Below are 72089 nucleotides of genomic sequence, written 5' to 3'. Positions count from 1 at the left end.
GCCTCCTGCATGGAGCCTGCTTCTCCCTCTGCCTGTGTCTCTGCTTCTCTCTCTCTCTCTCTCTCTCTCTCTCTCTCTCTCTGTGTGTGTGTGTGTGTGTGTGTCTATGAATAGACAAATAAAAAATCTTTTAATAAATAAATAAAATCTTTAATCAAGAAAGAAAGATGGGCCCGCGCGTGCTGCAACCTGGTCTGTTTCTGGTTTAACCCCTGGTCATTACATTCCAGCCTGACCTGAACTGCCCTGGACTGGTTTCATCCATGCTGAGCCATCTGCTGCCCGAACCCCTGCCTCTGCTGGGATGCTCCCACACCCCGTCTGCCTGGCTGCCTCCTTCATCTTCGCTCACATCTCTCTTTCTCAGGAACCCTGACCTCCAACTGAAAATTACAGATTTCTGCTCCCTCCATCTCTATCATGCTCATCATCTTAGACTCTCAGTTTTCCTTTCTTTGCTTGTGGTCTGTCCTCCCTCTCTAGAATGTAAACTCCCTGAGGGCACAGACTTCTTTCTGGACACTGCTGTATCCCTAGCACCTAAATCCTGGCTCTGAAAATATTTCCTAAATGGATGAAGATTATGGATCGGATTTGAGTCACTTTGCCATTTTGACAGATCACAAGGGAACAAAGCTGAATAGTTTTAAAATGTTATTCATGGGATGCCTGGGTGGCTCAGTTGGTTGAGCGTCTGCCTTCAGCTCAGGTCATGATCCTGGGGTCCTGGGATCGAGTCCTAACATTAGGCTCCTGCTCAGAGGGAGGTCTGTGGCTCCCTCTCCTCCCTGCTTGTGCTCTCTCTCACTATCTCTGTCTCCTCTCAAATAAATAAAATATTTTAAAAAATAAAATATTAGTGATTTTTACCCCTGTCCTCCTTGAAACATTATAAATAATATGAATGTTTATCACAAGCATCTCTAAAAAGGCTAGAATTTTAAAAATAGATGCAAGGCTTAAAATACTGATACTGTTTTCTGTTTTTTTTTCCCCTTCTATCTGCCTTATTGCCTTATTCTCTCCACCATCCCCACCATCTTCCTCCACCTCCCCTCTGCCCTCCACTACAACACATACATATCCTACTGGTGTTTTCCCCATTTAAGCATCTAGACTATTCTGTAAATTGAAAAATGCTACAGTGGAAGGAGAATAAAGGAATATTTTTAGCTTCAAAAGCCTAGGCCCTGAGAAAATTCAGAGCACAGAAAAATCAGGATGAACATGGGCCAGATTATACACTCAGATTAGAAAAAGATTTCCCAGACTGTTGGGGACAAAGACTAGAAAGGAACAGGAATAAGAGGAAGAACCCAAGACATGGGGCCCCTATACCTGACAGGGCCTTTGGTTGAGGAGCTAAGTCATTATCCTCAGCCTCTACCCCAGTGGACACCAAACACCACCAGGGCTGAGTTGCTCACTGGATGTCCCTCTCATTGACTTCTTGTTACAACACTTTTGGCTGTAACACATGTGTCTAAAGATAATGTAACAACAGAAACACGTAATCACCTTATCTGAAGTTCTAAGAAAGAAATCTTAAAGTTGGTTTGGCAACTTAATGTCATTTAAAACCCAGGCTCTCTCTTCTATCTCAGAGGACCGGGTTTTGTTTTTTTGTTTTTTTGTTTGTTTGTTTGTTTGTTTGTTTTTGTTTTGTTTTTGTTTTAGGCTTGTCACCTCATGGATGGAAGATGGCTGCCACCGCTCCAAGCATCACACCCTCATACAACTGCATCCAAAGACATATTTCTTTTTAGCCGGGAGGAAAATCCTAGATGCTCGTCAGCAGACTTTCCTTTACATCTCATTGGTTAGGACTGAGTCACATGCTCTGTCCTAGCTGCAGTGGGGCCAGAATAGCTGACGTATGCAGTCTCTTGTGGGTAGTGAGCTCCTCTAACAGGGTATATAAAGATAAAGGAACTGGACTACTCTAAAGAAAGAAAACCAATGGTGTATGCCATACTCTCTGATACCAGGTTGTTTGTCATCCATTAACCATCTCCACCCACCATTAGACAGGGGGAAGCTGTCTGTGCCCAAAAGTCCATCTCTTTCTTATATACGTTTTAATGTCCTGAATGCACATAAAGCCTCTTCAAGGAGAGGAGGTCCCTACACACCTGTCGAGGTGATGATCTCGGGGAAGGGAAACATTTGATATTGTATATGGGGCAGGGTTCACTGGAGGGTTTGTTTGGGATTCAACTCCTTGCTACTCCTCCAGCCAAGACACAGGGGCACTTCCTAGCCCCCCCATCATCCTAGAACACGAAGGCCCTTAGCCACTTGAATGGTCACGAGCAAAATACGATGAAAAGTGTGGATTCAAAACCACAGTTTTCCAATGACCAGTCTAAGTGGAATAATCCAAGGAATAATATGGATTGGAAATAGAATGTGGAAAAAAAAAAAAGGAAATAGAATGTGGTTCTGAGAAGGCTGGTAGGGGAATTTGTCAGTAGTAAATAAGGCAAGGCTGGCTGCTGCTTTATTTAGGATTTACTGTTTCTTAGAGCCAAACAGCAGAAGCACCATTTCACTGAGTAAAAATGGGCTCAAATAACATGATTGTCTCTCTCTAGTTGTATTTCCTTGTTCACTAAAAGGGAATAGTGCAAACACTTGCAGCAAAATCAATGGTGGATAATTAGACACACTAAGGAAGAATATATTTTTATTTTTATTTTAATTTATGATAGTCACAGAGACAGAGAGGCAGAGATACAGGCAGAGGGAGAAGCAGGCTCCATGCATCGGGAGCCCGAGGACGTGGGATTCGATCCCGGGTCTCCAGGATCGTGCCCTGGGCCAAAGGCAGGCGCCAAACCGCTGCGCCACCCAGGGATCCTAAGGAAGAATATAATAGGTGAGAAAAGAATACCAAATAGGACATTAAAATAATTGTACTGTACTACACACACACACACACACACACACTATAATGTATTATAAAAATAACAATTATGGGTTGGTATTATGGATCAGTTAAGCTGTTCTCTTTTGTCAAAAACAGATATGAAAGATAACTGAATTAGTTTGGCTTTAGACATATTGGAGCGAGATTTTGCTGGAGCTGCCTTCCCTCCCTCACACTGAGGCTCTTCCATACCCACTTAGAAGTCCCACACTGCAGAGAGCTAACTCAGCTCCAAAAGAGGATGAGGAAGATGAGCTGGTTGGGATCCGGGAAAGCAGCGAGAGGGGACAGTTCAGTCTCCATGTGTAAATGTAGGTCATGTGTGCTGAGATCAGAAATTTCTCTTATTAAACACGCTCTATGCGATTAATACAATGTATTAGGCTTATGAGACTCAATATAATTATATTTTTGCACAATGAAAACAAACCGTATGCCTATCCTAGACGGGACTTCAGAAAATCACCTTCCAAATTCTTCCTTGCATGTGATATGACTTCTCGATCCTTTATTGACACATCTGAAATACTCATGATTCCAAATGTCTCTTTTTGATATTTTGTAATCAGGAATCTAGGCTGAAAGAAATGCTGGACAGGTTATTTAGTTGCTGAAGGAATGATGGTGCACTGTAGAACCCAGAAGCAGCTTCTCGAACCCCACTTGGAGAGACTCTTTGATGGTGCTAATGAGCACTTAGAAGGAGCAGAGGAAGTTCCTACTTCATTTACAACTTCTGGTTCTGCTTTTCTTTTCTTTTTTTTTTTTTTAATATTTTTTATTATTTATTCATGATAGTCAGAGAGAGAGGAGAGAGAGGCAGAGACACAGGCAGAGGGAGAAGCGGGCTCCATGCCGGGAGCCCGACGCGGGACTCGATCCTGGGACTCCGGGATCGTGCCCTGGGCCAAAGGCAGGTGCTAAACCGCTGAGCCACCCAAGGATCCCCTGGTTCTGCTTTTCAAAGTTGAACTTATTGAAGAAGTGGCAAGAGTAAATCTGCAATGTGTGTTTCTTTTTTGCTTTAGTGTTTTGTAATTACTCAAGATGATGTATTCTGCAAATACACAAAAGGAAAAAAATTCAGTTTTGTTTAGCAGCCTCACAGGAAGAAAGTGATTTAGTGTTTTATCAAAATTTTAGGGCCAGAAGCCGCAGCAAGAAATACATTACACTGACAAAGTTTCACTAAATAGCATTTACCCTTACAACTTGTGAAGCACTCTAACACTTTATTTTATCTGTCCTGCTTTGTTTTTTCTTTCTTTCCTTTTCTTCTTTCTTTCCTTCCTTTTTTCTTTCTTTTCTTTCTTTCTTTCTTTCTTTCTTTCTTTCTTTCTTTCTTTCTTTCTTTCTTTTTCTTTTTTTCTCTCTCTCAGTGCTGACTGAACCCCTCCATACTCCATTCCCTACCCTCTGATGGATCTTGGTCTGCATCTCAAAAACACTGGATCAAATGGTGGTTATACATTAACAAGGATTAATACAAAAGATATTTTAAAAGTCATTTATACTACCGGGGCTAGGGAAATAAAGCAAATCCCCATGTTACAGACAAGATTATAAAAGCAGGCTTCATGGGTTTTTATTACTTCTTCCTTTACTTTAACCACCACCCCCCAAATCTGTGTTAATTAAAGTAATGCTATACTTGAATATGGTCTCAGTGTAAAAAATGCACACCATCCAGCTAGAGTAAAAATCTTCGTGGCCACCTCTCTCTCTCCATCCCGGGCTCCCCAGCAGTGGCTCTAGGCCTTTCCTAGGCACTTACAGACACATAGGTCTATATAGAAAGATGGAGTCCTGCTCTCTGTTTTAATAATATAGTCATGTGTCATGTACTATATTGTTCTTCAACTTGCTTTTTCATTTATTAACTTGAATAATAGCTAACGTCTATCGAGAGTGTGTGCAAACCCGCCCCCCCCCCAACGCTATGCATATTACATTAACCGGCTTTTGGAGGATTTGTTAAAATGTTGCAATTGGATTGAGAGTAAATCATTTCTTAGAAAGCAATAAGCATCCTTTAATGTTTAAAGATTCTCAGGATGACTAGCTTTTTGTCTATGAACATGAAATCTTTGGGATGCCTGGGTGGCTCAGTGGTTGAGCATCTGCCTTTGGCTCAGGGTGTGATCTCTGAGTCCCAGGGTCGAGTCCCACTTTGGGCTCCCTGTGGGGAACCTGCTTCTGTCTCTGCCTCTCTCTCTCTCTCTTTGTGTCTCTCATGAATAAATAAAATCTTAAAAAAAAAAACCAAAACCCACGGATCTTCACCTATTTGTTCAAAAAGTCTTACTCTACTCATCTGATTCACATTTCCTTCCTTGTCATTTTCTCCTTTGTTGAGTTTAGAGCCTCCCATTCAGCATGTGGGTCTTCCTCAAACATCGAGGGATTCCTGGATGGATGTGTCTGTGCTTGGGGTCCTTCTTGGGCTGCCTGGGAGCACCGGGTCTGGTGAGCAGGCTGCCCCAGGAGCAGGCAGGAGGGGGAGCGGCCGGGCTCCCTCCTCTCGCAGGGCATTGCAGCCCTTACTCAAACCGGCCCTGTCCCAGGGGTACAAGAATTCACTATCCTGCCAACATCTCCCTAGAAGCAGACACACCTTCTTACTGCAGCTTGGCACAGAACTAACTATTCATTTAAAATTTAAAAACTGGGGATGCCCGGGTGGCTCAGTGGTTGAGCGTCTGCCTTTGGCTCAGGTCGTGATCCCGGGGTCCTGGGATTGAGTCCCACATCAGGCTCCCTGCATGGAGCCTGCTTCTCCCTCTGCCTGTGTCTCTGCCTCTCTGTGTGTCTCTCATGAATAAATAAATCTTTAAAAAGATAAAATAAAATTTAAAGACTGAATAAACAACCACTGAAACTAGATCTATCACTGGAAAGAGATTCTTTCACTAAGTTGTAGGAGCCGATGAGCCTCAGATAAACTCCAGAATAACAAGCACCAGCAGTATGACGAGGTCCTTCAACAAAATCTCAGTGAAGACCTGGAAGAGAGACCACATTATCTGAAGGCACGAACTGTCATTCCACCTTCGCTCACTGTTTTCATCAGGACACATCATCATCACAAACCCAACTCAACCCTGCTGAGGCAAAAAAAGGAATTTATTGGTATGTTATAACTTGGAAATCCAGGTACACATCAGGCTTCAGAAAATTCTAAATCCAGGCTCAAACTAGGTCAGCAGAAATCTATGGACGTCCAGTTTTCTAGGTCTGCTTTGATTTTCCAGATCGGCCTTTTTCCTATCCTGGTGATGTCAAGGCAACCACCTCCGTCTCTGCACTGCCATTCTCTCCAGTTGTCTGTCTCATGGGAAAGAGAAAGGCCTCTTGCCCAACAGTCCCAGCAAAGTCCCAAGTCAATGTCTCAGGGGCCGGGAGTGGGTCGGGTCCCCACCCCTGATGCAATCACTCTCAAGCTGTGTGGTCAGGGCCCACCTGGAGTGGCCAGCCAACCCAGCACCACCTGACATACACTGAGAACACAGGCACCGTCATCCAAAGGAGGAGGACCCAATCTGGGCTACCAGAAACAACCAATAACTGCCTGGCTCACCATGACAAGAGGAGCTGTCTGGTATCACAGAAACAAAGGATTCTTTGGAAGAAAAGGACCACAGGGCCATCAAGAAAGGGAATAACATTCACAGGGATATTTCAGAGGGTTTAGAGGGATGCTAGCAAGCAGAATAAGGGCCCCTCAAAATATCTACACTGTAGTCCCTGGAACCTGTGAATACATCATCTTCCATGGCAAAAGGGACTTGATGGTGAATGGAGAAGATTGGGCGCCCTGTGGCTGGTTTTAGGCTCTAGGGAGCCCCACGCCAGGGACAGAGGCAGACTGCTGTTTGCTCAGGGCGGCCCCCAGCCAACAGCTGGCAAGGAAACAGGAACCTTGGTCTTACAACCCTCATGGAAGTAAAATCTGCCAACGACCCCAACAGAGCAGGGAAAGCAGGGAAACAGATTATCTCCCAGAACCTCTAGGAAGGAACACGGCCCCGCCAACATTCTGCTGTCACTGGGTGAGACTGTCCGACTTTTGACCTGATGAGCTGTAAGCTGCTGAGCTTGTGTTGTCAAAACTACTGAGTCCACAATGACTGGTTATGGCAGCAACAGAAAACGAATACAGTTGGCATGTCCCTGGCAGGTGACTCTCAGGCGGGAAAGGTCTAAGGGCAGTGGAGAGCCCCCAGCAGCGTTTTGCCAAACTATTCCCCCCTGAGAACTGAGTCAGGTGCCTTACTGATGTGATCTCATCTGACCCAGCGAGGCCGACAGGAGAACCCAAGTACTATCACGAACACAGGGGCTGCGTGCCAGGGTCACACGCCTCCGCAGCGGAGGATGAGTCAGGATGCAGCCCAAGGTGTGGGTCATGGGAAAGAGCTCGTGCTCCTTCCACCACATGGCACTCGGGGAGTGAACAACTGGGAGTCAGCTAAAGACAACAAACGCCAAACAAGAGGCACACACATCCCACAGTGGGAGCCGAGGGCAAAAGGAGCCGCGGGGGAAAGTCTTCACAGAGAAAGAGGCAGGGGCACCGGAGCTGGCCTAGGAGGAGTGTGCGCTTCCCAGGCAAAGCAGAAACGCAGAGATGTGAAGGGGGGGGGGGGAGTCCTTCGGGGGCAGAGAGAGAACACAGCTGGTGGGGTGGGGGGCTGGGGAGGAGCTGGTTGACAGACAAGTCAGGCTGGAAAACTGGGTTGGAATCATATTTCCAAAGAGCTTTGCAGGCCACGCTAAGGAGTTTAATGTATGTGCAGTGGGAACCCATGAAGATTCCTAAGCACAGAGTGGCCTGGCCAGGCTACATTTTTAAAATTTCCTTGGGCAGTAGGACCCAGCAAGGGTCCGGGACCTGCACTGGTCTAAGGCAGACATGATCAGGCCTGTAGAGAGCCATTGTTTGCCGACGGCCCCGTCTGCGTCAGGGAACAGTGCTTAGTACTCACTGCTAATCCTCACAACAACCCTATGAAGGAGCTCTTAGCTTCTTTTTATGGATTGGAGAGACAGACTCAGAGAAGTTGGTTAGCTCGCCTGAGGTCACACAGCAACTGAATGGCCAAATTAGGATTTTAATTTGAACTCCTGTCAGGGAGCCAGATGTTAAAACCTGTGCTTTTAATTACAGAAGGGGAAACAGAATTAAGAGCTATTTTAGAAATAAATGTATGGAATTTGGTGACCAATTAAAAGGGAGGCAGGTTGAGTAGAAGGGGGAGGTCTCTGCTGTACTGACAGGAAGCGCAGGATGGAAGAACCTACTGCTTCTCAACTGGGGACAACACCACACCCCTGGGGGCATTTGGAACTTGGCGGGGGGGGGTGCATAGTGGTGGGGGGGCTGTCTTGGTTGTTCCAGTGACTGGGTGGGACCAAACATCCTTCAGGGCACAGAACTGTCCCACTCGGCAGAGAATTGTCACGTCCCAAATGCTAAAGGGCCCCTTCCTAAAAGTACTGAAGACAATCTCAAAGGATATCTACCTGCCAGATTACAGAGATGTGGAAATGAGAGACTGAATTTCAGAAAATATATTACGGCAGAATCCATGGGACAGACAGGACGACACTAAGGGAAGTCACAATGAGAGAACGTTCTGGAAAACATGCAATGTCAGTGTCAAAGCGTGGTCTATGAAGCAGCAGCAGCAGCATCATCTGCAATCCGGTTAGATGCAGACCCCTGGGGCCACCTAGACCTGCTGAATTGGCAGTCCTGGCGTGGGGCCCACAGCCTGAGTGCATCAAGCGCTCGGGGTGATGCTCACGCACAGTCAGGTGTGAGAACCATGGTTGGAAGGGCTGGACAGAAGTTGGGGGAAAGCCGCGCAAGAACAGAGAAGGAAAAAAAAAAAAAGAAGAGAGAAGGAACGAGAGTTCCGGGGTGGCGGTCAGCAGCGACAGATGCTCTGGAGTCAGGCAGAGCAGCCACTACACGATATTGAACAAGATGCTTTCCACAGCTTTGCCAGGAACAATTTCAGTGGATGGGCAGAATGGCAACAGTTTGGGCCTCAGCAGGCTGAGGACTTTTTGGAGTTAAAAATAAAGAATGGGGAGTAAAAGGAAGAGAAGGAAGGGATCAGTTGAAGCTCAAGAGGGACACAGGGTCAAGGGAGAGTTTTTAGAACGAAAGAGCAGAATTATGTTTATATACCACAAATATAAAGGGGAAAAATAAACAGGAAAGGAAATTATAGAAACAAAGTGCCAGAGGCCATTGGACACCGGACAGGTAAGATCTGAGCAGTGCTGCACGTGGAGGGGCAGAGAAATACTGCTTGGAATGGGGCACATCCTTCCAGAAATAGAAAGGACAGAGCAGCATCAAGGTGAAGACGTTGGGGAAAGAAGGGCATTTAGCGCTGGGCAAGGTGCCTGGCACCCAAGGGGCTCCCAGGACTGATGAGACCCATCACTTCAAATGCCATCCCAGTTTGCCTATTCAATAGCTGTGTGACCTTGGGCAAAGTAACAGACCTGTCCGCGTCTCAGTTTCTCCCGTGCGTGAAAGTAGATGCCAGATCTCACATGGACAGCAAAGGGGCAGGAGTTAGGAAGAGGTCTTCAAAGATGAGGAAATTTGGGGTTCCCATGGTGCACAAGAGGCTGCGGACCAGCAACCAGTGAAAAGCACATCCAGAACATGGTAAGAGGGTGTGTGACCAGAACTTAAGGGCAGAGTGGTGTAAAACTACAAAATGATGTCCCAGCTGAACTGAGGTCAGCTTCTATACATATCAAATAGCATACAATTCCCAGCCCAGGACTGTGTGGTTCTTGCAAAGAAATAGCTGCCCTGATGGTTAACTTTAGTGTCAATCTAACAGGGCCACAGGGTGCTCAGGTAGTTGGTCAAACATTATTCTGGGTGCTTATGCATGAGATTAGCAAATTCAATCAGTGGGCTTGAGTAAAGCAGATTGCTCTCCCTAATGTGGGTGGGTCTCACCCAGTCAGTTGAAGGCCTGAATGGAACAAAAGGCCAACCTGCCCCAAGTAAGAGAGAATCCTCCTGCCTGATGGCCTTTGAACGAGGACATCCATGCTGCCTGGGTCTACAGCAGTTTTGCCCTTCAGACTCAAATCGGGACATTGATTCTGGAGATTCTATGCTTTCCAGTCTCCATAATCCCGTGAGCCAATTCATTATAATACATCCCTTTTATACACACACACATACAGTTGACCCTTGAACCACACAGATTTGAACTGCTTAGGTATACTTACACGGACTTTTTTTTCATAGTACAGTATTATATAGGTATTTTCCTTATAATTTTCTTAATACTTTCTCTAGCTTACTTTATTGTAAAGAATACAGTATATTATACATTTAACACAAAAAATATGTGTTAATCAACTGTTCATGTTATCGGCAAGGCTTCTGGTCAACAGTAGACTGCAAGTTAAGTTTTTGGAGAGTCAAAAGTTATACATGGGTTGGGGGGTGGGGCACCCAAGTGGCCCTAACTCTTGGTTTTGACCAGGTCATGATCTCAGAGTTGTGGGATCCAGCCCTGCCTGAACTCAATGCAGAGTCTGCTTATCCCCCTCCCTCTGCTCCTCCCCACCTCCTTGCTTACTCTCTCTCTCAAATAAATAAACTTTAAAAGTTATACACAGATTTCTGACTGTGTGGGGTGCAGAGTCAGCACCTCTCTGCCCCACATTGTTCAAGGATCACACATATATCACATTGGTGCTGTTTCTCTCCAGGCCCTGATGAATACACTGCCTAACTGCGTGATCTTATCATTCATTCCCTTGACTGAACAAAGGATGTGAAATGGCTGCTCAGTGACATGAAGTTCTAGGCAACTCAACTTTCTTTTCAACTGCAATCCTTGCAGGAGAAAGAGCAGGTTCGTGGGAAAGGGGTGTTCTGAAATGAAGAGAGAGAGAAAAAGAAAGAAAGAATAAGCAATTACTAAGGTAGAACAGTCCAAAGGGATCACACATTTTAAAAAGAAAGATTTTGACCAAACAAAATTAAGAAAAAAGAATAGGGGCTAAAACCAGGAAACAAAGGCAAGGAAAAAGCCCAATGGCATCAAAGTTGGGGGGCCGGGGGTAATGGGGAGTCTAATTAACATTGCTGTTTCACAATTTTGATGTAGAATTTAGTGAGTTTTTGGAAGGACAATGCTGTGTACTGTATTACAGCTGGAGAGTTAACTTTCCCAGGCAGGAGGAACTGTAGCTGTGTGTCTGGGTGGCAAGATAAGAGTGTTCCAAATCATTTATTTTAGAAAAGAAATTCTGACTCAGGAGCAAGCAGCCAACTAAGTTCTGGAAAGCTCGGACTATGGAAAATTTGACACTTCCTCTCAGCAGAATTACGTATAGCACAGGCCCCCTTCCAGAACCAACACGAACACTTCTCAAGCAGCCTACTCATTTACCCCAGCATTCATGTCTCTCCAAAGCTGCATTAGTTCCCCTGGAAGAACGTGAGGGATCCATCATAGCCGAGCCAAACGAGTGCCTTAAATGACTGAAGAGCGTCAATTTACGTGATAGATTTTCATTTCCTGTATTGTTAGTGAGTGGAGATCATAGCCTCTTGTCTCCCAGTAAAAGGCTGGAGCACTTTGAAGCAAAAAGACAACTTTCCGGGGGCACCTGGCTCAGTCGGTTAAATGTCTGACTCATAGTTTCCACTTGGGGTCATGATCTCAGGAGCCTGAGATTAGAGCCCTGCATTGGGCTCCGTGCTCAGTATGGAATCTGCTTGTGATTCTCTCCCTTTCCCTCGGCCCCTCTCCCTGCTCATGTTCTTTAAAATAAATGAAAAAAAAAAAAAAAAAAAGGACAACTTTCCTTCCTAAAGAGTGTGGAAGCAAGAAATTCAGGCACAATGGAAAAATGTGCCCCTTCCATCCCCCAAAAATGCTGCTGTCATGTTGGCTCTTATCAAAGGACTATTGTGTTCCTAGTACAGGTGCAGAATTAGCTAGTGATGTAGCAAATATGACTTAAAATGCTAACTCATTTTATAAACATGCGATGACCATTATTTTTGAAGAAATTAGGGCAATTGCAAAAAAAATCAGTACTAAGTTTATAAATTGTTAAATTCTGCCTGGATCTTCATGGACATTTGCAGGAGAGCATTAAGTATGTTTTGCAAAACACTCTTAAAAGAGTGACACAAGGTGAAGAGCTTTTGGGTGCAGTCAGGCACACTTCTGGGCACAGTGTGCACTCCATGGGCCCATCCACTGGACGAACCAGTGCCCACTATGAACGTGCCAAACGCGATGTGAGAAACTGTGAACACATGAGTAAGACTGCTGCTGTCACGATCCTTGAAAAACGTAAATTAGACCATACAGTGGGTTCCCTTTGTATCCAAACACAATCACAGTTCCCCATCACGCTCTGTAAGCCCTGCCCCACTTGCCTGTGTCAACCTTTCTAAACCCCCTTGCTCACGAAGCTGTCACCACGCTGACCTGCCACTCGAACTCTCTGAGCCAGTTCCCTCCTGGGCTCTTTGCAAGTGCAGTTTCTTCAGCCAGGGATATTCTCCCCCTGGTTCTGGCTGGCATCTTCCAGGGTACAGCTCACCACCTTATCTACACTAGCCCTCCTTACCCCTTCCCAGGCCAGGTCACTATCACCTCACATTCAGAAGTGAAGGGTCTTATCTCATTGTGTCCACTGCCATCAACCACTAGTAGGTGAGCTCTACGTGGCCAGAGGCCCTCTCCTCACTGATATGCTCCTGCCAGCACTGGGTATTGAGCAACAAATTAGTTATTTGCTGAGTGAAGGACTCTGCCCTCACAGAACTCATAACATATGTCCTCAGTCAGTGACTGGTTGTTGAAGGAAAGGATGAACTAAGGATTCTTTTGCCTAGACACGTCATCAGGGACATGTATGCTAAACCATCAGGCCAGTAAAGTCTCAGAGAATGGATCTTGTCCTCAGAGACTGCAGGGAATGGGGCTGAGTGCTGACCTGGAGACCAGTGACATCAGAGTTCTCTGAAACAGATGTGCACCCATCCTGGAAAGAGGAGGGGTTTGGCAGCTACTGTTGCCAAGTCTCACCAGGATGATGCGTGGGACAAAGGAAAACACAAAAGATAAATAGAGACTGACAGAAAAGAAGTCCATAAAACTAGAATGAAAGCAAGACCACAGAAAGGAGTAAAACCCTAACATGTGAAACTCTTTCACCCAGGGAATTCAAATTGATTTTTAAAACTATGTAGATATAAACGTATGAGCCAAGAATTGAGAGAGTTTGTAGAAAATTTGAGATCATTCTTGGTAGGTTTTTAAATTGAGAAATAACACATGGATCATAATTTATCCTCAATCATACAAGTCACTGGTTTCTGGTATATTCACAGGGTTGTCCAGTTGTCATCACTATCTAATCCCAGAACCTGTTTATCAACCCCAAAAGAAACCCTGTTTCCATTAGCAGCCACTTCCAATCCCTTCCCTCTCCCTGGGTCTCCTCACCAACCACTCATCTCTTTTCTGTGTCTTTGGATTTGTCTACTCCTAACATCTCATATAATGGGAATCAGACAATATGTGACCTTCTGTGCCTGGCTTCTTTCACTCAGCACAACATCCTCAAGGTTCAGCCATGTTGTGCCAAGGAACAGGACTTAGTTCCATTTTATGGCTGAGTAATATTCCCTGGTGTGGACATACCACAATTTGTTTATTCATTTATCATAAGTTGATGGCCACTTGGGTTTCCACTTTTTAGTTATGATAATCCTGCTATAAACTTTTACATACAACTTTTTATGTCAATCTATGTTTTCAAATCTTTTGGGGAGACATACACACATGTTGGAATTGTTCATCATATGATCCTGGTGGGTTTTTAATGAGTAATTTGTCTTCTAAGGGAAACTAATTTCAATTCACATAAGCTAGAGAAGCCAAGAAGCAAAAAAAAAAAAAAAAAAAAATCAAGTAGTAAAAAATACTAACAGAAATGGCCTTTAGCATGTTGAGTCCCCTCTTCTATGTATGTACCTTGTCAAAAAGATCTGAACATCCCATGAGGTTTAGTCCTCACAATAATCCTACAGTGTTCTTATCTCTTCTACAAATGAAGAAATGGAGTCTGATCCAAAGGGGCAAGCCACCCAAGATCACACTAGAATTCAGACCTAGTAGACATGGCCAGCTCCGAGAGGCCAGAAGAGAAAAGCAGACCAATAGAGCATTCATGACAAAGACCCATGGTCTAAATTCCCCCATCAAGGAACTGCAGACAAAATTAAAAACAAACATTAAGCAATATCCTGCTTTCAGAAAACACATACAGAAGCCAAATTAAAAAGGAAACAATCCAATTTTGAAGCAAGGGACTTTTATTCTATGGGTAGATGAGCTCTTCAGGATTTGTGAGCAGTGACCTGACAGTCCCCTGGCAGCAGTGCTAGGGTGATAGGAAGGTGAGCAGAGAGGGGACAAGAAGGCCAGTTAGGAGGCTCTTAAGACAAACTGGGGAGAGGAAGAGCTTGGAAGGAGAGAGTGGAAAGAACCTCCAGGATACTTGAGTGCCTGGCCACAAAGTGGGGGAGAGACAATGAGCAAACAGTAGAGGTGGGAGCACGAGGCTCAAGGGAGGAGTTTTCTTTTTTTTTTTTAATTTTTTAAAAAATGTTTTCTTTTTAAGATTTTATTTTATTTATTCATGAGAGACACAGAGAAAGAGAGAGAGGCAGAGACAGAGGCAGAGGGAGAAGCAGGCTCCATGCAGGGAGCCCGACGTGGGATTCGATCCCGGGTCTCCAGGATCACCCCTGGGCTGAAGGCGGTGCTAAACCGCTGAGCCACCCGGGCTGCCCCAGGAGCTTGCTTTCTGAGTGCACTCCTTCCTCCCGTGGCCAGTTGTCCTGCAAGGTAGTGCCACTGGGCTCAAGAATGAGGCAAAATCCATGCCCACATACCACTGATGAAAACAACCCATAGACAGGTACCACCCTTTCATATACAGTTCTCCTCTTTCCAAGGGTTCCCTGTAAATTGTCACTCTTCTTGCTAGAGACTTGGACTGCTTCACTATATTATGAACTTCTCGAATTCCTAAGAGTCAATGGAGACCAAAAAATGTCAAGAACATGTGCTGAACATCTCCTTGATGCCTTCCTGCAAAGCCTGGCATAGCAAATGCCCTGCACACAATGAGTGCTAAGTGAGCACTGACTGGCAGAAGAAATTATATCCCCATCAGAACCACACAGCTGTGTTTCCAATTCTGCTGATTCAATATTTCCCATCAGAAGCAGCTTTTGATCTTTCAATATTGCAAGTTTACCCTCATGCACATATACTACAAAGTACATGTAGTCTTGTGATTGAAGTGAAAGCTGTCTGTAGCAACCTGAGGCACAACAATGACTCAGAAAGCAATCTTTTCCTTGTTTCTCAGGCTGGTAGGGAAACTAAACCTGGCAATCACGTGAACAAAAGCTAGGCTGGCTCTTCCAGTTATAGGAACAAAAAAAGCCAAAGGATGTGGGGCATTTTGGAAATTCAAAGGCAAAACAGCTCCCAACTCAAGCATGACCAACTAGGCCTGTGCTGTCCAATGCAGTAACCACTGGCCACAGTTAGGTATTTACATTAATTAAAGTTAAATAAGATTAAATGTGTACTTCCTCAATCATACCAGCCACATTTCAAGTGGACTATGGCCCCATATGGCATAGGCTACCATAGTGCGTAGCACAGATACAGAATGTCCATCATCATGGAAAGTTGTTTAGGACAGTGCTAAACCAGGCCAACTGTATGCTTGTGGTCATATGGCAGGGGTGGGGGAGTGTTCCATTCTTCACTGACTGACATTCAAGTTTGACTTTCCTGGACAGACATCCTCAAGGATGATTCCAGGCCAATGATTCCACAGATCAGTAATTATAGTACTTTTTCTCATTTTGGGGTGCTAGGCACTGGGTTTTTTCACTGCTCAGCATCACACCCCCAGGACCTAAAACAATGCCCGATTGACAGTATGAGCTCAAAAACTGTTTGCTGAATAAGTAAACAGATATACACACAGACAGACATATCAATACATCCTTACTTTTTTTCATTTTGTTTTTTGGGGAAAACTGGCTGGCCACCAGTGTTTGGGTTCTAAACACTGTCTATACACAAAGACACGCACAGGCTGGTTTAAGTCACAAAATTAACAGAAGTTGTCTAAAGTTTTCTGAGAACTTTGTATTAACAACATTAATGTTATTATGTAACAAAATATCCCAAATCAGAACACTACCCAGTGTTTTATAACCAACCATGAGGGAGACTGGAGGTTAACCGACAGGTTTGCTTCTAAACGGCACCAGAGCGCCCTCTTGTGGTGAAGTGTAGTACCTGTATAGTCATTAATTCTTTTTTAAAGAAACCAGTGACTTAATGCTTCTAACAAACCTGTACTGACCTGTAACTACTCTGAGAATCAGCCCAGGAAAGTACCTCGACAGTAAAATATAAAATATGGCAAGTTGTGTTATTGAAAAAAGTAATTACGAATAATTTGTCACAGAACTATTCAAAGAAGTCATCCACATACCTAGGAAACCACAAAATACATCAAAATTGCTCTTTGGATTGGATATTCTGGATAGTTTCTATTCATCCTCTGGTTAAAAGAAAATTTTCAAGTTCAAATATATACGGTTTTTCCTTGTTTGGTCTAACATCAACAATATTCTTTGTTGCATCCAACTTTTTTTCACTTTTATCTTAATATCCTTTGGCTTTGTTTCTTCGTGCAAACCATTCTTTGAAAGGCTGTTCTGGTTGTTCTTTTAAACTTTTATAAGCCGGATAAATCACACCCAAATTGGGTTTTCAAAATAAAAGATACATGTGACTTTGGTCACTTTAGACAGTTCCTGCAAATTCCAATTTGATATTCTATGGCCTTTCGAGGGTAGAGGATACCTACAATGATCAGTTTCTGCAAAAGCAGAACTTTCCAGTTCTGTTAATTAATAATGTTGGAATCCTACCTTAGGTGGCAGAGTAGGAAAAGCTGATTTATTCCTAATGATCCTACTGAATGTAGTCTGTGTGAAAGATAGAAAAATCACTATTTGCACTAGACCCCAAGATGCTTCCAAACCTAAGTCAATGACTCTATCTGGGGATTCAGAGGAAGACTCTTTCAAGGGTAGTCTCATTTAACTGGCTGATCACCAGCATCTGAGTCTCCTGGGTGTTTGTTAAAAATGTAGACTATTTCTTGGACCTACACAAGACTTACAAACATCTCCGTGGAGTTTGGCAATGAATCTGCATTCTTATTAAATTCCCCAAGAAAGAACTGCTCTGGATCTAATCAATTCCAATATTAAGCAACTGTCAGAAAATATCATTTGTGTTTGCTCATAAACTTCTACTTCGTTTTAAACTTTTTTCTTCTTGCATTATCTTGACCATTCTTGGTGTGAAAGATGTTGACCTGTTTCACCTTCTTCTCCAGCTAAACCATCCCAGGAGCTATTCCCTACTGATGATCACTTCCATGGTTTAACCTCATTCCCTTTTTCTCCCACAAGTGATGGGGTTCAGATAAAAAACTATTCTAAAAGTGAATCTGCTGATAAATAAAATAGTTCTGGTGGGTAATATTTCTTAAAAAAAAAAAAAGCCAGAATTACATTCATATATTAATCTAAATTTAGGCTAGAAAAATAAAGACCCTAAATAAGTTTACATTACCGAAATGGGTAAACTTCAATTTACAGACAACTGAATTAGGAAAGTTTTCAATCCACTTCCTTTAGAACATAATACTATTACAGACCTTCTAGGATAAACCATCTTTTGCTGATGTCACCAGAAGGAAAAAAAATCCCACCTTTTTCCCCTATAGAATAGCAAGGTTTTAGGGGTGCCTGGCTGTTCAGTTGCTTAAATATCTGCCTTCAGCTCAGGTCATGATCCTGGGGTCCTGGGATCAAGCCCCATGTTGGGCTCCCTGCACAGTGGGGAGTCTGCTTCTCCCTCTGCCTCTGCCCCTCCTCCCCAGAGCTCATTCTCAGGTATGTGCCCTCTTTCTCAAATAAATAAAAATCTTAAAAAAAAAAAAGTAGCAAGGTTTTCATTATAAGCTATTCTATAATACTTGTACATATGATTCTTAGTGTATTTGTTACTTTAAAAAGATTATTTCAGAGAGAGAGAAAGGGAGGAGGTGGGGGTGAGGGGAAGGGGCAGAGGGAAAGGAAGAGAAATGTCTTAAGCTGACTATGCACTGAGCATGGAGCCTGACACGGGGCTCGATCTCACGACCCTAAGATCATGACCCTGAGCTAAACCAAGAGTCGGAGACTCAACTGACCACACCACCCAGGCACCCTGTTATTCTGATTTAAGGAAAAAAAAAAAAGGCAGCTGAGAATAAAGGAGAGTAACTTCATATCTAGATCAATTTCTTGTATTTCCAACTAATTAAATTTGAAGTGACAGCAAAGAAAAATTAATGTTTGTTTTGTATTTGTGATGCACAAAGTACTAGTTGAAAGGTATTACTTGGTATGTGCTCATTCAAAATGCTATGTGGGAATCTGCTCCACTCAGACCACATAGTGTCTGCCTAAGACCAACTTCAGCAGGAAGGAAAACCTTCCAGGTTGAATAACCTGGGCTACTGAAGTTAGCATGCAACCACTAGACACATCATTACCCATTGCCAAAAAAAAGGTCTGGGCTCCAAAGTTCCTGCCAAATACTAGCACAATTTAATATTTCATCAACCACATCTAATGCTTTTTCTTTTCCTATGTCATGGTCTTTCTTGGACTAAGTTGAAGGAATGTGTTTGGCTCACTCATATAATAGGACCCTGTAGAGGGCAGGAGGCATGATATGGACAAAAGGGCCCCACAGTCAGAAATCTTAGGTTTGGGGGCGCTTAGGTGGCTCAGTCAGTTAAGCGGCTGCCTTTGGCTCAGGTCATGATCCCAGGGTCCTGGGACTGAGGCCCACATCAGGCTCCCTGTTCAGCAAGGAGCCTGCTTCTCCTCTCCCTCTGCCCCACACCCTGCTCATTCTCTGCCTCTCTCTCCAATGAGTAAATAAAATTTTTTAAAAAAGGAGGGCACCTGGGTGGCTCAGTGGTTGAGTGTCTGCCTTTGGCTCAGGTCATGATCTCAGGTCCCTGCAGGGAGCCTGCTTCTCCCTCTGCCTATGTCTCTGCCTTTCTCTGTGTCCGTCATGAATAAATAAATATATATATATAAAAAAAAAAACTTAGGTTTGAATTCTGACTCTAACTCAAAATCTGTGAGATCTAGCAAAGAAAGCACTAAAGTCCTTTGCCCCAAGCCTCCACAAGTAGCATGGGGACCACCAGTCCTCCCGGCACAAACAACACGGGGAAGGGGCAAGGCAACCAGTACTGATAGCACTGGCAGGATGGCCTCTAACACTCAATAAATGTTGAGTGAATCTCAGTTATCTGAGCTCTACCCTACAGGAGAACCAGTAGACTCTGAAGCCTTGAAACAAGGCAAGATGCAGAGAATAGGAAGAATGCTTTCCCAGGAATGGTAGCTACCATCAACAATATAAAAAGCCCAACACAGACCGAAGCTCAGAGACAAACTGCTTTAACATCATACGACATACACAAACTCTGCCTACCCCCACCACACACATGCAATTACTTCCTTCTAACTTTCAGACTCCACAATGTCATGGACCTTTAAATTCCCAGATCAAACACAGGTGAAAAGAAGCTAGAGGCACTGGTCTAGGATTCTGGGTACGTGTGCATCAAGCTTTCACCGGGCACCATTTCAAAGCACTACACGCGCAGGTGGGATCGCTTTCACAGAATAACAGTCTAGTTATCCCCATTCTAGGAAGGAGGGACTGGGCATGGAGACCACAGGACTAATCAGTAGCAGAACTAGGCTTGGACTCCACAGCTACAACCCAGGCACCCTGCGTCTCTCAGAGAAATTATAGTGAAAGTCCTGAATTCCAAACACACATTGCGACTTTAAACTTGAAACAATCCCTACCTACCCATGTCAGAACAATATTACAATCCAGGTAAAATGTTAAAGTCATCATGTGGGCCTACCAATCCTTTACTTAAGTTGTCAAAACACATCCTCCATCACAGATTATGTCCATTGTACACATACCAAGACTCAAAAAACACCTGCAAACAAAGAGAACCAGAATTTTCTGACACCAAAACCAAACATTTTCAGCTTCCTCTTATCCAAAGGAAAATTGAAAATAAAATCTGCATTCTTAACATGTCTTAAATTTAGAACTTTGACAGGGAACTTGGGAGCATATATCAAAACTTTAACTATACCCTATGTCCTACAAATCCCATGTCCAGGATCTCTCTTACAGAAATACTAATACAAGTAAAGATACCCGTAGAAGGAGGTTTACTGCAGCAGTGTGTGTTATGACTGAAACAAAAAATAACCTGAGGGATCCCTGGGTGGTGCAGCGGTTTAGCGCCTGCCTTTGGCCCAGGGCGCAATCCTGGAGACCCGGGATCAAATCCCACATCGGGCTCCCGGTGCCTGGAGCCTGCTTCTCCCTCTGCCTGTGTCTCTGCCTCTCTCTCTCTCTCTGTCTCTCTGTGTGACTCTCATAAATAAATAAAAAAATTAAAAAAAAATAACCTGAATATCCAACAAGTCAGCTATATTGTAGCAGAAATAGATGATGGAAAACCATGCAGCCAGTGGAAAAAAATGATGTAGCTCTAGATAGACTGACATCCAGAGATTTTGGACATTACTAATAAACAAAAAAGTAACAGAATATATGCAGTCTGATCCTACATTTATTTTAAAATAAACTACGTTTGCATGTGTATAATATATATGCTGTGGAAATATAGAAAAGGGTCTACAAGAATACATGCCCTTGAGAAGAAATCTGGGAGGCAGGAAGGGTCATCTCTCATATTTTACTTTCTAAAACTCTGAGTACGTTTGAAGTTAATTTCTTTTGAAAAAAAAAAAAAAACATAAATGTTTGAAGTAAAAAGGATTTATTTAGGAGGCTAATTTCTAGAAGAAATAGGCATAGTTTAGAAATGCCCTTAAAGGGGATCCCTGGGTGGCTTAGCGGTTTAGTGCCTGCCTTTGGCCCAGGGCGCGATCCTGGAGTCCGAGATCGAGTCCCGGGTTGGGCTCCGGGCATGGAGCCTGCTTCTCTCTCCTTCTGTGTCTCTGACTCTCTCTCTCTCTCTCTATCATAAATAAATAAAGAAAGAAATCTTTAAAAAAAAATGCCCTTAAAATAGAAACTTTCTTCTTCCATTTGCAAGTTAGCATCTTCAGGATGCTAAACTAAGTCATCCATTTCAGAGATTTTTAAAACAAACAATGCCTCTTTTCAGATGATGTCATAAATGATATATAGGTCAAAACGAAGGCTTTTATAATTAATAAATCTTAGAAAGTAAGTATGTAAAAAAGACACAAATGACTGAAGCTACAGTTTTGCTACACTTTATTCCAAGTTGGCCCTACTTCCTAATTATTTGAGGGAACTCAAAATCTAGTGTCCAAATGTAAATATCCATCATATATTGAAAAATAATCTTTACATTTGTACTGTGACCCAAAATTGGCACACTTAAATATGTGAGTCAGACACAAGTGGTCAACCCTTGATACAGAACAAAATCGGGAAGCGGCATAGCAAGTCAGCTATGCTCTCATTTATTAAACTCTCAAATTGAACTATAATCTTCCGAAGTTATACACACCACAATACACCTTTGCACAGGTAATTTTATTATCTCCTGTGGGTGTCAACAGTGCTCACAGATTGTAATTTGAAACATTCAGAAAGCACATACCTGAATATCATCACATTTCTTTACATCATGATTCAGTAACTATTAGACAGTTATGTCTGCTAAATACAGTGAACAAAATGGTATAAACATTTACCATTCCCTTGTAAACAAGGCTTTTGTGCACAACAGTAACAAATGGAATTAATGCATATCAGAATATCAATAAAGAAAGACCTTCTCTTTAAATAAACTATTCTGTTTATAAATAAACTCTGATTTTTTTTAGTACACATTTACAGACCTGATCAATAAAAAGAAGTAAGATACCTATTTTCCTTTAAGAAGAAAATATTGAGAGATGGACCACTATGGAAGAACTCACCTAGGAAAGGGGGGCAGAAGCAAGCAAAGGACAATAGAGAGTTAAAAGTATTGTCATACTACAACCTATATCTGTTAGAATACACCAACACAAGGACAGGATTGTCTGGGAAGGAGCTCATTTTTACTTGAATTCCAGCAAGTTGCAATCAATCTTGTAGTACACATAGGGGTAGTATTCCTGTTGACTCAGGTTTAAGCCCGGAATATCCATAGGAGCCTATAGAAAAATCAGACAATTATCCAATTGAGTACTTACAGAAATCAAAAAAAGAAGAAATTAAGTATTACCATCTACCTTCTTATTGAAAACCTACTCTGAGCTAAGTTTATGTGTTTATGCTAATTTAATCTGAGTTAGGCATTATTACTACTATTTTGCCAATGAGTTAACACAGTGGATAGTGAAGCCAGATTTAAGCACTCACTGACTCCAAAGCCTGAATGTGTTTAACCAGGACCTTATGATCCTGTTTTGTGCATAAGGCATAAAATTACTTTTTAAATCTCAGGCTTGAGATATCGAGTTTATCAGACACATGGCTTATTAAAATATTGAACAGAAGTAAACTAAGTATGACTTTAATGATATCACTTATTATTTACATGTTTTAAGAATATACTGGTAGGGGGCAGCCCTGGTGGCGCAGCGGTTTAGCACCGCCTGCAGCCCGGTGTGTGATCCTGGAGACCCAGGATCGAGTCCCACATTGGGCTCCCTGCATGGAGCCTGCTTCTCCCTCTGCCTGTGTCTCTGCCTCTCTCTGTCTGTCATGACTAAATAAATAAAATCTTAAAAAAAAAAAAAAAAGAATATACTGGTAGGAAGGGCACCTGGATGGCTCAGTCAGATGGGCATCTGCCTTCAGCTCAGGTCATGATCTCAATCTCTTGGGATAGAGCCCTGCATTTGGGGTCCCTGCTCAGCAGGGGAGTCTGCTTCTCCCCCAGCCCGCCCCCACTCATGCTCTCTCTCAAATAAATAAAATCTTAAAAAAAAAAATAAAAGAATATACTGGTAGGAAATTGGGTATCAAATAGTTGAACCTTGTATTTTATTGACAATTAATGAAAACCTAGAAAGCAATTTCCTGCATTTTCTTCTATCAAAAAAAACCTGTTTCACAGGTTCTAACTAATGCAAAAGTAAGATACTACCATCCTAAAGTGGAAAATAATAAGATATTTGAAATTAAAAATATGAACTAAAAGCCCACTACAATTTTAAATGGCAATAGCAACAATACACACTTTGATTATACTCTTTGAGAAAAGATATAAATACATCACTTTAGAAAAATGGTAGTTCCCTTCAAAACACTCCTCTACTGACTTCACTACCTGTCCTGAATACAATCAAATTAACTAATTTTCTTCTCTGCAATTTATTAACTTTGGTAAACAAGTAGTATCACTGGTTGCTTCTTTATTTCTGCAGCTATAAATATCTGATCTATAGCAAGACAATGACTGGTTTAGAAGCAAAGCACCGCTTAGAGTATAAAACAGGGTAAATAATGTAAATTACTTGCTATGCTTATCTAACAAATTGAGAACCTCAAAGTAATTTAAAAAAAAGATTAAAAATACGATATTTACTATCCCCTTTCCATTCTCTCCTTCCAATAGTTTTTTTCTGAAATTCATTCCAGTTCCTACTTTACAAAGGTACCTAATAAGAACTTACATCAATAATAGCTGCCGCACTGCTGTCTAGGTGTTTATACAATTCATATAATACTTCTCTTAGTTTCTTCATTGTTTTCTTATTGGGCTGAAGTAGCATTGCTTGGAAGTTCACTGGCAAACCATACCTTATAAGGAAGCAAACATATATAACACAAATATAAACATATAAAGAGATTTTCTTTTCAAAGCAAATATTCTCATAGTCTTCTTTAATCACAGTTAACAGAGACACGGCATCTCATTTCAATGACCACCTTTACAAGTTCAACTACTATACAAAGAAACTCAAATCTTCTCTGGTCCTCACTCCACTAAAAATGTTTCCTTAAATGAGAGCCCATTGTATACTAGGAATTACTTTTAATTTTTCTTCAATTTTTAAGATAATATATGAATCCCCTCAGTAAACAGCAATAATATATACACTTAGAGGAGACACCTTCACAATAAGGAGCAACATAATTACTCATATCTTGAAAAGTCAATGAAATGTATAAATAGCATGGCTGCAGGTAAGGATTTTGAACTACTACTAATATGAGCAAAATGTAAAGAGGATCACAAGATGATTGAGATTTTTAAGTATCTCAGAATAGTAAAATATTTCAGGTCAATACAAAACAATGATTTCAAATAAATCATCAGTATATTGTGTAACAAACTACACGTAAAGAATGTAAAAGATCTTCTTTTAAATAAGCACTAGTGGGCAGCCCAGGTGGCTCAGCGGTTTAGTGCTGCCTTCAGCCCAGGGCCTAATCCTGGGGACCTGGGATCGAGTCCCGCATCAGGCTCCCTGCATGGAGCCTGCTTTTCCCTCTGCCTGTGTCTCTGCCTCTGTCTCTCATGAATAAAAAAAAATTTAAAAAAAAAAATCTTAAAATCTTAAAAAAAAAAAAAAAAGAACAAGACTAATATAAATGTCTGATACAATCTCTGCCTCATGGTACCCCTTTGGTTTTTCCGCATCAACTTCCTATTACTGGACTGTGTGCTGTAACAAAGAGGTCTAAATGCAAAAGGATCTATAAACTCTTCAGTTCCAAGTTTTTCAAGTAACTTTCTTTACCTTAAAACAGACTCAACAAAAACCCTCAACGCTTTCACATGAATCCATGCAATAAATGCCTCACTGAAATTTACTTTCAGCCACCGTACAAGTGGTCCCTATAAAAAGGAAAAAAGAAAACATCACCACAAATCTGATCTTGAAAATGGCAATTAGAGATAAACCAAATATTTTTAAAGGAGCGACCATTCAATAAGAATATACAGAATTAAATCACATTATAATTCACTTTAAAAATGTTTCATTATTCTCATTATCTTGGACACTTCATCTTAAATAAGATTAAAAGGTTAGCTACTACTCTATAACCTCAGTAGACATGAAAATTCATGGAACCTCTTCACTACACAACAAAAGTTATACATTTTAATATATATATAAACTAATACAAAATATAGATGTGCTCTAGGTTTGAAAAACAAATTATAAAAACCTGAACTTACACAATAAATTTCAGACATTTCAAACAGAATTCAATGTACAAACAACTTCTTGGGAACAGGATAAACAGTTACGTAGTAAGTCATTCAATACATATCCCTAGGTCTTAATTTTTTCATCTATAAAATCAGAGATGTTGATCTAGATCCCTTAATCCTCTTCATATTCTAAACTTTTAATGATTCTACTACATAAAATAACTTCTCTTTGAACTTAAAATATTCAGTATTATTTACAGTACTAAATAAAAATACTCCTTTAAAAAAACAGATTTCAAAAAAATTAATACTGCCTCTCAATACATAAAAGACATACATGATCAGTTCAGCTAAGTTATTTAGATAACATCATTAGGCTCATCTGATGTGCCAACCAATTAAGACAAAGTGAAAATCTCTGGTTAAAGTATCTGTTCTGGGCAGCCCCGGTGGCTCAGCAGTTTAGCGCCGCCTTCAGCCCAGAGCCTGATCCTGGAGACCTGGGAGCCCGCATCGGGCTCCCTGCATGAAGCCTGCTTCTCCCCCTGCCTGTGTCTCTGACCCTCTCTCTCTCTCTCATGAATAAATAAAATCTAAAAAAAGTAAAAATAAAAAATAAAGTATCTGTTCTTTAAAAAGGCTCTGGACCTTTTAACAAGTTGGTTTTATTGGTCAGGGTTAGTTTTCTCCCAACTGAGATGATATGGTTTATAAAGTACTGACGATTTGCTTCTCTTGCATCATAAGAGAAATAAATATTCAGCTCATTCGGGTTTCCCCTTCCATGCAAGTTTCTAGTCTTCACAATAATCCAGCACTTAAAGATAACAAGGAAATTGACACCATCTTCCCTTGTCACAATTCCATGCCCTTCCCCCATTTTGCCTAAAACATACTAACTCTCCAGTGGTTTAAACAGAAATTGGTTCAGTATGATTGCAGCATTAAAAAAATTTGCCTCAAGAAAATGAAAATTCTTACTGAAAAGAAGTACTATTTAATAAAATAATTCCTCACTATAGAGGCATTAACACTGCATTTAAGATTAATTCCTTATATGGACTTAGAGTAATTAATTTTAAGGTATGGACTTCAAGATAACTATTCACAGATCTAAGTTTTGCTTAGAAAAAATTCATTTTAATAGAAAAAATAACTAAAATCAAATGTCTTAAAAGAAAAGTAAAATCAGTTTTCTTCTCTTTTAAATAAAAAGGAAATAGAAATACTGCTTTTTCTTCTCAACACTGATAATACTAAATATTAAGAACACATACAAACTGCTTTTTCTTGTCAGTAGAAAGCCTGTTCATTTCTTCTTTATCTGCTTTCATCTCCTCTTCATTATACTGGAAGTCACGAACGATGAATCTAAATTTGGGGAGGGAAATACAAATTATCTGTGCTGTGTCTACAGGTGATCTAACAAATTAAAAAACAAAAAATAATCATCTTACTTGTTTTCCCTGGCTTTGTGTCTGAAGTCATCAACCGCCTTCCTAAACAAGGTGACATTACAAAGGTAACTGTCTTGGTCCTCTGAGAGAACACTATGGAGAGAAAGAAAGGTCCACTTAAAGCTTTCTGTTTACTGCTCTCTTTCACACTGAGGGCAGAATTCACAAAGCAGGAGGAGGAACAGGAAGATATGGTAGCCCTTCCCAAACCACCTCAATGCTAACCACCTGTACTGCCTCAGAGACTGTTTTTATTTATGATGTCTTAACAGCCCTATGACATTTACCACTTTCTAATCCAACAAAATCCAACATTAATTCAAGTAAAATGTTCAAACTCTAAGAACCATGTTTTTCAATCTATCAGTGCCAGGCTAGCTGAGGCAAAACCAGTAACTAGTTTATTCCAGACTCTGCCTGCTTCCTCCTTCTCCTCCAGAAACCAAATTCTCTCTACCTGTCTCCAGCCCAGCCCCCTGAGGTCTGGTTCACCCTCTCTGAGCTGCCAGTACCTCCTACCTCAGATCTTTCCTGTTCTCCCACCACATCCTAACTCAAAAACAAACAAATGCAATAGTCTAAATAACTTCTGACAAAACACACTTTCATGCATCTCAGGGGTTCCTCCTAGGCTCTAGAAGATCCCAGAGACGTTAGAACTTCTATCTAGTTATGAGTCTCATTGGACATCACTGGAAAGTCCTTTCCAAACACAACTGTAGGGAGATTTTAACTGTGATATAAATTTGTAATACCCTGGGGAAAAGCTGTTTGGAAAGACAAACTGTACAGCTTATGTATACTATACTTCTCACTTGGCCTTCAAAAGCTACCTACAGCTACTTATGTAGAGAATCCCATGTGGGAGGTCTACAAAGCTATACACTGAATTGTTCAACAATGATGATGTTGGGACAGAAATATCACCTAATGGGGGGGAGGGGAGTCTCTTTTCCCTTCTATCTTCCAAGTATCAGGTTGTTGTTTTTTGTTTGTTTGTTTGTTTCTTTATAGTTTTTATTTACAATGTGGTACTTCTGAAATCAGAAAAAAATGTTTTACAAACCTGAGGGAGTACTTGTGGAATTCAAAGATACTTTACTAAATATGGGGGAGAAAAGAAAAGCAAGTTTAGTTTTTCCAAGAAGTCTAAGAACTGCCTGGTTAGCAGTTAATTCAGGTAAATTCAGGAGGTAACTAAAATACTTAATGGCAGAATGGCTGTTAAGAACTGAAGCCACCCTGGCTCTCAATCTACCTTTTCCAGCAGCAGGACCAGCAGACACCTCTAGGAGAACTGACCACTGTCATCACTCAGCTACTCTGAATTTAAAACATCTAAACTTCCTTTTCAAAGGTGCCCTCTTGGGGCGCCTGGGTGGCTCAGTCAGTGAAGTATCCAACTCCTGATTTTGGCTCAGGTCATGATCTCAGGGTCACTGAGATTGAGCCCCATGTCGGGTTCTGTGCCAGGCATGGAGCCTGCTTAAGATTTTCTTTGTCCCTTTTCTCTCTTCCTCTTTTTTTCCTACAGCCCTCTCCCTCTCTTAAACAACAACAAAACGGTGCCCTCTCTGGTTGGCTCAGTCAGTAGAGTGTACAACTCTTGATCTCAGGGTTAAGAGTTCAAGTCACACACTGGGTGTAGAGATTACTTAAGAATAAAATCTTAAAAAAAATGATAAAATCTTTTAAAAGCTTAAAACTTAAAAAATGAATAAGTAAATAAAAGGTGCTCTCTCAAAACTATTACTCTTAGTTCTGGCTCCTGGTGCCTATCAAATCCAAAGCAAGGCAGCTACCAAGTGGACAGAACGCCATAAAAAACATTTAATGATCTTCAGGTCTCCCAGGCTTAACTCTGTAAAATGCACACTGTGATCAAAACAAACCCAAATCCAACCTGACAGGCTAGTGCAGACCCCTATAATACTCCTCCATTGTCACAGTTATCTTTTAAATTAACGCAGTACTCTGCCATTTTAAAGACCATTTCAAAAGTATTTGATGTTTGACATGGCTCTATGACAGTGAGCAGGGTGTCTATTATGCAGGCTCCTTTATCATGTAGAGACCTGGGTCACAGCAAAGTTGTCTGGCTTATTCAAAATCCTCATGGGGAAGGAAGCCAAGATAAAAATTCAGTCTTATTTTATGACTAAATCCTGCTGTGCTACCTTATTAAGAAAAAATAAATAGAAACCATTTGCTTTTCCTTCCTATACCTAGGAAAGGTATTTCTTAAAACATTATAAAAAAACAAACCATGAGTCCTTGGTATAATGGACTTTCAATTATGTAACATGTACTAAGTCTCTATAAATGTGCCCTGCTCTTGCTACATATTAGGAATAAAGCTAAGACAATGTAGTTTGCTGACCTCAAGGCAGGGGTCTAATCAAGAAGACAGACAGAAACAAGTAATACAATACAGAACTGTAAATGTTATAATAGAAGATATATGTAACATATTGGGGCAAAAAGGGAATAAATAATTATCTCAGGGGACATTACAGAGTTTCACAAGAGCAGTGATGTCAAGTGGAAGTCTGAAAGACAGGCAAAAGAGAGAACATGCCAGTAGAATCCCACAAGCAAATGCATACAGATGTGAAATAGCATGGCGCATTTGGGGCTCTACCAGAAATAAGTAGCTGGAACACAGAGTACAAGGGGTGTGTGTGTATGCATACGTATATGCCAGTAGTAGATTGGTACACCACGAAAGTGAAAATGGCAGCAATGCAGGAGAGGAAAATATTGGAGATAAAGGAGACCAGCTAATGGCAATTACAATAGTCCAGGCAAGAGATGGGAACCTAAACTAAAGCAGCGGCTGTAGCTACAAGGGCAGGGCCAAGAGGGGACAGGGGGTGTAAAGTCAGTGGAAACATATGAAGTTGTTGGTATCTGACCATTTTTGACCTACAAAACAGCAATTCCATATGACTCAACCAAATGCTACTGGAGGTAGAAATAATATAGCTGTTAGATTGGGTCATGGGGCAGGGGCGGAGTGAGGGAGAGGTAAGAGTCCAAAATAGCTGATTACCATGGTCTGGTTTGGTAACTAGGCAGAGGTTGCTGCCACACACTACACGAGAGATGAATACCTGAGGCTGGGATTGGGGGCTGGTGGGGGGGAATAATGTCCTATTACCTGTGGCACAAACACATACAGTGCCCAGGAGGAAAACAGGTGTGGGAGTCTGAAACTACAGGGATCATGAGGCCACAGATGGAGATTTCGGAGTCCCAAAGCTGCAGGCAGAGATCAGAGCCCAGGGTGTGGCTGAAAAATGCGCTGACAGAAGAATACTCTGTCCCACTAAGACAGAAAAGCCCAAGTCTAGCCTGGCCACAACTCAGACCCACCAGATTCTCTCCAGCTCACTCAGGCAATTTAGGCATAGAAGCTGGCAGACTGAATTACAGATTAATTGGGGAAGGGAGTTTGCAAGAGGTCACAGGGGCAAGAAATGATGGTGCAGGCAAGACAACAGCTAAAGTGATGACTCAAGACTCCAGGCTCAGCAGGAGAGGAAGCATGACTTGAGGAAACCAACAATGTCAGTGCAAAGGGTGGGGACTAGAGATGGACAAGGTCAAAGAGCAGGTTCTGGGACGCCTGGGTGGCTAAGTGATTGAGCTTCTGCTTTCGGTTCAGGGCATGATCCCAGAGTCCTGGGATCGAGTCCCACATCGGACTTCCCTTGAGGAGTCGCTTTTCCCTCTGCTTGTGTCTCTGCCTCTCTCTCTGTCTCTCATGAATAAATAAAATCTTAAAATCTTAAAAACAATAAAGAGCAGGTTCTATTAACAGTGGAAAAGATGGAAAGCGGCTCTGGTTCAAGAACTGGATTTAAAGTTACAGAAGTAAAGCCTTTCTAGAGGTCAAGGGTGAAGCAAGAGAAGAGCCCACAAAATTCAAGTGGAGGTGATGCTTTGTGAGCTGCAGGAAGCCAGAAGTTGGAGGGATTTCAAACCAAGCCAAAACCAGCAGCGACCTGAAGTGACATGAGACCAAGACAGAGAAACAAAATGAAAGCCAGAAGGAGAAGAAAGAGGCAAGAAAGTGCCATCTTCTTATGATTAAACATGGACTTGGAACCGTGCCTGAAAGAGAGCTTAGTTTAGCTTAACACAGGATGCACAAGTTGGACTAGGTTCAAGTAAATGACCACAAAACATGTCTTCCTTTAGTTCTATTGTTATGCAGTAGAAGTAGCACCATCTTCATACAGGCCTAACCAGGCCTGAAGGAAGCAGCAATGTTTTCCACACATTTCATGGCATTTTCAGTCATCCAAGTGAGTAGCTGTGCTTCTAGAGTTCACTAGTTCTGCCTGCTGCTTCTGATTTCTTAGCTCTGTCCTAAAACTCAGACCTGCAATCTTCCGTCCCCTAATTCATCTTCCTATGTTACTGCTAAGGCAGCTCTTCTGCTTTCCTTCATGAAAGTTATTTTTACAACCCCCACAACACAAGGGAACTTTTCTCTGCACAATGGCTTGTACAGTTTTTCTTAAGCTTTCCTAGTGAGGTTCCTCTAGCTCCCTGACCAAAAACCTCTGTGAAGCACCAATGTGTTTGTGATACTTTCCAATAACACAGAAAAGGCACAAGTTTACTAGTGATGGGACCTGGTCGGACTCTCTTCACAAGTAAAAGCAGACAGACAAAAAGGAAAGTGGTAATCCTGAGTACAAGTGAAAAACACCTCTCTCTGAACAGTTTTTCCAACAAGAAGCAGAAGAGCAACCCAGCCTCCACTTCTTTGGCCATAACTTTGCATGGCATTTACATACCTCCCTACACTTATCCACACAACAAAGATAGTAGTTCAAGCTGTCCAATAATTTTAAGACTTAAGTAGAATATTTTACAAATAGCTGGATTCTAAGCATTTTTTAAGTGAAATTATTTCCTTCAGGTTTGAAGACAGGATTCTCCTACCTCAGAATTTCACTTTCATCTTCACTGCGCTCAAGACTAAGGACTCAAGAGCCAAAAAGCAACAACTGAAAGTATTACTATTTACAAAATGACTTAAAAATGAAGCACTTAGAACAATTACTAGCACAAAGGAGCTATTCAAAAATGTTAGTTGTTATGATAAGCAAAAAATCCAGCATCAAGTCATAGAGATCTTTCCTGAACAGTGGACAAAATTCCAATGTAGCCCACTAATGCCTGTCTGCCCCATACAAGTGAACCATCCTCTTCACAGCGCTGGTATACCTGTTGTTCTTGTGGACTAAATTTAAATAGCTAAACTTTCATGTCAGTGTTCTGAATGTCTCTCTGAACTGAGAAACAGGTACAGCAGTGGTTCTCACTGACTGGTGGTCAGAGAGCAGTTATTCATCATTCAGAAGCTGAGGCTGTCTAAAATGAACTCTTACCACTTAGAATTTTTTCCTTTAAACTACTATAGTGATGTTCAAGAGATGTAAATCTCTAAAGTAGTATTTTTTAAGTCTTTTCAAAATAAATCTGAAACTTATCTACACACCACTTCCCTGGACCCTAGGTCTGGCATATTACAACCTGTGAGGATATTCTGTATACACTGGGTCCTTGGGTCTCCTCCTTCCCCTGCCTCTCAGACATAAAGTCAACCTCTATGGCTTTAACATCCTACAGAGTACAAAGATAGAAGTTGTTATTTGTTAGAATAACCAGCTTCAGTAGAAGACTAATACGAAAAAAAAAAAAAAAAGAAGACTAATATGAAGACACAACCTTAGTCTTCAGTTCACCATGTGAGGGGCTGGTGTGAATGGAAGGCATTCCCCAAAACGGGGGGGACTGTGATGAGCAGAGGTTTGCGTTTCAGTTCTCAAAAAATAAAAAAAAAAATAAAAAAATAATAAATCAACATCTGTGAAACTATGATAATCGTATACTGTATATTTTGTATATCTTATCAAGCCTTAAAATAGCCTCATAATGTGTACTGGGAAGGTGCTATGCTCATTTTATAGACAAAGAAAATGAGGCCCAAAGAAGGTAAATGACTTACCCCAGGTCACATAGCAAGTTGGTAGCAGAACCAGCAATAGAACTCAGATCCCTGGGTCCAGCACTCTTTCCATTATACTAAGCTACCTCCCATATGACACAATGAAACTGGAAAAGAAAATATTTCATGGGCCTAACCTTACTAATACCACTTCTTTACTATCTGCTATATCTTTCTCTCACCACATGTTGCCACCTCTTGAGGCATAGCCATACAAAAGATTCCTGGGGGGTGCATATACACTGTATTTAATATTTTTTCAAAGAACTTCTAGTGTGAAACTAATACAGAATAAAATGACAAGGTAGTGTCAACAGTATAAGCCCTAACATTAAAATAAATACCTGACTTTTAGTCCTAACTTTGTCATTGGACACTTACACAGTCAAATGCAGCCATATGCCTTGGGCAACTACTCAATTCTTCTGTATCTTTACCTCTTTAGCCACAAGAATAACTGCTCCAACACTTTTCAGAAGTGTTGTAAAATCAAATTAAACAATGTATATCAATCCATAAATTTAAAAACACTTAATACAAGGGTTTTCTTAATGGAAAATATAGGTTAGGCTGAATCTATGCTCACTGGAAAGTGATGGTAGATATTTAGAGATCAACACGGCACTCTAGCAGCCATTTTGGTACACTTCCTTTGCAAGAGAAATGAAGAATTATACATAGACACATAGTGATTATACAATAAATACCGAATGAAGAATTTTCAGAAGGTGGCACAGCAGGCAGAAAAAGTACCATACCAGTGACCGGGGTTCTAATTCTAGTCCTGCCATTAGTGAGATGTGTGACTGGGCAACCCACTTCACCCCTGAGGCCTCAAACTTCTACATCTATAAACATGAGGCAGTCAATTCGACTGTAGAGAGCCCCTTCCAGGTCTATAACTGTGATAACTAGAGTTAAAATAACTTATTTATAAGGTGAAAGATATGGTCCTGAAATTGTAAATTTTCTACGAAGAAAAGATAAAGATACTTCCCAACCCAATTTTCCAGCTATAAAGAGGAAATCTAGGAAAGAAATGGGTTTTTACAGAGTACTACTTACTTGCTAGACCTTGGAACTACCATTTCAGCTAGTGTTTCATACTGCTTAATCCAGTCATTGTGGTTTAACCTGCAAAAAGGTACAGTAAGTACAAGAAATGAAAAAACATGTCTTACCTACTGCCATATCTAGAAGGAGAAAAAATATGAGAAAAACAGGAATTTTGACTAAAGCATACCTCAAATCTATGTAACAACAACAACAACAAAAATCCAAGTTTCCTACTGAGAATGAATTTCAAATATAGTAACTGGTGAAGCAGGAAATGCAGTTCACCACTCTTATATCCAGTAAGTATTGCAAAAGAGGCACATCCTAGAACTAAGTGTGGAAAGGAAGTAAAGTACAGATTCTAAATGACTTTCAAACTTCAGAGTTAATACATATTACCTTGTTAAAAATAAATTAATTTAAATGCCATACTGAAATCCCTACCATTTCTATTCACTGGCTGTTATGAGAGGCTGGATCAAACTGTATTTACTAAAAGCACAGCATGCCAGGAAGCATTGAGTAAATTAAGTGACAGCAAACCATGCTGCACAGAACATTGTACAACAACCACCTTCTCTAGAGACCAACGGTTTTGGGCGTGTGCGGAAAGACAGTTATGTTTGCAATATAAAGAACTGCAGTATTTGTAGACCAGATAGTGAATGATTCAACACATAAGGTACTCTAGGTCCTATGTTTCAATTATAATGTACAGAAGATTGTAAAAACTTCTGATATTAAACACCAATTTTCAATAAAGACTGAGACAAATCTTTTATCTGAGCAAAAGTTATTTTCCTAATAGTATAAAAACACAGATACACAGAAATTTATTATAAATAATCAGTGCTCTAGTATTCTGCAATAAGGGGGGAAAAGCAGGAGTCAGATAATATTGTAGCTACAGTAAATTCACTGGGGGTGTTTTCCCACCCTTTCTAGGAGGTATCATTTTCCAATCCCAGCTCCTTAACGATATAAAAATGGAGAGCACAGCAAAGCAAGAATTCATGCAATGATACTGTGAAGAATCTCCAAATCCCACCTCAGTTTGGATCCTCCAAAGATTCCCCAATAGCGAGACTTCAGTCCAAGTCAGAAGTAAAACCATTACCAGTGTTTCTCTCTCATACACACACACACACACACACACACACACACACACACACACACACACGTATGTGCACAGAGTTCTAATCCTTTCTATGAGTGTCCAAAGGTTTCATTTTACCAAGATTAACTATAATCAAACGTTAACACAGAAGACCTACTCTAAAGAAGATTTCTTTTTTGGGGTGGGGGGTGTAAAGAAGATTTCAAAGGGTTATCTAATCCAGCAAACTATGCGCAGAGCCTGTTTTCATAAATAATGTTTTAGTGAAACACAGCCACATCTGATCTGTATATACTGTGTATGGCTGCTTTCAGCTACAACTACAGAGTTGACATCGCAGAGCTGAATAGTTGTAAGAGATCTTATGGCTCACAAATTGTGAGATATTAACTACATGGCCCTTTACAGAAAACCTTTGCTAATAACCCTTGACCTAATCTATCCTTTGATTCTTAAAGGGTTTCACTCATCTTCAACAATCATAAAGATTTTTCAAAAAGACAAAGAGCTTCCTAGTATCGAAAAATCCAAAATCTGTATTTTAAAAAAATCTAGTAATTTAGTATTATTTAATTTTTAAATAAGCCAATTCTACTAAGCTGCTAAATTTGATTTAGAATCTCAATTTAGGGATCTCTGGGTGGCGCAGCGGTTTGGCGCCTGCCTTTGACCCAGGGCGCGATCCTGGAGACCCGGGATCGAATCCCACGTCGGGCTCCCGGTGCATAGAGCCTGCTTCTCCCTCTGCCTGTGTCTCTGCCTCTCTCTCTCTCTCTCTCTCTCTCTCTCTCTCTCTCTCTGTGACTATCAGAAATAAATAAAAATTAAAAAAAAAATTTAGAATCTCAATTTATAATTGATGTCTCCATTACCAAATTAAGAACTAAATTCTACTACATGTGCCATGAGTCGCACTGGTTGACAGAATGAATGACAAGGTAATAGTCCCTCTACAATTGAGTTCTATGGAACACTTCAAATTACAATATCAGATACTAATATTTTTCTTATATTTTAACAAGTAAAAAACTTTTGTAATTAAAAGACATACTTGGGAACTACGACCAGTAATGTGACGAGATACTCTGAATCAAGAACAAAATCATCCTTCTTCACAATTTCCGCTAAACTTCTAGTTAGCAAACTTCCTCTGAGGAATAAAAAAAAAATAATAATCAGGCTGATAATGCCTCCATAATACAAGTAAACAAACAGTAGGCTAATTACATTCACATGTATATACTATATATACATCTTGAGAAACAGATTAATTTTAGTTAACATTTTTATTTATATGAAACCAAAATGTAGCTATTTCCCTCTCCCATTATCAAAGAAATGTGAACATTTATCAAAATTTGCCTCTAGTATCTCCCTTTGTGTTTGCTTTAATTAGTGTAACTCAGCTCTTCTCTTGATTACATATATAATATCTTGACTGGGCAAGTGTTATTCATTATATGTCAATTAAAGTCTATTTCATCATAATTATAAAATTATATTGTCTAAGGACAACCTTTGATTTTCCTTCCTCTCCCTGGGTATCATCTGATACTAAGCAATTTTGGTTAGTTAACTCAATAATTAACTCTTCCAAATCAGTCTTCATTTGGTCTCCCAGTACATTTCATAATGAAAATGACCTGCGTTATTTGTACCACTGAAGGCATCCCACCAACTTTCCCTCTGGAATACAAATGCATAACTTGTTTATGCTTAAAGCTTGCAGTAGTCATACAATAAGATCAAGAAAACAAACATGTTTTAATTTTTGAAAACCTAACATGTAAAAAAGCTAAACCTGGAAAACAGAAAAACAGATAAATTACACTGCAAAAGAATTCTTCAGTAGAATTATTTTAAGGAGCAGGTAACTGCTATGTAATTAAACTATGATTTGATTTTAAACAGTTTTAGACAATTTTTCAGTAAAAACTCAAAATGTATAAAGGTATTCAACTCACAAGTTTTATGAAACAAGCATAATAAATCAGCCTCACATCTGTTTTGACTAGACCAAATTAATAAACTTTTCTCCATGAAGTAAACAAACACCGTTTTGATTACAGAAACAGCATAATCTGAAATTAACTAAACCCCAACAATAGCTCATTTAGTGCATGCTAGAATGCTCCCCCACTTCTTAATATTCACATATACTTAATATGCTTACGCATTCTTCCGTTCCAAATTCTGAAGATTTCCTTTCAAGTTATTATATGCGGATGCTCTAGATTTCAGGTCATTGTCAATCTGAGTCACTCCCTTTAAAAACGAAAAAGAAAAACAAGCAAATTTTCCTAAATCTGCCTCTACTAACACAAATAAAGTAGCTGTACCTGAACATTTACTTTAAAAAACACCACTAGTTGCTGATGTAAGAACTATTATTTTAAAAGCACAACTTTAAAAGTTCATGTTAAAAAATAACCTACTTCATTTTGAAACAACCTTGGTAATTTCCATATGAAATTTTTGTACTAAAGATAATGTTTTAGTCCACATATATTTTAATTACTGTTACGATATTACTTCTTAAACCATGTGAATGGAATGTAGGCCACTGGGTATAGATATTATTGATTAAAAGACTTTAAATTCATAAGGCTAAAGGATCAATTTCCAAAAGTAATAAACTACACAGTTTTGTTTTACACTATTCTTACACAAAATATTTTAGCGATCAAATTAAAATTGTGGTTGAATGTATTTATAAATGTTACAGAAGATGATTTTTCAAAATAAGGCCTAAAACTACTAACAATTTAGGGAGAAAATACAAATCAGCAGATTTAACATTTGAAAAACTAGTTTAGACTTGGCTCTATCATTATTAGCTGTGTGCCCCCAGGAGAAGTCAATTCACCTCTATGATCCAGTTTCCTCATCTATACCAGTATCAGAAGATGATGATTAGATCTTTGATAAGGATCAAAAGAAAATAAGGCTCAGTCATAGTAAGAGTACCACTCTGTATAATCAAATTACTTGTTTTCATTAAATTATAATGATGATTTCAGTTTTTAAATTCTTTATAAATCTACTCATTCATATTTAACTATAGAGTACACTATTCAAATAGTCATTGGGAGCCAGGAAAAAGTCTGTCCAAACAATTTAAACCATACTTTTTCATCCTAGTCAGGTCATGACAATGTTGATGATTAAAAGGGCCTTGTCTATTGCCCTGTTTGTAGTTTTAGGAAGACTTTTACATTTTCTCTCAATTTCAATGGCTACAATATAAAAGGAACTCTTAAAAGTCCGTGGATGAACTTCAAGATCTGTGTACTCCCTGAAACTGTTCATAAAGTCATGTTTACATAAATATAGGAATTTTTCTGGGTAGAGGATCAATATTGAATGTCAGAAGGCATCAGAGAACCCATAAAGTTTAATGTCTGAATCAGTACTGTACAGAAAACATGCTGAAGTAATCACTGTCACCTACCTGGATGACTGCTAAATCTTTAATAGAGTCCAATTTCCTGTTCTACATAACTTCAGTTACCCTTAAAATTTGTATAAATAATAATTATAGAATTTTAAAGTTTATTTTCTTACTTAGAGACCACTGATGCAATACTTAAGTTAGCCACCACTGATGCAATACTTAAGTTAGCCACTTAAATGACACAACTTGGATAACGTGTACAGCAAAGTGTTACACTTTTTAACATCTTTCCTTTTTGTAAAATTTGTACTAAGGGTACCTCCTATTTGTATTAGTCACATATCATTTACTTTGTCAAAACCTAAAGAATACTTCACAGCTAAATACTTATGAAATAAATAAATCAATGTGTCCCACTTGTGTCATTTTTTATCTTACCTTGGCAATTATTTCAGATATATTTTTCAGGGACTGCTTGATTGGATATTTAGCCATGTCCCACTGAAACCTTGTTATATAAGTAACCAAGTCAACTGAAATAAGAAAACAAATTAATTACTAAGAAGCAATAGACTGTGTATAGTTTTCCTACACAGTAATAAATTTTAACGCTGAAATCTGCTGAGAAAATCAGTAAAGACGTCATCATTGCTGGAGAGTCTCGATTTTAAAAATGTGGAACTATATTAAGTAACATGGATTAATAAACATTTTTACCTTGTAATCTGGCTGGATCTCTTCTCCTTACTCAAAATTTATACATACACATATTAAAATGCTCCTTCTACTTTGATGACTTAAAAAATGGAATATGTGCATACCCGTGATTTGCCACATATGTAGGAGAAAGAGATACAAAGATTAACTACCTCCAACTGTCTCTTCAAATAAGCAGAATTTGACAAAAATATGTTCTTTCTTTGCCAACTTATCCAAACTGAAAATAAGCCTGTTAAAACCAGGTGATGATTGTTTGTAGGAGTCTACAACAATCTTCAAAACACAGATCCTTTCACATTCAAATGAAAAGAATAAAAAATGTAGGCGCAAAGAGACACTCCACAACTATTCCGTTTTCGTAGCAAAGTCATTCACCTTATATAAGTCAATATCAAATCCTGAAACATTAGCTTACCTCCATTGGCCAACAGATTCTCCTGAACTTTATCTTTACTATCCTCCAATACATCAGCCATATATTGAGCCACCTTCTTAACCACCCTTGGGAGGGGGAAAAAAAATCAACAACCATTTTCAGAAAAAAGACCTAAATTCCATGCTATACAATGAACACATTACAAACACATAAGAATTTGACTATATATGTCCCCATTACACATAGCTGCATAATATAGAATGGGCCATAATTTCTATGAATAATGCTTTAAGGATAAAACGGACCAAGATTTTGTTACATATGTTCAACTGATTAACTTGAGAGTTTTAAAGAACCTACATTCAATGTTTATTAAGTCTGGAAAGAAAGTAATGGGAAACTAGTGAGAAACATACATTATATGACAAAAATGGGTCAATGAATCTGACTGCGAGGACCAAGAACAAAGGACAGAGGCTGGAAGCTAGTATTCACCAATTATATGCTTTCACTTAGAACAAGAGATCTGGTAGGCAACAGTAATGATGAAAAATGAGGTATTGGATTATTTATTCATTCACTATTTATTGAACATCTATGTTCAAGGAACAATGCTAAAGAGAAACCACAGTGCCATAACTACTGAAGCATCTGGATATCACCTTCTCAAACCCTTCACATTTTATGTTAAAGACACCAAAATATAAAGAGTTGGTAAGTGACTTAATCACAAAAAGTCAAAAGTCACAAAACTAGCTAATGGCAGAGTTGCAACTAGAAACATGGCATCTGGACTTTGGTGTTTTCTCCATTTCCATGTCTGCTTCTAGGCCTTGAGTGGGACACAAAAGCATACAAGACCAAAAAAAAAAAAAAAAAAAAAGAAGAAGAAGAAGAAGAAAAGAAAAAAAAAATCACTTTCACATTGCTTAAAACCGAATTGGGAGAGTGGGAATCCCTGGGTGGCTCAGTGGTTTAGCGCCTGCCTTTGGCTCAGGGCGTGATCCTGGAGACCCAGGATCAAGTCCCACGTCGGGCTCCCTGCATGGAGCCTGCTTCTCCCTCTGCCTGTGTCTCTGCCTCTCTCTCTCTCTCTCTTTCATGAATAAATACAATCTTTAAAAAAAAATTGAATTGGGAGAGATATCAAAAGACACAAATAACTAAATACAAAGCAATCTGTGGTTAAAGGTCAGCAGAGAATACCAAGTTATAGCGAGAGAAGCATAAAGGAAAAAGGGATCACTTCCAGCTACTGTAATCAAAAAAGCATGACTCAAGAGCAGGGCAATGAAGTACAGGAATAGTTCTGAAAGGATGACCAGATGGAAAGAAAGAACATTCTTGCTGCAGGGCACCCTTTAAGTCAAAATTGGGAGGGGCAGAAAAGCAAGGGCAGGATCCAGACTACCGAGAGTGCTATGCTGAGAAGGGGAGGTTAGGCTAGGGGAAGGTAGCCTGGGGCCATACTGCAGATAGCCTCTGAAGTCAGAGAAGTGTGACAAGGTCAAAACAGGGTTTTGGACACTTAATCTAAGGACCATATGCTCAATGTCAGGGAGGGTAAACAGGCAGACAAATTAAGAAACTTCTCCAAGGGATGCCAGGGTGGCTCAGTCAGCTGAACGTAGGACTCTTGGTTTTGGTTTAGGTCATGATCTCATGGGTCCGTGGGAGGAGCCCCACTCCTGGCTCTGCACTCAGTGGGGAGTGTGAGAGTCTCTCCGTCTGCTGGTCTTAGATGCTTTTGTGTTCCTAATTCTTAAAAGAGTGCATGTGTGCGAATGTGCATGCATGCTCTCTCTCTAATCAATCTTTAGAGAAAAAAAGAAAAAAGAAAAAGCAACTCCTGCAATATGAACCAATAAGGGCCAGAAAAAATCCTATGCTAAATGACCTCAAACCTAACAAAGTAGAACTGTAGAAAAAATGATGTAAGTGACTAAGTCTTTAACACATTTAACTTGGAATTTGTACATACACTTGGCTTTATCTCCAAAATTCACTTATCCCTTCAAAGGAGATAAGCCATTATTCCTGTATAATTTCACAAGCATCTTGTGAACAGAACCATTTGCTATGAACATGCAAAAATGCTCATGTTTGCCATAGAAATAGTTCAGTGTAGAACTGCCTAGTGTCGAATTTATAAACTTAGTTTGTAATTCAGAACTTTCCCAATCTCCCTGTGCATCTAAGAGTATCTATGTCAAAGTACACATGGTCACCTTAAAAACTGCTCTGATTACTTGATAAGTACTGTCATTTACTTCACATATGACAATGTTCAGACTTTAAAACTGGAACTTTAAATCATTAAGCCACCATCTGTCAATTCTCCCAAGGTCTAACAACTACAAAATTTATAAATTCCTCATATGTTTCAGAAAAACTAACAAAAGACAAGAAGGGGACGAACTGCACAGGTAACTTAATTCCACAACTAAATGAACTACACTTATCCTAAATATTTTCCAGACCCCTCCCTAAAAATTGTGAGCAAATCTTACACTATATTCAGGACATTCCAATGACAATTTAAAGAAAGACCTATAGAGTCATCAAGGTGGTTAAAAAGGATCCAAATAATTAGATTCTCAGGGACCTCCCTTCTTCATGTCTCTGGCTGTCACGACCTGAAACTGTAATGAGGGGATGGGACTATAGGGAAGATAATCACCTCAGGGATGGCAACTACAAAGAGTTTCCTCAAACATTTTCTCAATTAAAAATGTGTTATCAGGAAACCAAGTGATGATTGATATCTATTAGTACTCTGAGAATATCATCAATAGTTATTTTCACATTTGCCCTATAATGAATGTATGGAATTACTACCTGTAAAGTACTCTTGTTACTTTTTCTATCATCCTTTTACTCATTTTATTGCCAAGTGCCTTAGTCTACTGTAAACCTGTTTCCTAACTGGATTTTTTGCCTCCAATATTAAAGACCATCAGTACATGTTTAGGTCTATTTACTTACCACACGCTGCTCTGTTAAAAGGTCTCTCTGCAACATCAGCCTCTATTGCTCACAGACACTGCATTATGGCAGTTCCATCAATAAAGAAAAGCCTAATACCATACATGGGAAACTCTTCCAAAGACTTCAAAAGTTCCCTTAAAGCTTCAATCAAATATATATTTCTAAGATTCTCCAAAATTCTGAATTTTACAAAATCATACCTATTTACCCAAACCCTAAGTATTTAAAAGCTCTGTATTTCAAGAGTCAAAGGAATGAAGACTGGTTCTGCCAACTAATCAAAATGCAAAAAGTGATCAAGGATTCCCTATCCATCTTCAGCTAAAATACAGAGCAAGTAAATTTCAGAAGTGACTAACTCTAGTTTTTTTTGTTTGTTTGTTTGTTTTAAAGATTGTATTTATTTATTCGTGTGAGACAGAGAGCGAGAGAGAGAGAGAGAGAGAGAGAGAGAGAGAGAGAGAGAGAGGCAGAGACACAGGCAAAGAGAGAAGCAGGCTCCCCACATGGAGCCCGATGTGGGACTCAATTCCGGGAACCTGGGATCATGACCAGAGCCAAAGGCAGACACTCAACCACTGAGCCACCCAGGTGTCCTGACTAAAACTAGTTTAGAAAAACCTTTTTTTTTTTTACTATAATTGAATTTTAAACACAAGAGCATCACTATCTTCAATAAATGGCAATGGCATAACATTTTATGTTCATAAATCAAAGACTTAAAATTGCTAGGATGGCAATACTCCCCAAACTGACCTACAAATTCAACACAATCCCCATAAAAACTTGAGCTGAATTCTTTGCAGAAATTTGACACGATAATCCTGAAATTCATATGAAAATGAAAGGAATAAGAATAGCCAAGACAACCTTGAAAACGAAAAACATTCTAATTTCAAAACTTACTACAAAGCTACAATAATCAAGACAATGTGGTACTGGCATAAAGACAGAAATAAGGAAATATAAAATAAAACTGAGAGTCCAGAAATAAGGTCCCACATTCATGTTCAGATGGTTTTCAGCAAGGATGCCAGGACAATTCAATAGAGAAAAAATAGTCTTTTCAACAAATGGTGCTCACACAAAAAAATGAATTTGGGACTCCTACCTCACATCATATACAAAACTCAAAAAGGATGTAAGATCTGGAAAACCTGAGTGGCTCAGTCAGTTAAATGTCTGACTATTGATTTTGGCTCAGATGATCTCAGGTTTATAGGATTGAGCCCTGCATCGGTCTTCCTACTCAGCATGGAGTGCTTGAGATTCTCTTTCCCTCTACCTTTCCCTTGCCTACATTCACTCACTCTCTAAATAAAATTAATAAAATCTTAAAAAAAAAAAAAAAAAGATGTAAGACCTAATGTAAAAGCTAAAACTCAAACTCATGGAAGAAAATATAGCTATAAAACTGTCACCTTAAATTAGGTAATGATTTCTTAAACATGATATTAAAAACACAAGCAACAAAAAATAACACTGGATATTAAAATTAAAAATGTTATGATTCAGGGGCACCTAGCTGGCTCAGTCAGTGAAGCATGTGACTCTTGATCTCGGGGTCGTGAGTTCAAGCCCCACACTAGGTGTAGAGATTACTTAAAAAAAAATTTAAAAATGGGGGGGGGGGGCACCTGGGTGGCTCAATCAGTTAATCAAGCTGATTCTTGATTTCAGCTCAGGTCATGATCTCAGGGTCTGAAAGCAAGCCCTGCAGTGTTCAGTGGGGAGTCTGCTTGAGATTCTCTCCCTCTCCATCTGCCCCTCCTCCTGCTTACATATATGCTCTCTCTCTAAAATAAATAAATAAATCTTAAAAAAAAATTGTGCCTCAAAGGACAGTATCAAGAAAGTGAAGACAACCCACAGAATGAAAGAAAATATGTGCAAATCATATCTGATTAAGTGACTTGTCTCTAGAATATATAAAGAACTCTTACAATAACAAAAAGACAAGACAATGAAAAAATGAGCAAAGGATCCAAAAGACATTTCTCAAAAGAAGAAACATAAATGGCAAGTGTAAATGTATGAAAAGATGTTCAGCACATCACTAGTCATTAGGGAAATACAAACTGAAAAATGCAATAAAATACTTCATATCCCCTGGGATGGCTATAATAAAAAAGATGAATAGTAACAAGTTAGTCAACAATGTGGAGAAATTAGAACGTCTATACACTGCTAGTGGGACTATAAAATGGTGCAGCCACACTGAAGAACAGTTTGGAAGTTCCTCAAACTGTTAAAAATAGAGCTACTGTATGACCCAGTAACTCCACTCCTAGGTACATACTCCAGAGAAATGAAAACATAGGAACATACAAAAACTTGTACACAAATATTCATGCCAGCATTATTATTAGCCAAAAAGTGGAAATAACCTAAATGTCCACCAACTGATAAACAGATTAATAAAATACAGTATATTTGTATAATGGAATATTCTTTGGTTGAAATAATATCAATACATGCTACAACATGGATAAATCTTGAAATATTAAGCCAAGGAAAAGAAGCCAGTCACAAGAGACCACATATGTAAAATTTCATTTAAATGAAATGTCCAGAATAAGGAAATCTTATAGATATGTAAGAAAATAGATTAGTGGGTGGGGAGTAAGGGGGACAAGGAATAGGAGTTTGTAATGGTAGTAATGGGAAAGAGATGAAAATATACTGTAACTGATTATGGCAATGGCTGCACAACTCTGTGACATACTAAAAATTACTGTATACTTCAAGTGTGCACACTGTACACTTGAAATAGGTGAACTGCATGGTATGTAAATTTTTCTTTTTTTAAAAGATTTTATTTATTCATGAGAGACAGAGAGAGGCAGAGACATAGGAAGAGGGAGAAGTAGGCTCCCTATAGGGAGCCCAATGTGGGACTTGATCCCCTGAATGGGATCACACCCTGAGCCAAAGGCAGACTGTTCCACTGCTGAGCCACCCAGGCATCCCTGCATGGTATGTAAATTATATCTCAATAAAAAATATTAAAAAGATAGTCACCATTTTCTACTTCAGGTATATTTTATTGTATATAAATTGTACCTTCATAAAGATTTACGAAGAAAAAAAAAGATTATTTTCTAAAACCATTCCAATAAGCAGAGTATACATATGGGTATAAATCCAATGTCCAAGTAGCTGGATAAGTGACTCTCATTTAGCTCTAGTCTATGCATATAAGTACATTACCCTTCTACAAATGCATCCAGTTTAGCCAGTTCGTCGGACAAGCCAACCAAGACATCCAATGTGCCAACCTATGAGGGAAATACAGCATTTTACTACGTAGGTTTCATTTCTCCCCTCTTTTTTTTTTTTTTAACAAGGTGATACAACATCTTGAAGGGCCCACAAATCTTAAGTTTTTCTGTATTTTACTTCATAATGTGCAAGTGTGGGTAGCACAGACATTTCAGAGCTATTTACATGTACAAGCTAATCCTTTAATTCATGGGTACAACACTATTTAAGACGTGCAGATTCCATAATGGCAGGCCTATGCCTCTGCAGGAACTGCCCAGTGACGGGTGGATCATTTAAAGTCATGGTTTACAACAGCAGCTCTTAACTAAGGGTCCATGACTATCAGTGTCTCAAAGGAATTCGTAGCTACAAAAATATTAAGAACCAGCAATTTTAAGTATTTCTTAAATGAATACTATGTTAACCAGTAAAATAAAAATATCATGATTTTTTCCATTCTATAAAATTACTGATAGCTTGCTTCCCTTTGAGGCTGCTGGGTTACAGATCTTCAATAAATGTTAAATAAATTAACTACGTGAAATAACTTACGCGAGATGTGCCAAGTATGATTAAAGGGGTACAATGGTAAAAACACTGACAACATTACTGAACATTATATGAATTTAAAAGCAAAAAAATAAAAAAAAATTAATTAATTAAATAAATAAATACATACATACATAACTAAAGCAAAAAACTAGGTTCACTGTGATATTTAAGAATAGGTATTACTGGGCAGCCCCAGTGGCGCAGCGGTTTAGTGCTGCCTGTGGCCCAGGGCGTGATCCTGGAGACCTGTGTCTCTGCTTCTCTCTCCCTCCGCCTGTGTCTCTGCCTCTCTCTCTCTCTGTGAATAAATAAATAAATAAAATATTAAAAAAAAAGAATAGGTATAACTACGATTGTTCATTTCTGAAGATTGTATTCATGAATGTAATATATCAAATATTTTCATAAGATTTCTCATTAGTTTAAATTACAATTTAGAAAAGCACAAAGGTTTTTTTTTAATAAATTAATTTTTATTGGTGTTCAATTTACCAACATACAGAATAACACCCAGTGCTCATCCTGTCAAGAAGCACAAAGGTTTAAAAAATGTTATCTCATTTTGGTAGTTTACTTTTAAAATCTCAATTTCCCCATTATTTAAAATCTGAAGATTAGAAAGAACAAGATAAATTTTCAATTATGCCAATGGCTAGAAATGAGCCTTTTTTTTTTAAGATTTTTATTTATATATTCATGAGAGACACACACAGAGAGAGAGAGAGAGAGAGAGAGAGACAGAGAGAGAAGCAGGCTCCATGAAGGGAGCCCAATGTGGGACTCGATCCTGGGACTCCAGGATCATGCCCTGGGCCGAAGGCAGGTGCTCAGCCGCTGAGCCACCCAGGCATCCCTAGAAATAAGCTTTTTTGAAGGAACCCAGATAACTCATTTCTCCCAAAAGGTAAGCAGAGACAACTGTCCTCTTCATGATGAACTCATATGCTATTCTGCACCATGCAGTTTTACCTTTAAGTCAGGAATGTTAAACTTTGAAGCAACAGCAAGATTATTGTTCTTCGAAGTTGCCGCGTGCAATTTCTCCCAAGTTTGCTGACATGTTTTCTCCCCAGGAGCAGATATAAGCCAGAACTCAGTCATATTTGTTACCAAGTATTTCTTCCAAAATCAAGAGTGACTCTGAAAGGTAAAACAAAACAAACAAAAAATATCTTTAATACCATTTGTTTCTAAAGTATTTCAGAGTCACAGGATAAGTGATAAATATTAACCTGTTTCAAAACTAATCCAACACTGGCAGATGATCCCAAACAAAGTCAAATTTACTTATCTGGAAGTAAATCCACATAAGTGGTAAAAGGAGATTTATTTTTATGTTATGAGGGAAAAAATGATAAAGACCAAACACATGGGCAGCCCCTGTGGTGCAGCGGTTTAGCGCCGCCTGCAGCCTGGGGTGTGATCCTGGAGACCCGGGATCGAGTCCCACGTCGGGCTTCCTGCATGGAGCCTGCTTCTCCCTCTGCCTGTGTCTCTGCCTCTCTCTTTGCTCTCTCTGAATGAATGAATAAATAAATTAAAAAAAAAAAGACCGAACACATGAAATATCTAGTATTGTTAAATTACAAAACATCCTAAAATGGGAATTATTCAAAGTGAGACTACTCAAAAATACCAGCTACCAACAAGTTTCATTTCACAAAAGTAGGAAAGTCATAAATGTATAGATTTATCTTAAACTTTGAAAACATAAAACCAAAATAGGAAATTTAAAAACATACGTAACTTTTACCTTTGGGGAGGAACTGAACAGTAGCCACCAAATAAATTTGTCACATCTTACTTAGCAAATCCTACAAAGTTATTAGCCAAGTGGGTCATTAACTTTAATCCATATTTGACATAAAGGAATCTTCTCAAAACCCTGGCATATATTTAGCTGCCATCAGAGGTTTGCAAATTTGAAAAAAAAAAACTTGCCAATTGGCCTTACACATAAAAATATGATTGGGGGGCAGTGATACTGGATCTGAGTGAGAGGCTGTGGATCCCCTTTCCAAAGAGTTCCATTAAGACACAACTAACCCTCTTCTACAATCTCCCTCCATTTCTCCCTCCCTCTCACAAGAAAAACAAAAGCCCAGAGCCAAATCTGTTCAGAATCTAAGTAGGTAAAGTACACAAAAACATAAAAACACCAAAAATATTACTGTACCATTATTTCCACTTTAATATGTCTTCATTAGAACCACCATAAACTTTCTTACTACCAGTGACTGTTTACGGTCTCCTAAATAGAAAATGACTGCCTTACAGAGTTGTCCTGATAACAAAATCATATAATGAATGTGAAAAGATTTGTAAATTTAAATTTCCTTTAAAATGTAAAGTATTATAGTCGTAATGGACTTTTATTAATTTCACTCAACCTATTTTTAGAATTGTAATGAAAGTAATCCTATGCAATTATTATACAACTGAAGGTGAACACAGATGCCATTCTATATACTTATTTTTTTCCAATTTCTGTTTATAGAGCATCTACTATATACCAGGTACTGTTGTAAGTGTTTTATACATTCAACACCTGTATGAGATACATATTATCCTCAACATTTACATATAAGAAATTCAGATAGGTTAAACTGGTATAAATATAGATGGTAGTATCAAATGACTATCTCAAAAATTCTACTCTAAAATGATTTTCCCAAAGTTAATGATAAAGATGCACTTAAGAGCTATACTTGGGATGCCTGGGTGGCTCAGCGGTTTAGCGCTTGCCTTTGGCCCATGATCCTGGAGTCCTGGGATCGAATCCCACATCGGGCTCCCTGAATGAGCCTGCTTCTCCCTCTGCCTGTGTCTCTGTCTCTCTCTGTCTCTCTCTCTCTCTCTGTCTCTCATGAATAAAAAAAAAAAAAAGAGCTATACTCTGGCAAATGGTCAACAAATTAAACACAGGCTTGTTAGTGATGGCAAGCCAAGACAAAGCATTCAGTCTGGCCAGGAAATAGTACAGCTTAACTGGCCATCCATAGAAGGAAGCCACTCAGAGCACCAAGTTCTAAAGCCATCCAAAGATAAGCTTTGACTTGGAAGCAAAAGCAAAAACAAAACCATCACTAGACTGAGAAACTTCAAATGTTAAATTTTAAAGCTATTATATAAAGATCATTCTATCTGTATTCTTTTCCAATTTAATTTTTTCATTCAACCTGTTTTTAGAATTATTCAAGGTGATCCACATGTGTAGTTCCTTCATTTTAATTGCTATACGGTATTTTATGAATAACCTAAAATTTATCATTCATTTTCCTTTGGAAGGATAGTCACATTTTACTTTTTTGCTATTACAAACAATTCTGCAGTGAACAAATTTGTGCATGTCTGTTTTTGTGAAAGGACAGATAGAAGTAAAACAGCTAAATGCGTATGATATAGATGTTGACAAATCTTTCCATGCTCCTATGCAATGTGACTGCCACTCCACCCATCAAAAGGTGGATTTTATTTCCCCTAATGTTGAATTTGGGCTGGCTTTGTGACTTATTCTGACCAAAAAAAAAACTCAAGGAAGCTACACTATGTGATTTCAGAGCCCAGGACTCAAAAGGCCTTGCAACTTCCACTTCTGTTTCTTGGATAGTCCTCAGACAACCATGGAAGGACGCCATGTACTCTAGTCTACTGGAAAATAAGAGGCCACATGGCCGAGAAACAGCAACACCGGGGCTGACAAACAGCATAAACTGCAAAATAGCTGAGTTTCTTGAAACTTCCAGCATAGTCAATATTCCAACTGAATGCAGCCTCACCAACAAGCCCAAGTGAAACAAGCAAAAGACGCACTGAGACAACCCACAGAATCAGGAGAAACAAGAAATCACTGTTTTAAGCCACTAAAGTTTGGGTTGGTTTGTTACACATGAGATAACTGACAAAAACCATCTTCAACTTTGCTGGGTACTGTCAAACTGTTCTCCAAAGCAGTTACCAACTTAAATTCCCACACGATGGTATACTTTGTTCAATTACGTCTTTACAGAAAGTACAGAGATATGCATGGGAGAAAAGTGCTTTAGATATGTATTTAAGATTTCTTTAAAAACTTTCTGGGACAAATATGGCAAAATATTAATACCTATTAAATCTAAGTAGTAAGTACATGGATGTCTGTCAATCTGAAATATTTGAGCTTTTCTGTATACTTGAAATACTTCAAAATTAAGTATTTTTATAAGAATGTAATTCCTTTGTGATAAAACAATGCTTAGCAAATTTCTGAAAATTATAATTTTAATGAGCTTCCAAATGGAATATCCAGAGAATAAAGCAGTATTGTTACTACACTAATCCTCTGAGCACAACTTTTGTTTTAATACTAGTAAAAATGTTTTCTGTTTATATTATGTTATGCCCAAGTATAATGATATATTGAACAAAAACCTTCTTGATGTCTCAGAATATTTAAAAAATATTTTAGGGTCAACATATTCAGCAATTCTAATCACATAAGGTTGTAAAAGTAAAAGCTTGGGCTACACCTATATAAACTACAGAATCCAACTCAGTAAGTCGTTTTTTAAAATTAAATTCCTTTTTTTTTTTTAAATTTTTTATTTATGATAGTCACAGAGAGACAGAGAGAGGCAGAGACACAGGCAGAGGGAGAAGCAGGCTCCATGCACCGGGAGCCCGATGTGGGATTCGATCCTGGGTCTCCAGGATCGCGCCCTGGGCCAAAGGCAGGCGCCAAACCACTGCGCCACCCAGGGATCCCTAAAATTAAATTCCTTATGAAATGTTGTGAGTCTATCTCCTGCTTCCCTGTCATCCCCTAATCCTATTCTCTACTGTACCTAGGTCACTTTACCTGCTCCAAATCTTGTTATCTTTTCACTTGCCTTTGGCCACTTCAGCTTTGGCTTTTCCCTATCTCTGGTCTCCTCCATCTAATATTCTTGCACCTATCAAATCTAGCTTTCTTAGCCCAAACACCAATTACACGACTACAATGAACTTTAAAATTCTTGGCAGATTAGAGAATCCAATAATATCTTTAAACTTCTTTTAGTAATCCAGATCTTTCTATGTGATGGTAGTTTTTGGAAATTTGAGGTTTTATTATAATTATCTATACAAATGGCTCTGTTAAAGTATATCTGATGATATTTTATACTTTTTCTCCCCCCAAATAGCAGGTGATTAATCAATTGTTAAGTTCTTATTTTAAAGTTACCCAAATTGCAGCTTCTTCAAAGACTAAAATAATATGAGCTATTACAACAGATTACCTATTATACCATTTCGAGTTCTAGAAAATCATTTTCATCCAACAGGTTTCCAAAGTATTTCAAGAAATAAGAAAAAGGACCCCACTTATCTATAAATACCTGCCGTACTATTTCATTGAGCTCGCATCAGGATCAAATGAAATAATGTCATGATAATCCTAAGCAAAAGTAGAGTCTAGTAATGCCTAAGAAAGGGGTGCCATGGGATCCCCGGGTGGCTCAGCGGTTTAACGCCTGCCTTCAGCCCAGGGTGTGATCCTGGAGTCCCAGGATCGAGTCCCACGTCGGGCTCCCTATATGGAGTCTGCTTCTCCCTCTGCCTAATGTCTCTGCCTCTCTCTCTCTCTCATGAATAAATAAATAAAATCTTTAAAAAAAAGAAAAGAAAAGAAAAGAAAAAAGAAAAGAAAAGAAAAGAAAAGAAAAGAAAAGAAAAGAAAAGAAAAGAAAAGAAAAGAAAAGAAAAGAAAAGAGGTGCCATGGCTGACTCAGTCAGTGGAACATGCAACTTTATCTCAGGGTGTGAGTTTAAGCCTCATGCTGGGTATAGAGATTATTAGAAAAATAATAAACTTAGAAATGTCTAGGAAACATACAGAAAGTTCTCTAATTCCATCTTTCAACTAGAGCCCTCTCTAGGGTCTGTTTGGCAATGAGGGGGAAGAGGTGTCCTCTATTTTTGGTACTGTGTTAATACAAAACTCCTCTGCTACCTCGTTTAATTCTAAAGACAGCCCTATGAGCTAGGCAGTACTTGGAGAGGTTACTAATTTACCAAGGTTACACAAGCGGCAAATGGGGTTCAAATCTCACTATGTCTGACTGTAAAGGCTATGTTCTTTCTATTGTGTCATGCTAGAAGAAAATGTTCTGCACTCAGACCCACCTGAGCTCTCCTATTTGGAGAGATGTAACCTTAAACCTTTTTGTCCTGTTTCCTTCCAGGCTCCAAGCAACCTGTATGCCCAAGGAATTCTGCTAGATAAAGGGACCTGCTCTGAGCTTCCCTTCCCTTTTCTATTCATCCAGGATCATCACAATTTCTAAAACAGCAACACTCAGCATCCCCAAACAATCCTAGCTCCCAGAAGGAACAATGATACCTCCAAACAAAAAAGTAAAATAAAATAAAATTAAATTAAATTACATTAAATTAAATTAATAAAATAAAATAAATTAAATTAAAATAAAATATAAAATAAAATAAAATAAAATAAAATAAAAGATTCAAGAGACCTGGAGATAAAATTTAAATTTAAAAAGAGACCTAGAGATCAGAGGAAAAAAAAAAAAAAGTACAAACTTTGGAGTCCATGATAGTTAAAATCCTAACTCACTAGTTTCCTCATCTGTGGAATACTACAAATCTCTTCACAGAGCTGCTGGAAGGAATCAACAAAATGATGAACATTAAGGAACCAACCATGAGAACAGCATTAGTAAGTCTTTTGCAAAATCCTTCTCTATTTCTGAACAATGTCCACTGTTATCCTGTGGACACAAGTCACAGAAAAAAAATTTTTCTGGGCAGCCCAGGTGGCTCAGTGGTTTAGCACCACCTTCAGCCCAGGGTGTGATCCTGGAGACCCAGGATCGAGTCCTACGTCAGGCTCCCTGCATGAAGCCTGCTTCTCCCTCTGCCTGTCTCTGCCCCTCCCTCCCTCCCTCCCTCCCTCCCTCCCTCCCTCTCTCTCTCTCTCTCTCTCTCTCTCTCTCTCTCTCTCTCTCCTCTGTCTCTCATGAATAAATAAATAAAATCTTAAAACAAAACAAAAAAAAAAACACAACTTTTTTTCCTTAAGGGGTGCCTGGCTGGTTCAGTTGGCAGAGATGTGACACCTGATCTCGGGGTCACTGAGTTCAAGCCTTGCATTGGGTGTAGAGCTTAATTAATTAGAGAAAAAATTCTCCTTGAAATTTAAGAAACTTTAAGCAGAGTTCCAACTAAAATTTATCTTTGCAGATGAATAGACGTATGTACTCTTTGGGATCAGAAAATGAAATCCAAAAAAAAAAAAAAAAAAGAAAGAAAATGAAATCCACCTTGCTAAACACATTTCCCCTTTTCTCTCAGCTACATGGAAACCATCTAAATTGAGTGTCCACCGGTTATCTTCTCATCAAAATCCTGGACATTTCCACCTCCTCTGAATGCTTCAAATAACTTCTGTTTTTATTCCTAATCATTTCCCTTTATTTCATCTTGTATATTGGAAGTCAGGCATAAATACAAACAAATCATATGTTAAGCAAAAGAGAAAATTAAAAGGCACCCCAATCAAATGCTGGAGTTCCTCAAGGCCCAGATCTAGGTCTAAGTTCCTCTGTTATATGTGGGTATAAGTGTGTGTAAACATGGCGCCTGGGTGGCTCAGTCAGTTAAGCGTCCAACTCTTGATTTCAGCTCAGGTCATGATCTCAGGGTTGTGGGATCAAACCCCGAGACGGACCCCACCCTCAGCCAGGAGCCCACTTCTCTTCTCTGCCCCAGTTCCTGTTCATGGCTGTCTGTCTCTCTCTCTAAAAAAAATTCTTTTAAAAATCTTTAAAACATTAAAAAAAGGTATGTGCATACTTTTTCTCTTAAAGATGTTATCTATATTCAAGGCGATTCCAAGCTAGACTGAACACTCTCCCAAATTTTTATATCCAGCCCAGGCCCCTCTGCTACATCTAGAGCTGTACCCAACAAGGCTCCTCAACCAACTATAAGATGTCTCCACTTGGATGCCTCAAAAGCATCCTAAAATCCAAATTTCTAGTCAAACTCATAATCTCTTCCCCCAAACCTTGTCCTTCTCCAGTGTTCCCTTAGTTACAGGTGTACCCCTGCAATATTAGGTAATTAGAATTGTCAAATGTCATCAAGATAACAGCCAATACTTGCTGGGCACTTCCTATTTACTACCACTAATCAAAACACTTCATATATATTAACTCACTTAGTATGTTTAAAACAACCTTATCAGGTGAGTAGTAGTTACAAAGAACCAAGGCACAGAAAGTGCCTCATAAATTAGAAATATGATATGTATCATATATCACGACAGCATATATATATGCTAAGAATGAAATGTATTATATGCTCTAATAACGTGTTCTTTTCAGTATTTCCCTGAGGGACACTTTTTATTAATGTCTTTCTTGCACATAAACTGCCCCTTAGAGTACGTGGAAACCATGACAGTTTTTGCTCACAACTCAGTATCCTCAGTGCCTGGCATAGAGGCCAGTAATGTAGAACCTCAAAAAGTATCTGAATTTTTTTTAAAAAAGACTTTGAGACAGAGAGAGAGTGCACATGCTCATGAGTGGGGGGAGGGGCAGTGGGAGAGGGAGAAGCAGACTCCCCACTAAGCAGAGAGCCCAATACAGGGCTCAATCCCAGGACCTGAGATCAAGACCTAAGTCAGGGTCAGACACTTAACTGACTGAGCCATCCAGGCATCCCTGAATATTCTTGAATGAATAACTGTGCGGACTAAATGAGATAATACAAAGCACCTGGTTTATAACTGGTTAGAGCTCTCTCTTCACTTCCCATGTATTTTTTAAAATCAACTTTATTGAAATATAATTTATATACAACAAAATGCACTCATTATAAAGGTACAGTTTGGTGAGTTTTTAACAAATGTACACATCTATAACCACCACCACAACTAAGATTAAAAATACTTCTGTCATCCCAAAGCCTTCCCTCATGGCCAGTCCCAGCCAATCCCTACTGCACTACCAGCCCGGAGCAGATGCTGATCTGCTGTCACACCAGAGATTAGTTTTGCCTGATCTAGAAGTTCATTGTAAATGGAAAATACAACATATACTCTTTTGTACCTGATCCATTTTGCTCAGCAAGTCTTTGATATTTGTCCATGTTATGTTTATCAGAGGTACATCGTTTTATTGTTTAATATTTCATTACATGAATGTATACTACAGTTTGCTTATTTATCTGTCCACTGATGGGACATTTAGACTGTTTCTGGTTTGGGACCATTGACAACAAAAGTGCTATGAACACTTTTTGTGAAAATGTATTTTCATTTCTCTTGCATAAACATCAGGAAGTGGAATTCCTGAACTGAATGATTTAGCATGTACGTTCCTTCCTAAGAAGCTACGTACGTAGCTAAGAAGCTCTGTCTCTCTCTGTCTCTCATGAATAAATAAATAAAATATTCAAAAACAAATATGCTTCCCGTGGCATAAGGAATATCTGCCTACTCCACAGCTTGGACTTCTCTTAGCTTCTTGAAACTGTGTTAAGTTTTCAACAAATTTGAAAAAAATTCACCCATTATCTTTTTCAATTTTTTTTCTGCTTCCCTATCTTTTTTTTTTTTTTTTTGAGACAAAAACCACATGTTAAACCACCTAGTATTGCTCCAAGTCAAAAAGCCTCTATTCATTTTTTTCAGTTGTTTCGGTATGCTTCAGTTCAGGTACACTCTTGCTCTATCTTCTAGGGTGCTAACTTTTCTTTACAGTATTCTGCTATTCATCTCACAAAGTGAATTTTCATTTTAGATATATTTTTCAGCTTTTTAAGTTCCATTTTTTAAAAAGTAGACTTGAAAGCAGGGTTTGACTATAGTAATCCTGTAGGCTCAACAATGAAAATGTATTGGTAATAAGGAGATAAATGTTCATTTTAGTTAAAAAACAAAAAAAGGATCAGATGGAGCTTGAATAAATGTTCCCTATATTCATACATGTGTCATTAATTTGGAAATGTATGGCATGCTAACATGATTGATAAAATGTAAATTTTAAAGCATTAAAAAAAACATAACTTGCCATTATTGACATCCCCAGTATTGCTAGTTCTACAATACAGAAATTATTTTGTTCTGTAGAGTTTAGAAATCTTATACATCAACGTACTTTTTGCACACTTTCTATGGCAGGCTATAAACACAGTAAGTGCTCCAATACTTACCTCACTTTAATGCTGTCAAGAAATCAAGAGTCCTTTGCAACCACCTTTCACAGTAAATAAAATTGCACAATAAATTAAGATTGAAAGTGGTTTACATGCAAAACCACCTCCTTTTCAGTCCTTGAAAATACCAGGTTTACTAAAGTGGCCTATTTCAACAAGCACAAGAAGAAATACCTTACATGTCAGTGAAATATCACTCTATTCCAACTACAATACATCAACTTTTAAAAGAACTGACCAGTGCAAAAGATCTACCACAATCCATTCATTTAAAAAAGTTATCATATCCTACCTTAGAAATTGTTAACACCATACAAATCAAAACTAAGAACTGTTTCCTCTTTCAATGTTAAATTCTGCCCTTCAAAACAGAAGCCTCTTAGCTGAGATTGTGGGAAGGGCCTACTAATACTAAAATTTGTTTAAAAGTTTCCAATAATTAAAAGGAGAATTTTACCCTTCAAGGAGTAGTTTCATGATTCATATAGAATGAAATTTAAAAACTGTCAGAACACGGGCACCCCCGGTGGCGCAGCGGTTTAGCGCTGCCTGCAGCCCGGGGTCTGATCCTGGAGACCCAGGGTCGAGTCCCGTGTCAGGCTCCCTGCATGGAGCCCGCTTCTCCCTCTGCCTGTGTCTCTGCCTCTCAGTCTCTCTCTCTCTCTGAATAAATAAATTTAGAAAAAAATGTTTAAAAAAATAAAAATAAAAACTGTCAGAACATATACCTTCTTTAAATAAATCTTAATTTTTGCCTTTGTCTTCAACTGAAATATTTAAAATTGCTCCATAATCCCATTACAGATTATCTGAATTTCATGCCATAAATACATTTAAGTATGTAAGACAATGTTTTCTTCAATAAACATATTTTATAAGCTACCATCTTTTTTTAAAAGATTTGAGAGGGAGAGGGAGAATCTCAAGCAATTCCCAGCTAAGCACAGAGCCCGATGCAGGACTTGATCCCATAACCCGCAAGTTCATGACTTGAGCCGAAAAACAGAGTCCAATGCTTAACTGAGGCACCCAGGTACCCCTAAACTACCATCTTTTTCACAGTTGACTGGAAATAAATTTGTAAAAGCCAAGCCTTAACTTTTGCAATAGACATGTCATAAAAACTGAAATGTGCAGAGGAGGGGCAGTTAGGGAAATTTTCTTGTAATTTCTGATTAAGCTAGATGAATTGGCAGACATCGAAGGAGAGCACTGTATACCTATTATGGAAAGTAATCATCAAGACCTCAGCTCCCAGAGACTTCCTCTCTGCCACAGGCAACTCAGCAATGACCCAAGAACAAACAATTCCTTCCAAGCCAGGGGAATCCCTGAACCTACACTCATGGTTCCCAAAGTCTTACTTCCCTTTTCTTTTGGGCTGACATTTTATAACAGTGATTAGACCACAATATCACATTCCACCATTAGATGCTTATATCTCTAACACAATGCGGCCTAAAATTCATCAAGTTATAGACTTAAAACAAGTTCGTTTTTCCCAATTCATCACTCTAGTAAGCTTAAGATTCTGTTTATTGTATTGTAGTGACAACCACTTACTGAGCAGGCACTATGTGATAAGCACTTCAATATGCCATGCAATTGTGTTTTTCTTCACAGATGTTATTATTACCCCCACCTGTAGATGAAAGAAGAGTTAATGAAATTATCTGCCTAAGATCACACAGCCACTGACTATACACATTTTACATGCTAATGAAAACACTGCTCTTAACTTCTATACCCCCAACATCTAACATGCACTCAAATATCTGTCCAACAAATAAATGGTAGCATTGCATGCAAGTGTTTTGTAAGCAAATGGTACCTCTCTCCTCCAGGAGGAGTTTGGAAATGTACGGAACATTTTAGGTTCTCCCAACATGGAGGCTGCTAACTGCATTTAGTGAAGTGGGCGGCCACACAACAGACAATTCTGTCCAAAACGCCAGTAGGTAGCACCCAGACAAAAACACTGAACTATAGCCCAGTTCATAAAGAAAACCCTTCATGGTAAAGTGAACCCACCTATTAATCAGCTTAATTTACAAATAACTTCCTATTCATCAACAATTTGCTTGCAGTATCTTTAAAAATACACCAGTTTCTTTCTATAAAACACCATTTTTGTACTTTCAAATCTACACACACCTTATTTTAGATAAAGACCAAATGCTCTTTCATCCTCTGCTATAATTATACCAAAGCACCTCTCCTCCACTGCCCACCTGGCTCCTTTTTAAACTCAATAAATGTATAGCAGATTCACACAGTGATATAACATTAGAAGTATATTTCCCAGGAAAAATAATTTTGCTTCATTATCAAGATTATATTTTGAAATTTCTAGTTCCAATGGTCACTCGTGTCAGTAAGAAATTTTAGAATGCACCAAGCTATCTTTCCAAGGGCACTATATTAATGGTTTCTATATGTCTTAAAAATGTCAATGAATGAGACTCTAACATGAATTAGTTTATAACTAAAATAGCGTATAATTCCACATCCAAAGGGTGAAAAAGGTCGGGAAGCCCGGGTGGCTCAGCGGTTTAGCACCTGCCTCCAGCCCAGGGCATGATCCTGGAGTCCCAGGATCATGTCCCACATCAGGCTCCCTGTGAGGAGCCTGCTTCTCCCTCTGCCTGTGTCTCTGCCTCTCTGTGTGTGTCTCTCATGAATAAATAAATAAAATCTTTTTTTTAAAAAAAAAAAGGGTGAAAAAGATTTACTTCTGCAGACAGATCAAAATACATACAAGAATAAAATTTAACTAGGAGATACTTAAAACCATAGGTGCCCCTAAACAGACTCAAGTTCAATAGGAAGACTGCTTCTGAACTGGTGGACTACAAAGCAATTCTTCTGCAAAGGTTTATTTTGGCATTCCAGTTTTGTTCTTTGGCCAATAGAATCATTTCATTAGTTATGGAAATAATCACAGAATCAAATTTTTGAAGCCCTTAATTTTTCTTTTTTTGGTTGTAAAAGCCAGTGTAAATGTGGCTGCTAAGACTGATATGCCAACAATTAAAAACAAGTATCTCCTGCCCAGTTTTAAAAGCAGAATTACACTAATTACCTAGCTCTCAGCATTTACTTCAGTCTGATCCTGAGTACTGTTTCTTTAGATTTTATCTAGTCCCTGCAAGATACACCAAAAGAGAAAAGGATCTGGGAGTTCTAAGACACAACCTCAAGGCTCAGTCTTCGGCACAACTTGAGACTTGCTTGTTGCCAAAGAACCGTGATTGACAACCTAAGCACTTTGAGCTCCACTTTGTTGCTCATTATCTCCTCCAGCTGAACTGTGAATTGACTGGCTTTACCCAAGCTTACAGAAAAGCAGTTTTTAAAACACTGACCACTACTGCCAAATCCTTTGACGGTGTCCTAATCGAAAAAGTTCACCAAAAGTGCTGAATCAAAGATTACAACTTACTTCAGGAAAACTCATCCTTCTCTCTAGATATGATTGTGGTTAAGTATTATGTAGGTAATCAGCAGGAACAATACACCAGCAGTCAGCACACTGTGGCACTTATGCCAGACTGAGACAAATCTGTTTCTAGTTCCAAGGATCTGGATAGGTTCCTATCCATAAAATGAAATGCATTTTCATCTACTCTCTCTCAAAGACCTATGAGAACAAAATAAACATGAAAGGTAATGGAATCCACTCTGTTACTCTTATTCAATAAAAGGTATTGAGGAGGAGATAACATTACCAAAGGGTAAGTCTGGAAGGCCAGAACAGATTTTTACAAAGGAATCTCCAGTCAACCCCCAAATGATCCAGCCTCCCCTGTCAAGGCTGCTGAGGGGGTAGTTGTAACTGTACCTCAGTGAAGGGTCAAAATGGAATCTAATCATTCTTTCCCTTCCCCAACTCCTTAGCTCTTCTAGAAGTGAATATGGTTAAAACTCCTTAATTCCTTAGTGGAGAGAGAAGGTATCCTGCCTTCAAATCCTTCACCGGCTCTCCATTTCCTATAGGAGGAAACTTAAATTGCTTTGCCATCTCTTGGCAGGAATTACAACAACGTCCTCCCAAAGTGATTTCCCCTCATTCACTTTTGCACTCTCCACATTCTCTACATACATACATACATACATACATAAATGACATGTCTAACTCACTCTACTGTCTATCATCTTCACTGGCTTCCCTTTGTTTTTAGGATAAAAGCCCTGCTGGGCCTGATCCCAGCCTTCCCCTGTCTCTCTCACATAGTTCCCTCCAGATTCGACCCTGCTAGTACCCCTACAACTTCTCAAAAGCTTTATTCCTCTTCACATTTCAGGGCATTGACATACGCTGTTCCTTCTGTATGGAACATTTTTACTCACGCCTTCACATCCTTTATAGCCTCTTTTCAGATGTCAGTTTGAAAGTTATATGCACGAAAAAGTCTATTTTGAACTTTCTATGAAGGCCATGTCCTTTACAAACTTTCATACCACTCTTATTTCTTCCAAGCACATTTTACACTTGCATAATTATTTACTAAAACCCATCTCACCCACTTGACTGTAGCTCTATGACAGAGATCCTGTTTTCTAAATCTCAGTACCAGCATAGTATTTGATATACAGCTCAATATAGATCAGTTGCATGAATGAGTAAATATCATCCAAAGCTTTCATTATCTGACCTCAACTTTATTTTTCACTTCTCTGCAATTCAAATCCACCACAAACCTAGACTTTTAACTTCCCTAGGTGCACTCTTTCTTCTCATCTTCAGGCCTTCTAATCCTGTGGCTTTCCCTACCTAGAAGGTTCTCGTTTCTCACCACCGGTTCAAATCCCACTGGCTTGCAAAGCTCCAACCCCAGTTATCTTTCCTCCAGGATATTTCCTGATAGCGTCAGTTCATACCTCTGTCCCTGCTCCACAATTCCAAAGCACTTGGCATTTTTTTTTATAATTACATATAACCTCATAGTACTTCAACGTGTCTTGTGTCTCAGCCTTGGTGGGAACTCCTAAGGCTGAACTGTTTACAGCCCCACTCCTGCACTCCCAGAGCAGTGCTAAGTACTGAGCTCTCACTGAAATATTTGATTTTTCCCTAACATACCAGCTTTTTCCTCTGAAAAGAATAAGAGCTTCTCTTTACTCGTTTCTCAGGTGATTCAATTTGCCTTATGGGATTCTCCCCTCAAGTTCCTTTACGGGGGTTTCTTGCCTACCCTTCCCCCATCCTAATAAAAAGTGATTTAAGTTCTCTGGATTCTTGTCCCTTCCCTTGCCTACAAAGACCCTGCATCCTCTGTGAGAGTACAGTGCCTACAGCGAGGGGCTCCCAGACCCCTGAACCTGCCATCTCCCTACTCACAAGCGCGTACACCCAGTGAAGGCTCTAGAGCTCGCTGTGACCTCACACACACCACCCCAGATCCCCATCTGGGCCACTCTGTCACATTTCATCCCTCTCGATCAAGGGGCGTGGATTCGCTCCCCCCCCCCCCCGCATCCCTTTCTAATGAGAAATGTCCTAGACCCTCAGTGTTTCTCCTTCTGCCTCGGCTACTAGGGCCATTTCTTTTTCCCTTCTTCCTCTTCCTCAGAAAAAGAACCCACGCGCAAGATTTCAACAAACCGGCGTCGAGAAAACAGACACAACCACCCAGCCAGCTTCAACGCCACAGCCTCGGCCCCTGCACCCACCCCCGTTCCTCCCGGACGGCGACCGCGGTGCAAGGTTCGGCCCGACCAGGACTCCCCACCCGGGGCAGCCATCGCTCACTGACCCAGGAAGCTGTCAAACAGCGAAGTGGCTTCACTAACAGCTACGGAGGCGGACAGCCTTGCGGACGTTAACGGCTCAGCGCTCCATCCCTCCCGGCCCTAAGCGGCGGCCTCACGGCTTTCCGACCCCAGCGCTACGGGGCAAGTCACGTGCCAGCCGGAGCAGTCAGCTGACCGCGGCGCGCGCCGCTTCGCCTACGCGGGCGCCACTGCGCAGCCGCCGCCGCCGCCGCCGCCGCGACCGTCCGCCGAGGGCGGGGCGGGGCGGGGCGGGGCGGCGCGGAGCTTCCGACAGCCTGGGAGACCGGGAGGGCTGGAGGCCGCCGCTCGGGTGGGGTGGGGTGGGGTGGGGTGGGGTGGGGCTCTCCGCCTGCCCCGGGCCCTGGCGCCGTCTGGCCCGCCCCTGGTGACCGTCACCGCCAGCGTCCCCGACGCGACCCCGCTTTTTCAGGTTTCTGCGGGTCGGGCTTTGTGTCCAGCAGCCGACACGGGCTACTCCACGCGGGGTTTCTGCGGGCGGCCCCGTTTTCTGAGTAATAGCCTTAATCGTTTACTTCAGCTGATTCACATTTTCCTTCCGGTCCACTTCCAGTTAATTCCATAAATGTTCGTGGAGCATTTGCTGCGCACGGCAGGCATTCTGCTAATTTTTTTTCAAGGGCTTTATCTTCCAGAGCGATGCACTTCTTGCCCTGAGAGGGCATGTTATCTAGTTCAGGAGTGTGTGTGGCGTGTGATAAACATCACAATGGTTGAAACCACATTACATGATGGGAAACCAAGAAAGGTTTCGGGACAGAGATGTGGACGAGGAAAAGCACATCCTGGGGGCTGGGGGCGGGGGGAGGTGGTGGGAGAGAAGAAGGAAGCAAGCGCTCTTCCGAACCCTGCGTGTTTCTTTGGCTTGGGAAAATAAGGAGGTCATATTCTCATTTAGAACTTAGTTTTAGAAACGATAGAGAACTTTAGGATTTTCTAGTCTTTTTAGATTTGTAGATGAGGAAAGTGAAGAACCAGAGGTCACAGAGCTGGTTAGCACAGGGGCATAAACATATCTGTCTTAAATCCCGGCTGTACTACTAACTAACTGTGTGACCTCAGGCCGCTAACGTTCAGCCTTCTTCACCTACGAAACGGTGGTAACGATACACACCTTTTAGACGTATTGTGAGGGTTGAAGGAAGTATGCTGTTAGCACAGTGTCTGGCAGAGGAAACACCAGGAAAGGGTCACCGGTATTACTGTAGGTGACAGGACCAGGTGTTCTGAGCTATTCCATGCCTTTTCTGCTCTTGTGTCCCTGGAGAAACTCAACACAGAATTTCTTAAAGCCTCAATATTAAATTGGACAGAAAGCGACAACCAACCAAACCATCCCCAACCAGATGCTTCACCAGTTCTGGATGAAGTTCAGGCAATTCCAACAACCAGTTCTATAACACAGCTTTGGAAACTTGTCAGGAATTCCAAAAGCCTTATCTGGCATCACAAAAGTGGGCCTAAAGGCAATATTTTGTTGGCACTGTACTGTCCAATAAAACCTCCTTCAATGATGGAAATGCTGTTCTGTGCTGTCGATATGGAACCCACTAGCCTTACGGGGCTGCTGAGCAGTTGAAATGTGGCTGGTGTGACCAAAACAATTTTAAGTTTTATTTCACTTTAATTAAAATTCAAATACACGCAAGAGGTTAGCAACTGCTTTGGACAGTGCAATTTTAGGGTCTGCATTTGAAACCTTTTGGAGTTTTTTGTTTGTATGTGGCCCTGAAGCAGAATTCTCATCTCAGTTTCTTAAATTTTAAACTCAAGTGCATCCACTTCTAGACCTCCTGATACTTTCCAATGTTTTAAACACTGGAACAACGGGTGGCTCAGCAGTTTAGCGCTTGCCTTTGGCCCAGGGCATGATCCTGGAGTCCTGGGATTGAGTCCCGCATCGGGCTCCCTGCGTGGAGCCTGCTTCTCCCTCTGCCTGTGTCTCTGCCTCTCTCTCATGAATAAATAAATAAATTCGTAAAAAAAAAAACGTGATACTTGAGAGGCAGTGTAACGTAGCGCTCAATAAATGTTAGCTCTAATTATTATTAGGTCTAGCCTATCTCATTAAAAAATCTAGCAAGCATATTTAATATAAGCAGCACATGATTGCTTTCTAATACCTTCTAATAGTAAGAGAATGTTTTGCAAAAAGAGGAAGCTCACTTTTCTATAATACAGGTAGGATCATGCTAAGTATGTCAGTATGTATAGCAGACATGCCACACTTTTCCCTCCATTTCCAACTGTCTATATACTCCCCATTAGGAAGTACCTTCTGAGCTTAAAGGCACTGAAAAAATGCATAGAGAATACCTAATTATTCCTAACAATTTTTTCAAGGAAAAAGATAAATGTTTTAATTAAAGTGGGGGAAGTATTTGAAACTAATAGCACAATAGAAATAAAAAAATCACTTCGCCCTCCTATAATATAAATATCTTGAAAGTTGGTACTGGTATCTCCCTGAGAAAAGGAAATGTGCTTGCTTAGGAAAACACTTTGATAAATTAGCAAAACAGAAGATAAACTGAGCTTGGGTAAATGGAGACAGGCCAAAGACATAACTAAACTAGTTTTCAGACTGGAAAAAAACAGAATTGGGGTGAAGAGGTTGGAGGAAAGCATAGGGAAGTGAAAGGAAAAGAGAAGAGAAAAAAAGCAACATGATTAAAGGGCTGACAAAAGCAAGAGTGCTCAGAACTCCAATTGAGATTGCCTTGATGTAAATCTTTTGCCATCTGCCCAAATTTTTAATAAAGCCTAAGCTTCATATATGCTTTTGGTTTGTAGAAATTTCTACTATCAGGTTACATTACATAAAGAGCTCACATGGATAAGAACAATCAACAAGACTCCCAACACAAAAGTGAAGAAAAGACACAATTAGGGAAGGAAGAAACACCACTAGCTAAAAACGGGAAAATATTCACCCTAACTAGTGTTCAAAAATATAAATAAGACAAGGGCCACCTGGATGCAGTTGGTTGAGCCTCCAACCCCTGGTTTCAGCTCAGGTCATGATCTCAGGGTCCTGAGATCCAGCCCTATATCCAGCTCTGCGTTTAGCATGAAGTCTGCTTAGAGTTTCTCCCTCCTTCTCCTTCTGCCCCTCCCCCCTGCACTCTGTCTCTGTCTCTCTCTTTCAAATAAATAAATCTTATGTAAATAAGACGGTACAAGTATCTACAAAAATATATAAATATAAATGAGAACTTATATTAGCAAAGGTAGAAATGTATACATAACAACCAATGCTGATGAGAATGTGGTATGATAGACTCTCATACTGCTAGCAGAAACGTAAACTTCTACGGTCAGCAATTTGACTAATGAAAGTGAAGGCTTAAAAAGGTTTGTCTATTTGATCTACATTAGGATGGAAGTAATTCACAAGATAGGAAAATCTTTATGCATAATATGTCCATTATATCATAATATCTGTTGTCATCAACAATGATATCAATTAAAGATTTAGTTGAAGAACTAAGCCCCCTATGAAGGTGAAGTGTTGAAAATGGTTTGAGGTTTATATCTTGAATGTTTGGAGTTTAATATTCATAATTAATGAATAGAATACACTAAACCAGTGGTTCTCAATCAGGATATTTGGCAATGTCTGGAGATGTTTTTGCTTGTCACAACCTGTGAGGAGAGGGATATGACAAGTATTTAGTGAGTAGAAACTAGGGATGCTGCTAAACATCCTACAATGCACAGGACAGCCTCCACAACAAAGGATTATCTGATCCAAAATATCAATAGTGCTAAGAAATGAAAATTCTAGTACTAGACCTTATGATATTCTCAGATTCCAAAGGTTATTCTTTAAAAGATTTATTTATTTGTCATTTGTTTATTTATTTTAGAGAGAGAGAGAGAGAGAGAGAGCATGTGGGGGGGGGCAAAGGGAGAGAGAAACTTTAGCAGACTCCATGCTGAGCATGGAACCTGGCACAGAGCTCAATCCCACAACCCTGAGATCACGACCTGAGCCAAAACCAAGAGTTGGACACTTGGGATGCCTGGGTGGCTCAGCAGTTGAGCATCTGCCTTTGGCCCAAAGTGTGATCTTGGGATCCGGGATCGAGTCCCACATCAGGCTCCTTGCAGGGAGCCTGCTCCTTCCTCAGCCTACGTCTCTGCCTCTCTCTCTTACTGTGTCTTTCATGAATAAATAAATAAAAATCTTTAAAAAAATGAGTTGGACACTTAACTGACAGTGCTACCCAGGTGCCCTGAAAATTTTTTTAACTTTTATTTTTTTTAAGTTATCTCTATGCCCAATGTGGTGCTCAAACTCATAGCCCCAGGATCAAGAGTCACATGCTCTTCTGACTGAGCCAGCCCGCATCTCATTAGATTCCCAAATTCTTGATTACTAAGATGGTATATAATACTCTTAGTTTTCTATCCATAAAATTGAGGCAATAATATCTACCTCTATTGTCGTGTAAGAATTATATGGAATCATGTAATAAATTATAGTCACATTGCCACTTTGGGTTGTCAACCAGACTCACTCAGTAGCTAAAAGATTGGTTCCCATATGCCAGCCTCATAGTGAATTCTGGACTTGTCACACAGTCACAAATTTCTGCATATCGTGCCCCTTGCTTGAGAAGAATAGAGACAAAATTGAACACCAATAAAAATTAATTTATTAAAAAAAAAGAGAAGAATAGAGACAGAAAATTTTAAAACAATAAATGCCAACTATTTGATGAATAATGGCTTCTTAAAATAGATTTTCCATTTATTCCTATAATAATTAATAGATATTAATTATTTCATAATTAGAAAGTATAGTTAAGAAAAAGAAGAAAATTAACATCACCCATCATTCCGCAGCTCAGGGAAAATGAATTTGGTACATCCTTCAAGAATATTTTGATTGAGATGCATACACATATGCAACCTTTGCCATAGGCTCAGAGCAGCAGGTGGGGAATGTCTGTGTCTAGTCTTCTCTCAGAGCAAGAGTCTAGGACATCCATGCCCCTGGTGCCTCAGCTGGGCTGTCAGCTGAGGGATGTCTGACATTGTCTCCATTCCATTTCCTGCTGTTAACCAGAGTCACCTGCAGTGCATCCTCATTCATAAAAGTTTTTTCTGAGTCGCATAATCATACATATAACAACAGCAATTAGAGCTGAACTCTTAAAGCCCTTAGCTTTGTGCTCAACACTGTTCTGTGTGCTTTGCATAGATTAACTCATTTAATCTTCAGAACAACCCTTTGATACAAGTACTATTATCCCCATTTTACATATGAGGAAACTGAGGCATGAGGTAATAATGTAATTTTACTAATTAGTAAGGGGCAGATCTGAGTTCTGAAGCCAAGCTTTCTGGCTCCTAAGTCCATGTTCTTAACCTCTGCAGCATAAAGCTTCTTGCACTATCTCTTGGACATACTTATTTTATACTCTGAATTTTCATGGCATTCTTATGGCATTTAGCTAATTTTACTTGCATTACAATTTATCAACCTTACCAAGACCACCTTTTACTTAGTCTTGAATGTGTATTGTACAGCCAATAGACAATTGAATAGATTTTACAATTAAAGTTTGGAGTTTCAAACATTTAATGACAGAGGGGAGGGAAAGAGCTTACTGAGTAATTAAACCTGTCAGTTCCCTGTGTTATTGGTCCCTGAACTAATGTCATATTAGTTCCCTGAACATATAAAGTTCCCTGAACTTTGTCATATCTCCTTGGAAATGTTATGAAAGCTTCTTGGGAGCAGCAAATGTTCAGAGAAGTAGGAAGATAAATTAAAAAAAAAAAAAAAAAAAAAAAAAAAAAGCAGTCCTGGGGCAGCCCAGGTGGCTCAGTGGTTTAGCACCGCCTTCAGCCCAGGGTGTGATCCTGGAGATTGGGGATCGAGTCCCACGTCAGACTCCCTGCATGGAGCCTGCTTCTCACTCTGCCTGTGTCTCTGCCTCTCTCTCTCTCTCTCTCTCTCTCTCTCTCATGAATAAATAAAATCTTAAAAAAAACAGTTCTGTCCTTTCACCTGTATTTCAAGATTTTGTTCACTTTATTATTAATTTTTAATTTGCTCATTCCAACTTTAACCCAGTAGGAAAGATATTGAACGACTACTGTTCTCTACTAGGAAGTGGCTGGCTACGGACTAAATCTATTCAATTTTCATCTTATTTATGCCAGTAGCCTAAAAGTAATAACACAAGAAGTTAGCATTTGGATCGCTTCTCAGCCTTTTGGCTAAGATCAAGTGAAGAAGTTAGCACTTGGTAGTTATAAGGAACCAATCATTTAAAGAAAAAAAAAGGAAAATTATGCAACAAAACAACTGATAATAATTAGAAACATGTTTTCTTTAGTTGCCCATTTATTATTACATTTAATTCCTCAATTTACAGGCATATATCTTTCCAAACAGTTAATAATACAATTGATTTACTGACAGGGGAATGTGTTTTTTAAAATTACCAACAGAAATGATGAACACTTATTTTAAGTACACTTTCAATACTTTCATCTCAGCCCTTACTATTTTATTAAATGTATTGATTTATGTGACTCCTGTAGGGAAACAATTCTTCATGGGTCTCTAACATTTCTGCATGCCCTATTAGTAGAGATACTAACAACCTTTTTCTCTGGACTGTCTTTGCAAGGATGTTTGTATAGCACACAGCCTTGGAACATAGAGATAACGTTTCCTTCTGAAGTGTTGAACAGCCACATTTACTGTACAGTGTGAAAGATCTGGGTCCCCTGAGCTTAGGGCTACTCTCAGGTAGTGAAATTGACTGTGTGTCCCCACATCCACCAGGGCCCATCCATGTCCCCACTGTGGGAATTTGGGTGGGGGAACTAATACAAATATGCTGATGTGATAAAAGTCTGTGCTGTGAGTAAACGTCCTCTGTCTCTGACCCAAAGGCCTTGTGTCTGCAGCTAGCATCCATGAAACTCTGAGAAGCCAAATTACCTTGTAGGGTTAAATATCAGACCCTTCCCAGTTCTTGATAGTGTTTGTGATAGTAAATAATACATCAGAGACACAGCTTTTTGTAAGAGTAAGGATGAGGATCTCATGGGCTGATTAGTGTAAGATGGCCATGAAAATAGATAATAAGCTAAATTGTACAGTCCCTGGGAATCAGTTGTGGGCTAAATTGTATATCTTCTGAGAAATAAATGGCCCTCTGCTTTATAGCTTGTTACTGAGGAGGAATTGCAGAGGTGGTTGCAGGCCATGCCGTCTCAAAGACTCTAGATAGGGCCCTGGTTGCCATGCTGCTGACTCTTCACCAGGCAGAGGCACTTCCTCACCATTCTGACAATCAGCCTCAGGTCCTCCCTTCATAATGACTAGCATAATACTTGTCCTGGGTGAACAGAAAGTCACCCCCCCCCCATGTAGGAGAACATGTTACTGTGATTCTCATAAACAGTTGCAAGCACTTGCAATTTAATTCACTGCTTTCCCCTGCCAGATGGCTTCGAGAACAGTTTGCGGTTTGATCGTCATATCCCTTAACCTTACCAACATGTGTGTCTGAAGTAGCAAGGAGTGGTCCCAGCTCCTGCTTGTCCCACACAAAACACCTGTCACACCTCTAGATGTCTTCCCCAACCCCATTCCTGTAGCCATTGCTCAGCCATTCCAGGGGATGGATAAATGCCACATGCCTGGTCACATAGACTATTTCAGTCTGGCTTCCTCAGGCAGCTCCTCTTTAAACAGGACTAGACTCAATTAATCAAAGTGACCTGAGAAGCCTACGATTTAACAGCTGGAGGGCAACCATGTTAGTGGTACTGTGGAGTTGTTCCCATTGAATAATGTAGGTTTATTTGGGGTGCACCAACAATTATAAACACTTTTGGGATGCCTGGGTGGCTCAGCAATTGAGCGTTTACCTTCGGCTCAGGACTTGATCCCAGAGTTCCAGGATCAAGTCCCGCATTGGGGTTCCCTGCAGGGAGTCTGCTTCTCCTTCCTCTGCCTATGTCTCTGCTCTCTCTGTGTCTCTCATGAATAAATAAATTTTAAAAACCTTAAAAACACACACTTTCTTTCCAGGACTACCATGTATGTCCCCAGGACTGTAGTGATTGCATGGCATCCAGGCATTTTCTTGACCTACTTCCAGAAACATGGTGACTAGTACCTTAGGAATGATCACGAGACCATCAAGGGTTTAAGGAAACACTACTAGCAGACCACAAAGCCCTCAATTGACTGTGAACCCAAAATGAAGCTCAAAATCAAGACTTTGATTACCTGGAAAAGCTTCTCAAGGGGATAACTGGCTCATTTTTTATGTCAGTTGATGTTCAGTTACTGCTACAATGAAAGCGATCCAATTAGAAAAAGCAGAACAACATTTGTCTCTGATTTTAACTGAAGTGACCAGTGACACCAGCTTGGCCTTGGAAACCATTCAGGTCAGGCTCAACTAACTTGCCAGGGATATTATCAATGGTAGAATTACTTTAAACTTCTTCCTCAGGGGCCAAGGCAGAGTCAATATTATTGACTTATTATGCCTGCACTAATGCTCTGAGCCAAGGGGAAAGACCAGCAGAGAAACTTGGAAGAGTCCCCTGACTTCTCTTAAGTTAGACTCTGGGTTATGGGATCTGTTCAATGGGTTGATTCTAAGATCCTAAGATATGTAGCTGAAGCCATTGCTGTGGGATGGCCGCCTCCTTTTGCTGGGATTCTTGTAAATAGTGGCCTTAATAAGATGCTATAGGAGACATATTTAACATATGTGGTGCCAGACTCGGTCGGGTTAATCAGAGTGGCCAAGGGGGCAACAGACATATTCATAAAAAAATTCACAAGAAACCAAGACAGTGTAGAAAGGAGGGGTGGATATCACTGGGAGATAATGCTTCATGGGTTTCTTGCATTTTTGCTGTTGTTCTGAACTCTTCTTTCTTTCCCTCCATTTTCAGGAATAGTTAATTCAGCAGGTAAGTTGTTATATACTTCTCAGCAGATTTTGACCTCCATGGCCACTGTCCTGGTTGGCCTCTCTTATTAAGGATGTTTCTGTAACAAACAGTATTAGAAGATAGAGATACTATCTCTTTCTAGAACAAAATTCTGGTAAGCATTTTTTAAAGATTTTATTTTTTTATTTATTTATTTATTTATTTATTTATTTATTTATTTGAGCGAGAGACAGAGAGAGAGAGAGAGAGCACATCAAGCAGGATGAGGGCCAGGGGAGGAGAGAGAGGCAGGGGGAGAGAGAATCTCAAGCAGACTCCATGATGTGTGCAGAACTCCACATGGGGTTCATTACCCTGAGATCATGACCCTGAGATCATGAGCCTGAGTCAAAACCAGGAGTTGGGCATTTAACTGACTGAGCCACCCAGAAGCCCATTGGTAAGCAATTTTCAAAACAAATATTTATTTTAGAATAGTTTCAGATTTATAGAAAGGTTGTGAAGATAGCAGAGTTCCCATGAACCCTCTACTCAGTTTGCACAATTATCATCCTATATTAGTATGGTATGTTTGTCCAAGTAAGCTTTTATGCCATCTAGTCTGAAAGATTTGGGTTCCCTAAGCTCAGAGCCCTCTCCTATAATGCAACCCACTGTGTCTCCAGACACCCACCTGGGTCTGTCCACATCACCCCTATGGTACTCAGAGGCAGGGGTAGCAGACATAAATATGTTTATAACTATGCTGCTTACCATGTGGTGAGTTTTAAATAAAGCCCTTTTGGGGGCTTCTGGCTGGCTCAGTTGATGGAGCATGTGACTTGATCTCAGGGTCATGAATTCAAGCCCCATGTTGGGTATAGAGCTTACTTAAAAAAAATAATAA

The 72089-nt window shown here is 39.8% G+C and overlaps 1 protein-coding gene across 2 annotated transcripts; it reads right to left on the bottom strand.

Annotated features, from left to right (window-relative positions):
- Nucleotides 1-21445: 21445 nt before the first annotated feature.
- ATP6V1C1 (ATPase H+ transporting V1 subunit C1) lies at nt 21446-62379 on the bottom strand. 2 transcript variants are annotated; one of them, XM_055303466.1, is made up of 14 exons: nt 62221-62379; nt 58028-58106; nt 47231-47401; nt 45656-45723; nt 39497-39582; nt 38800-38894; nt 37141-37232; nt 36019-36117; nt 33860-33928; nt 26770-26862; nt 26590-26683; nt 24894-24991; nt 23823-23949; nt 21446-22355 (listed from the first exon to the last, which is right to left on the bottom strand). In XM_055303466.1, the coding sequence occupies exons 3-14, from the start codon at nt 47360-47362 to the stop codon at nt 22260-22262; spliced, it is 1149 nt and encodes a 382-aa protein (XP_055159441.1). In that variant the 5' UTR covers nt 47363-47401; nt 58028-58106; nt 62221-62379; the 3' UTR covers nt 21446-22259. The 2 variants fall into 2 exon arrangements, with proteins under 2 accessions (XP_055159441.1, XP_055159440.1); XM_055303465.1 differs by lacking the exon at nt 58028-58106.
- Between the last annotated feature and the right edge of the window lie 9710 nt (nt 62380-72089).

This window comes from Nyctereutes procyonoides, unplaced genomic scaffold, assembly GCF_905146905.1.
Source record: "Nyctereutes procyonoides isolate TBG_1078 unplaced genomic scaffold, NYPRO_anot_genome, whole genome shotgun sequence".
NCBI classification, from domain to species: Eukaryota; Metazoa; Chordata; class Mammalia; order Carnivora; family Canidae; genus Nyctereutes; species Nyctereutes procyonoides.
This window is presented reverse-complemented; position numbering and strand designations above follow the sequence as displayed.

Excerpts from the sequence above, each read along its gene's own strand:
- ATP6V1C1 (XM_055303466.1), bottom strand. The coding sequence starts at position 47,362 with ATGACTGAGTTCTGGCTTATATCTGCTCCTGGGGAGAAAACATGTCAG. Across the intron at positions 38,895-39,496 it reads GAATCTGTTGGCCAATGGAG|TTGACTTGGTTACTTATATA; the intron begins GTAAGCTAATGT and ends TTCTTATTTCAG. Across the intron at positions 24,992-26,589 it reads CTGACAAGAAAAAGCAGTTT|GGACCACTTGTACGGTGGCT; the intron begins GTATGTGTTCTT and ends TCCTTTTTATAG.